This window comes from Triticum aestivum, chromosome 3A (assembly GCF_018294505.1).
Source record: "Triticum aestivum cultivar Chinese Spring chromosome 3A, IWGSC CS RefSeq v2.1, whole genome shotgun sequence".
NCBI lineage: Eukaryota > Viridiplantae > Streptophyta > Magnoliopsida > Poales > Poaceae > Triticum > Triticum aestivum.
In genome coordinates, this window is record NC_057800.1 from 462,171,771 (window position 1) to 462,243,859 (window position 72,089).

Genomic DNA, 72,089 nt, shown 5'->3' on the forward strand with positions numbered 1-72,089 from the left:
CTTACCTCCCGGGTCATTAACAGGTCGTTACTAAGTTTGGGCTACATATGGCCCAACTATACTGTAGGCCTTTAGCAGGCCGAAAGAGACAGCGGGCTTGTACTGGACCATGAAGAGCATGGGCCACTAAGAGGCCGAAAGTCATGTCGTATTGTAAATGGCCCAACTGTGTTGTGGGCATTTAGCAGGCCGAAAGAGAAACCGGGCTGGTATTGGACCATGAAGGGCATGGGCCGTTAAAAGGCCAAAACTAAGGTCCGACTACAAATGGCCCAACTCATTTATGGTCTGTTAATAGGTAGAAAGGCACACAGGGCCGGGAATTGGCCCAACACTTAAATGGGTCGCTAAAAGGCCAAAACTCAGGTCCGACTACAAATGGCCCAACTGATTTATGGGCCGCAACAGGCTGAAAGTGACACCGGGCCAGAAATTGGACCAACACTTAAATGGCCCGCTAAAAGGCTGAAACTCAGGTCCGACTACAAATGGCCCATAAGATTTACGTGCCGTCAACAGGCTAAAAGACACACCGGGCCGGAAATTAGCCCAACATTTAAATGGGTCGCTAAAAGGCCGAAAGATGTACATCCTGAAAATTGGCCCATCCATTAAATGGGCCGGCTGAAATCTCATCGGGCCGATATTTAGCCCAAATATATAGCGGGCTGTTAACGGGCGCGAACTGACGATGGGCTGCAATGGTGTCAAATCTTTAACGGGCCGTTGACGGGCCGAATTGGCACATCTCGTATGGGCCGTGGGCTTAAATGGACCTGACACGAGTAGGCCTTATATGGGCCGGCCTGCTAATTTTTACTGGGCCGGCCTTTTTCACTGGAATGGGCCACTGTTGGCCCGTGCCACATGTCGACCTATCATAGGCGCCTCCTGTCCAATGAGTGGATGACATCTGTCCCAATAGTGAGGCAACACGTGTTTCCTTCGGCCAATCAGAATTTTACACGTGGAAATTTCCCATTGGTCAGGGCTGTTAACGGGTTATCGGATCCAAAATCTGACCCGATAGCTTAACGGCGTTCCGTTACGGTGGATGCCACGTGTCGGTCACCCTTGACGAAAGCACTTCTGTGACGCACGATTTATCGTCATGGAAGTGGACACTTCCGTGATGATAATTTTGGTAATGTCATGGAACACTTCTACGACAGCGCAGGTATGACTATCTTGATTCTGTCATAAAATCGTCACGGATGTACATGCATGACAAAAAACGCGACCTACTGTGACAAACACGTATCATCACGAAAGTGTATTTTTTTTGTAGTGCGCCGCGGAGGCGATCTTGGGCTGTGAGCTGACTGGACGGTGTCCGCCATCACGGACCGGTTGTGGATCCTGTTGCGCGACTGAGAAATGGCTAAGTTTTGTTCCCCCGCCGCCGGAAGCAATGCTCGGATTTGCATCAAACCTCTACCAGCCTCTAAACGGGATGGCTAAATTGACTCTGCTATGTGGGTTGCGGCTGCAAGATTCTGGACTGGTGTGTGATATACCTGAGGTTCAGGCGGAAACAATTGTCGATTCCGTTGACTGGATTCGGGGATCTGCCGACGAGCACGTTCGTTAAGTGAATGTTGGAGATTCTCCAGACATGCGCGCTCAACCAAGGTGGCGAGGCACGTAGTCTCCAAGGCCCAAGCCTCGTAGGTTTCCCCGATGATGGGGGTGTGGAGGGCCTCCACGTTGTGATGATGCAGCTCTTCCCTCTGCTCCGAAGTGAGGGCTTCGGGTGATACTCGTCATGGCCGCGAGACTAACCTCCACCACCATCACCGTCGCCACTACGACGGAAACCAGGCGGGCTGCACGGCGTGTCGACCACCAGGACCTCTGCCGCCGGGTTGCTGCTCCCGCACTCGGACAGAGTCTCGGCGGAATCAGTCGACAGGTTGAATAGTCCGTAAATAGATTCATCTGGCTCGATTTCCATGACTTGTGGGCTGGCCGACTGCCGAGCCACCGCATGTTTCACCCAGCGTTGAGGCTGCGATCGACCAGATCTCTTACAACGGCGTACAGCTGGAAGGGTGGATGACACGGGAACCGACCGATACTGGGTCGACGGCTGCCGTAGGAGGACGCCGCAGGCACTCGCATTGAAGTGCGCCGCCCCGCGAACGGGAAGGGCCTCGACGTCGAGGGGGGCCTCTTGTAACCAGGCGGAGTCGTCGGCGATGAAGACAAACGCGCCAAGTCGGATCTCGTGTCCCAAAGCCAAACCACCGCCAGAAACCATGTTGAAGATCGGAAAAAATGCAACCTCACCGGAAGTCGCTAAGACACCCGCCCCAAGGTGGGCGCCAACTGTCGTGGGAGTAAGTCTAACAATAGAATAGGGGTACGTAGGAGGAGGCAAGGTCCTAGCTACGGTGAGGTTGTGCACGCATGATTTACGAGTTTAGGCCCTTCTTGGAGGAAGTAATAGCCCTACGTCTCGGTGCCCAAAGGCTTGGTCGACTGGATTATGCGTGAGAGTTACAGGGGGTGCGAACCCTTGTGCCAGAGGAGGGGTGGCTTATATAGAGTGCGCCAGGACCCCAGCCGTCGCCCGTTACACAGGGTTCAATGTACATTAAGACAGGGCGTTACTGATAACGCCAGCTATAAAGAGATATAAATGATCTTAAAGACTGCGGAGTGAACGCCTGACTGTTGTCGTCCTGAGTGGCTTTTAGATCTTCTGTACTCTGAGTGGTTTCTTGTATGGTCGAGTGACTTCTTCTTGGTCGAATGGAATTGGGGTATCCGAGTGAGATAATTGGTCGAGTGGATTGCACTCCAAGGTTACTTCAGTCGATATACTTGGTTGTACTTTGAACGTTCTTGACTCTAGGGTAGTGACCTTGGGTAGGGCGTCTAGGTCAGGCCTAGCAAGAACCGTTCTTACCTACACATCAAAACCACAACGGTGATTTATCAAGTTTGTTGTTTTAACCTTTAACAAGGACCGACCGCAGTCAAATTCGATTCAACCAAAGTTGGAGAAACGGACACCCGCCAGCCACCTTTATACAAAACTAGTTGCATGTCTGTCGGTGGAACCGGTCTCATGAACGTGGCCATGTAAGGTTGGTCAGGGCCGCTTCATCCAACAATACCGCTGAATCAAAATAAGACATTGGTGGTAAGCAGTATGACGATCACCACCCACAACTCTTTGTGTTCTACTCGTGCATATCATCTACGCATAGACCTGGCTCGGATGCCACTGTTGGGAAACGTAGCATGCAATTTCAAAATTTTCCTACGCTCACGCAAGATCTATCTAGAAGATGCACAACAACAAGAGGGGGAGAGCATCTTCATACCCTTGAAGATCGCAAAGCGGAAGCGTTTATCAACGTGGTTGATGTAGTCATACACCTTCACGATCCGTCCCGATCAAGTACCGAACGTACGGCACCTCCGCGTTCAGCACACGTTCAGCTCGATGATGTCCTCGCCTTCTTGATCCAGCAAGACGGGCGAAGTAGTAGATGAGTTCCGGCAGCATGACCGTGTGGTGACGGTTGGTGATGAAGAACAATCTCTGCAGGGCTTCGCCAAGCACTACAGAAACTAGATGGAGGATAAACTAGAGGTGACAGGGTTGTCGGCACACGGCATGGTGAATCTTGATGTGTCTTGGGTGCTAGCCCTGCCCCTCTATTTATATTTTGAGCCTTGGGGTCAAAACTTGGAGTAAAAGCCTCCTCAAAGTCGGTTTTGCCCGAAAGGTAAGAGTCCTTCTCGGACTCCAGGGCTAGACGCCAGGGTTCCCGGCGTCTACCCCCTAGACGCCAGGGTTCCTGGCGTCTAGCCTCTGGTCTCTGCAAAACTTCCTTTTGCACTTTCCAAAAGCCTCGTGGGCTTTCCCCTTTGGCCCAAATAAAGTGTTCTCGTACCCAAACATTTCGGGAAACATCCGGAACCCCTTCCGGTGAATTCTGGAACCCTTCCGGAGACCAAACACTATTATCCCATATAGCAACCTTTACCTTCGGACCATTCCGGAGCTCCTCGTCATGTTTGTGATCTCATCCGGGACTCCGAACAACATTCGGTCACCAACATACATAACTCATATAAAACTATATCGTCAATGAACGTTAAGCGTGCGGAACCTACGGGTTCAAGAACTATGTAGACATGACCGAGACACCTCTCGGTCAATAACCAATAGCGGAATCTGGATGCCCATATTGGCTCCTACATATTCTACGAAGATCTTTATCGGTCGAACCTTTATGACAATATACGTAATTCCCTTTGTCCATTGGTATGTTACTCGCCCGAGATTCGATCGCCAGTATCTTCATACCTAGTTCAATCTTGTTACTGACAAGTCTCTTTACTCGTGCCGTAATACATTACCTTATGACTAACTCATTAGTCACTTTGCTTGCAAGGCTTCTTATGATGTGCATTACCGAGAGGGCCCAGAGATACCTCTCCAATACTCGGAGTGACAAATCCTAATCTCGGTCTATGCCAACCCAACAAACACCTTCGGAGATACCTGTAGAGCATCTTTATAATCACCCAGTTACGTTGTGATGTTTGATAGCACACATGGTATTCCTCCGGTATCCGGGAGTTGCATAATCTCATAGTCAAAGGACTATGTATATGAAATGAAGAAAGCAATAGAAATAAAACTGAACGTTCAATATGCCAAGCTAACGGATGGGTCTTGTCCATCACATCATTCTCCTAATGATGTAATCCCGTTCATCAAATGACAACACATGTCCATGGTTAGGAAACTTAACCATCTTTGATTAACGAGCTAGTCTATTAGAGGCTCACTAGGGACACGGTGTTTTGTCTATGTATCCACACATGTATCAAGTTTCCGGTTAATACAATTCTAGCATGAATAATAAATATTTATCATGATATAAGGAAATATAAAATAACAACTTTATTATTGCCTCTAGGGCATATTTCCTTCATCGTCTGGGCAGGTCGGCGATGGAGGAACGTGGAAGGGGTCGTTTTCATCGGCCGGCAGTGACGGTGGGGTTGGCGGGATGGGCAGCCGAAAGTCGATGGAGCGGGTCACATGGATAGTCATGTAAGAATGAATCAATCAACAAGTTAAGCAAGAAGAGGCAAAACTTACGATCTCCATGGATGCCGCGTCCAATGGCTACATTGCCTCCAGCCGATCAACCGCTTACAAAACTTGGTGACGGTGGTCTGGATGGTGTACCATCAATATGCTAATGACTTCACATTGCATTCATTGATGATGTGCATGTCGTAAGGCACATTGTGCTTTCGTGCGTGAAACGAACCATACACGCGCTGCCAGAAGAACCCTCTTCGTCTCCAGCCAATGAAATCTGCGGATAAGGCCAACCATGCATCGCTCAACAACTCATCCTCCATGCTCGAGTACCCCTCCATCCTTCATACTCTAAAAAAACGACATATTTTTTTAAAAAAAAGGTCAATGGCACTTGACCACCTGCCATGTGTGGTGTCCGCCATGGACGTCCAAGATAGGGGGCGGAGGGTACATGGCTGCGGACGAATCCTGGGTGGACGACACCGTAGTACAAGGCGAGCGGGCATGTGGATGGTGGTTGCAGTCGTCCAGCAATGACTGGGTGTCGGCCGAAGAGGTACATCAGCAGGGTACATGGCTGCGGACGAATCCTGGGTGGATGACACTGTAGTACAAGGCGAGTGGGCGTGTGGATGGTGGTTGCAGTCGTCCAGCAATGACTAGGTGTCGGCCGAAGAGGTACATCAGCAGCATCGGAGGAGGGCACAGATGCAAAGTAAAGGGGAGCAAGGGCGGAGTGGAAGAGAATGGGCCCGGGAGGGGGATTTGAGTGGGCCGCGTTGGATGTTAAAACACGTCCGGACCACACGGTCTAAACGGATTAGGACGGTTTGAAAGTCCGTTTTGGAGATGCCCTAATCAGGCTATGCTTGCAAAACAAAGCTGGATATTACTCACAAATCCGAACTCCTTATGTGCTTTAGATTTGATCTATTCGTCTATTCTATTTTGCTAGTCCGCATGATTAGTTTAGTTTCTATTTGGATTAAATCTTGTACTCTGTCTGATCCAAAATAGTGCCCTGGCTTTAGTTTAGCTTTAGTTCAAATTTGAACTAAAGCCATAATATTTTTTTTTTGGATCGGAGGGAGTAGTAATTTCCTCATATATTCAACAGCCTACACCAGCCGATCCGTGATGATCACTGTCCTGGAGTCTGCAAGCCGTCAATGGTCTAACAGGGACCAAGGGTATTGGGTATCCCTTGAACCCGTCAATGGTCCATGATAAACTGGGAACAGACAAGTCATAAAAACATGATACACCGAAGCAACTAATTTGATCGGTTCAGTATCTCTAGTGGCAGCATTGTTGGTTCAGTATCTCTAGTGGCAGCAACTATCACCTGCATATATAACACAATGATGAAGAACTTGGCAGTATATTATTATTAAAAAGCAGAATGGAAATATAATAGTGCTCACTTTATGTATGTGCGCGAAAGAAAAAAAAACCTGGTCTTCTGTTCGTCGAGCACTACAAGTGTGCATATCTTGCCACAAACATCCTTACAGCTTACAATTTGTTTTGGTCAAAGATAGTTATGTTTTCTTCAAAAGAGGAAGACCCCCGGCCTCTGCATCTGGGCAATGCATGCAGCCATTTTATTAATTATTCACAAAAGACCTTACAAAGTAATACAACAGTAAGACTGAAACCACCGTCTAGACAACATCTGTCGCTACTCCTATCCAGTTGATGAAGGGATGCTGATCTAGGCCTAATACCAAACAAACCTCGCAGCCAAACCTAACATCTAAGACCTGAGACCCCAACCAAGCCACCTGCCGGGTATGGGGCACCCATCGGTCCGGCGCACACTCAGAGGCCGCCGCCACCAACCGCCACCAATCCATCTTCAGAGCTACTGACGCATTAACCTTGCCAGGTCTAGCTGCCGTCGACGCCACCACGACGCCAAACAACGCCGCCATCCTGCACTCGTCCATCAACACACGCCCAGCAGCGTGAAATATTGGAAACGACATGTTTAGCTATATAAATTATGTGGGAAAACAAAAAAGCTGAATCAAATGCAGACAGCAATGTGGAAAGAATCTTCACATCATGCAAGATACTAAAAGAAAAAACTATGGGGAAATGTAGGCTTTCCCCAACACAAAGTGTTGTTTGCAGAATCAAATGCAGGCAGCAATGTAAAACTTACATCTCCTAAACATCTCTTTTGCGCTGAACCAACATAGGAACTATCAGCCTTTCTATACTTCTAAAGTAGACTGGCTAGCCATGAGCACTTGATAACATCAGACTTGGATGAATGAAAATCAAACGACATATCTCATTTCAAAAATATTTACTACTTCATCAACGAATTACTGGTGATATTGATTTCAATACCGGATAAACAAAAAACATGAACCAACACATATAAAAAGCATGCAAGATCTTACGGTTCAGTTTCTCAAATGATGTGTATCAGGAAGCTACATAAAATATGTGTGTTAAGAATCTCGCGATGATCTGGAGAGGAGGGCATGCAGCAAAACCTGAACAATAGAAAATATCCTGTGAAGGATCCTAGCCTTTAGGCTTTAGCCCTCAAGGCTAGCTGCCACTGATTCATAAAGCTTCTATGTAAATTCGGCCTGCGTACCCAAGGAAAATATTCTTTGCCCAGCCTGACGGATAACCAAATTACAAAGAGCTATATGATCATTGAATATTAAATATGAAGCAAGTTATTTGAAGAAATGTTAAATTAAGAAATACGCAGATCTGAAAGTAATGAATTCATTGCAACTTCGATTTTTTTTAAGTTATAGTTTGTCTTTGTTGTTCAGCATGACAACCCCTAGTGGTAGGTTTTACCCTCACAAAAGGATATGCTTATCAGTGAGTAACTGTAAGCATCATGCTGTAATCACATCTTATAATTTCCTTTGTATTCAATCGGGGTTTGAATTCCCATATGACTTTGCTGTTGCAGTTCATCCAGAATCGTAGAATCCAGTGTGGTCTGTAGCAAGGTATGCACACACTAGACTGGCCAGTGAGTATAATGTGCTTTCTCTTCCCCGCAGAATATATTTCTTCACTGAGTTTCTTAATACATTTTTTGGGGTATCTAAACCAATACATGCCATTTCAGCTCCTAAATTTGAACGTGGATTTGCGCCCATAAGGTGTTTCCAGTTTCAATTACTTGAGTTTATGGTCTTCACTTACTTACCGTCAAATCATTCTTCAGTAGCAAGTCTTATTATCCTATAGGAAGATTCATGAATCATGCTTTTCTGCTGCTTGTGAGTGAACAAAACTTTATATGTAACTATAAGAGGATGGAACTCGCAAGAACATCAAAGCGTACCTTCACTTTTCGAGCAATACAAGTGATCTTTCATTGTCAAGTTGTGCATGTATGTTGCCAGAGAATTCTGACTATTTTTCATCACTGGTCTGACTCTGACATATGAACAGCACTCCTATCATTTATGGTAAGTTGTTACTTTTTGATCAGCTACAAATAGCAAAAAGAGCATCTTATTAGGAGATGAACCAAGCCTAGAAATTTGCACTCTTAACAACTTACTAAGCACTAAACTACTTCTGCAAGCAATTCTCCAGAGTGTTCAGATAACTAACACTGGCATTTCACTTGCAAGGATGCAGTACTATGATCGATTTTTCTGTTCTACTGATAAATCTTACTTAATTTGCCTGCTGGTCACCTAAATCAGTATTCTGGTGCATAAGTGAATGATTTGTTGTTGCAGCAGACTATTTTCTATCCCTTATAACTATTGGTTGTTTCACCAAAAACAATCGTTCAAGCATTTTAGTCCACAAACTAAACAAGCGGAGCATTCATAGAGGATACAGAAAATCTCAGAGACTTGATGAGTGCTTGGGAACACCGGTGTGCTTCAAGAAGCAAGCAGCCAATGTCGGATAACCTCATCACCGACATCTCCAGCCTAGCCTGTTCCTCATTGAGGCCCTCACTGGGATGTGTGCATGCACTGAGTTCTCTAGGAGGAAAGAAACATGCATAACACTTGCTCTGTATGATGCAGAATAAAGACTGCAAAAAAGAAGAGTGTCACAGTTTCAATACAAAATTATTCCGTGAAGTAGCTAAATGTAAAATGCATATGTATCTGATGCCACAACCAAGTGTGCGAGTATACCTGAAACTGTGTCTGAATAATAGCTCGACAGTGCCAAGAAACTTGCTTTGTTCGATGCAGAGTTAATACTGCAAAAAGAAAGATCAGGGTGGCAACCTTCACAGCCAGGTTGAACTCCTATTTGTCAACGATTCAGCCACAACATCTTTCTCGATCCACCTTTTAATTTACCACCAAACTATCGAAGATTGCAAGCAGAAGAGGGTCAGTTCACAAGTCACATGAGAAGTCTGAAATCCCAGCATCTAACAGAAAATGTTTTGCTACTGGACATGGAAGAATAAATCATCAAAAGACTCAATTATCAAAATTGACAACTTCTATCTCCTTGCTATCATCTCTTGGTCAACTTTTATTTGGCCAGAATGCTCTTGTAGTAACTAAACAAAGATTGGTATTGATCTTCAAAGGATCTTTAGAAACACATAATGACCAATGAAACCAAAAGGCGAACATACCATGATACAGAGCATGAACTTTAATAGCACATACTGCAACAAAATATATGTACATGTCAACTCTTGTGTTTAGTAACCATGACCTCGAATCAGTGCAGAGCTAGTGCCATTTTCAGAACCAACTTCCAATGTTTCAATTTGCTAGATCTCAAGTTCAAAGCAAAACGAACCTAATATAATTTCCGTAACCAAGTTTGGTTTCTGTTCACATTGTGCATCTGCCTCTACTTGTGGTCATAAGCCATTGATGATCTACATTGCCAAGTACAATTCATAATTTTCTTACAATGTAGAAGCATCGGAAAAAAATGATCAGCTTTGAGGTTTGGTTTATATAATGACACGACTTGTGTATCAGACAATGTGTATTTACCTAGAAATAAAATTGTTTCCAAATACATGTTTGTAAACTAAGTGATAAGTGATTCATGCTTTTCAGTTTCATATATCCTCCTGCTTATCAACAACAAAGGCACACCAATCTTTTACAGAGATACAACATATTACTGTACTTTACACAGTTACAATGGCCAGATCAAAAGATACCAACATGAGTACCTCTGAAGTGCACTTTTTAATCATCTTTTAAAATTTCTCATGACATTTTACTGAATAATGTCACCAGATGGATTTTGTATAGAAAAATACAATAGTGTTTCTATAGGCTGTGATTTTATTTTCTACCTTTAGGTATCTACTTCTAAATTTATGTTACTCTGTAATTTACCAAAAAATCCCTATAAATAAACCAGGTATTCATAATTAAAAAGGCCCAAGCATGAAAAAATGCCAGGTATTTGATGCATAAGCATTTGCCAATTACTTTTTTTAGATGATTGGCCAACAAATTCACATCATAGAATAGAATGTAGCAACGGAATAAAGGAAACCGTGTTGGTATCTATCTTAATTACTGCAGAACCTTTCACTAAATATATCTAGTTTACAACGCATCCTATAAATAAACCAAGCATACTGCATATATAAAAAAAACAGATATAAGAAAATTGTTAAAGGTTGAGGGCAACTTCCGAACCACTGTACTGATCAACATTTGTGAGCACGATGGAAAACATCCTGGCTATAAAATGAACCATCTATCTAATAGCCTAGCCACTTTGGTGAACATGTGATGCACAATTAACGAACATGGAACAACAGCAGAACAAGTAACATATCACGAAATGTGTAGTGTAAAAAATAGCTGCTAAATCATGTTTTGCACCAGCATCATAATAAGTGAATGCTTTCTTTGGCAACTGATTGTAAATCCGTAATGCCTCTGCATAAAAGCAACTAAACAGGGGATGATTTAGTTGCCAAGAAATAAATTCTTTACATTTTAACAGAATGTAAATTGTACTCCCTCCGTCCCGAAAAACATGTCGCAGGCGTAGATCATTGCCAATTTTATAAAAAAGCCCTCGTAGTTTCAAAACAATCACAAACAAGTCCCTCCACCCCCGTCGTCTTCCTCCGCCGTCGCCCGTGCGTCTCCAGGGGCCGGCGCCGCCAAGCTGCGTGATTGCCGCCCACCAGGAAGTGTTCCGCCTCCGTCACCACGTACCTTCAACGCCGCCGCCGTCGCCAAGTACTTGCTCCGCCGCCGCCGCCCAGACCTGCGCCGCCGCGATCCCCTCCGGCGGCGATTACCTGCGGGTGTCGCTGGAATTTGCCACCACGATCTGGTGGAGCAGGAGCTCCCTCTCATCATACTCGAGCTCCCGCAAGTCCTCCTCGTGCTCCCGCGAGTCCACCTTGAGCTGCCTCCCGTGCGCCACCGCGATCCAACTACGGGCATTGTCGGAGCTGGCCTCCACGATCCGTCGTGGACAGCAGCTCGCACGCGTCCTCCGTGGTCTCCCGTGAGTCCTCGTCGAGCTCCCACGCGCCGCCGTGGTGCTCCTTCTCTGCCTGCATGCCCGCCTGTGGTGCTAGCCCGTGCTGCTGCATCTTGTTTCTCCTCTGTTTCTCCCCTGCCGCCGGTGGAGCTCCCGTGCTGCTCCTGCTCCTCTTCCCGTGTTGATGCTACTGCTCCTCTGCCTGTGCTGCTGTTGCTGATTCGTGTTGATGCTACTGCTCCTCTGTTGTTGCTGTTGACTGCCGCCGTGACTGCTGCTGCTGGTGCTATTTGCCCTCTGAAGAAGGTACTCCATCAGAGTACTGCTAGCTTAAGAAGGTACACCATCAGATGAAGTGTTTGCTTCCTTTGTGCATGGTTCTTTCCAAAATGTGGGAAAAACTAACTGAAAAAAGCATGCATGAGCAAAAATATGAGAGCACATACAGAAAAATTGCACACTTCCATGTCTTACAGATACCGCCATTGGAGCTGAATTAATCGAACTGAGCAAGTTTCCTGTATGAGCAAAAATACTAAGCATTCCACCTTACGGCTCACAGCCAATTTGATAATGCATGCGTGGAAATAAACACTTCTGACAGATTACTTAAACACACAACAGCGTCTGAATTAGGATGCATGACTAAACATCTCACCAGGTAAATGTTCAGTAGCTAAATGTGTTGTAGTTTTGGAGATGGCTGTACTTTTAATGAGGTAAAATGTTCCTATTTAGACAATAATAACACTACAAAGTAGCTAGATGATCTCGCCTACTGGTAAATGCATGCTTATATTTTTCTTAAATAGAAAAGAACAGATTAGATAGAACAAATAGAGCAGTTGTTATCATACCATCTCTTCAGTTCTTTACTGCAGCCAATTGATTGGAATGTGCTGTAGTTTCAGTTAACTGACAACAACAATTCTGCAAAAATAGAGTTTACTGAATTCTTTGTGTTGCCGCCAGAGCTCATGTTCCTAAGCAAGGAAGAAGGTAAAATTCAGTTAAAATGTCAGGTTTCAGTTAATCTATACTCCAAACTGTTAATCAAAAAGAGACCCTTGTATGGAGTTAACTGAACCAAATTTCAAGCTGAGACTAGTTCACTGAAACCTGGGCAAACCATTTAAAATGATTTATCAATTAAACAACTTTAAAAAAAAAGTTACAGTAGACCAGGACTCAAGCTGAGACTAGTTCACTGAAAAGAAAGGAAAATGCACAAGATCAATAGTCAAGCTGAGACTAGTTTCTGATTTACTCATGATTGAAAATGTCTAAGTGCTTTGGTTTACAACTAATTAGGAGGCCCACACTACTATCCTGGAAGATGCAGCTATTACTCATTTCACAGTAGGTTGACAATATGCAAATGATTTCCTAGGAGTTTCAGACCTGCTATGTGTGTCTGAATACATGTGTGTCTGAATCATGTGTCCAAGTCAGTCACAAGCACAAGCAGGTCATGTGTATTAAGTGTGCACTGAATCATGTGTTTACTGAATTTTAAACTTGCTAGCAATAAGCTTGCATTACACTTTATAGTCAGATCAGGAGCCAAGCTCTAAAACTGGACTTTTAACTGACTTTTAAACTGAATTTTTACTCCAAAATAAGAGTACCATGCCTGCTTAACTGAATTTTTAACATAATCTCTAAGTGTAGGAGTACTGAATTTTTACAGTAGATTTACACTGATTTTCCAACTCAAGCAGTATCCATTCACTTATTTTGATTTTCCAACTCAATTTTACCATGCCTGCTTAACTGTATTTTTAACATAATCTCTCTCTTGGCCTAGGAGTACTGAATTTTTGAATCAATTTCTACACAACAATACTGAATTGGGGAAAAGAATGAGAGGAGCCCAACATTTTTACTCACATTGTGGAGTAACTTTCACTCACATTCACTAAAATTCACAAGTTGACAACACACTTTACAAAAGCACATCTCAGTTTACAGGAGTACATCTCACATTCACTAAAATTCAGTAGACAAAGAATAAGTGGTTCAGAGAATACGCACATTCAGTAAAGATGAAGTAGAGAAGAGAGGTTCATACCCAGGTTGTAGGCGTTGGTGACAGAGATGGCCCAGGCTGAAGATTAAGTAAACAAGATTGCATGGAGAAGACGCACAAATCTGCGCTGCGTGTGCGTTGTTGCTCTCCTGACCTGCACAAATTGGGAACAACACCATCTTGAGCTTCTAGGAAGCGACAATTTGGAGGATTCTGCGTGCTCCTGCTCCTGCACGAACTGAACCCAACCGAACCTGGAAGGACGAGAGCAGAGGAGGTGGCGGTGCGGTGGATGAGGAACTTGCTCTCCTCGACGATTTGGTCGGCGATTTGGTGAGGAAGATCTCGTCGTCGCTGAACCGCGCCGTCCCCCGAGCAGAAGCTCGCGCCGTCGAGGTTGACATCGCCGTTGGGAGCCAGCAGGGCATCTCATCGTCCGCCGCGGTGGCGTTGGCGGAGCAGGAGGCAGCTGCGGCGAGGGAGCGGGGGAGCAGGGGATTTCCCCCCTGCCGCGGTGTCGTAGGCGTGGGTCTTCCACCACAGAAACAACAAAGAAGCCACCGCCGTTGTATTCCTAGTGGAGCTGTCTCATCGCCGCCGCCGTCGTCTTCCACGCTCGCAAATTGTTAGTATGTATATTGTACGTATTGTAACACATCCATTATATATAATGAGATAAGTCACCCTAGGTTATGTTGCTTCCGCTTCCAAACCCTAATACCCGCACCGCCGCCGCAGCCGCCGCCGCCTTCACCGCCGCCATGTCGAGCGCCGCCACCACCGCTTCCACTGCTGCGGGGTTCCTCCCGGCCTCTCTTGCGGCTCTGCTCAACCTCCCGCTCGATGACGTCGTCGTTCCGGCTCCGATCGGGACCAGGAGCATCGGCTCCGTCTACTCCACGCCGCCGGCGCCCTCGCTTGGGCGCGACCTCGTGGTCCACACCGCGGCGCCGCCGTCCGCTGCGGACTCCGCGGGCGTCGTCCCGCCGCTCCTGCCGCAAGCGGATCACACCGCCCCGCTGGCGGGGTTGGCGGCGTCCGCCCCGGCCGCGGGCCTTGCGGCGTCCGCCCCGGCCGCGGGCCTTGCGGCGTCCGACCCGGCCGCGAGCTTTGCGGCGTCCGTCCTGGCTGCGGTCCCGCCTCCTCCCGCATCGGCTTCGGTGCCTCCGGCTGCCTCCGTGGTGTTTGCACCCCAGGCAGCCCCCTCGATGGGATCGTCTTCGCCGCCGCCGTTTCACTTCGATCATCTCATCACCATCAAGCTCTCCGCCGACAACTACATCTTCTGGCGTGCGCAGGTTCTCCCGCTCTCGGGGAGTCACTACCTGCTAGGCTACGTCGAGGGATCGCTTCCCTGCCCACCCGCACTGGTAGACAGCGTGCACGGTCCGGTCTACAATCCGGCCCATCGCGTCTGGACGGGGCAGGACCAGGCGAACCTCTCCTCCATCCAGGGGTCGCTCTCGCCGGCAGTTGCCGGACTTGTTGTCTTCGCGAAGACGTCTCATGAGGCCTGGACCATCCTTGAGCGAACCTTTGCAGCGCAGTCCCAGGCTCGTGTCTCTGCACTCCGTCGTCAGCTTGGAGAGTGTCAGAAGCTTGACTCCACTGCCACTGAGTTCTACAACAAGGTCAAGGGCCTCGCCGACACATTGGCCTCCATTGGACAGCCCCTCACCGACTCCGAGTTCAACTCGTTTATTGTCAATGGTCTTGATGAGGAGTATGATGCCTTAGTCGAGATCATCAACGAGCGGGGCAACTCGACACCCATGCTGGCACACGAGGTTTTCTCTCGGCTCCTTCTCACTGAGCAACGGGTCGAGACACGCCGCTCCAGGGGCACTGGCTCCCTCTCGGCCAACGCCGCCACCAAGGGTGGCCGCTCTTCTTCATCACCCCGGTCTCCCTTGGGGCTGCCACCGTCGCCCGCCTCGGCCCCCCCACCTACTGCGACCTTACCGGGGGCTGGCGGTCCACGTGTGTGCCAGCTTTGTGGCCGCGATGGGCACTGGGCCTCCAAGTGTCATAAGCACTTCCAGCGAAGCTTCCTTGGTCTTGGCAATGACGGCAAAGATACACGCAACAATGCCCGTCAGGTCGCCATGGCTGATCGTCCCGTGCCGTAGAAGCAACAGGGACACACTCAGTCCTACTCCATCAATCCACACTGGTACATGGACTCTGGGGCGACAGAGCATCTGACCAGCGAGATGGGGAAGCTTCACACTCGTGAACCCTATCATGACTCCGACAAGATCCACACCGCCAATGGAGCAGGTATGCACATCTCTCATATTGGTCAAGCATCTCTTCTCACTAGACATGCCAATAGGAGTCTTCAGCTTCGCAATGTTCTTCGAGTTCCATCTGTGACCCGTAATCTTCTTTCAGTTCCTAAACTCACACGTGATAATAATGTGCTTTGTGAATTTCACCCTTTTGATCTTTTTATTAAGGATCGGGGCACGAGGGACATTCTTCTTAGTGGGCGGTTGTGCCAGGGCCTCTACCGTCTGGAGCATCCTGGCGTCGCCCGTGTTTTCAGTGGAGTTCGGGTCTCTCCGTCACAGTGGCATGCTCGTCTTGGTCACCCGGCCACACCTATTGTCCGTCATATTTTGCGTCGTGATGAGCTTCCTAGTTTGTCTAGTAATCAAGATGTAGCAGTGTGTGATGCTTGTCAGCAGGGGAAGAGTCATCAACTTCCTTTTTCGGAGTCTAGTCGTGAGGTGAAACATCCTTTAGAACTTGTGTTTTCAGATGTATGGGGTCCTGCTCAGACTTCTGTCAGTGGTCATAATTACTATATCAGTTTCGTTGATGCTTATAATCGCTTTACCTGGCTTTACCTTATTAAACGCAAATCTGATGTGTTTGATATTTTTGTTCAGTTTCAAAAACATGTTGAACGTCTTCTCAAGCACAAAATTGTTCATGTCCAGTCGGACTGGGGGGGGGGCGAGTATCGCAACCTCAACTCCTTCTCTCAGTCGCTTGGGATAGCTCATCGTTTAGCATGTCCACATACACATCAGCAGAATGGTTCAGTCGAACGTAAGCATCGTCATATTGTTGAAGCTGGTCTTACTCTTTTGGCCCATGCATCTGTTCCGTTTCGGTTTTGGAGTGATGCTTTCACCACTGCATGCTTTCTCATCAACCGTACTCCCACTCGTGTTTTAAACATGAAGACTCCCATTGAGGTTCTCCTTAATGAACAACCTGATTATACCTTTTTCAAGGTATTTGGGTGTGCTTGTTGGCCGCATCTTCGTCCATATAATAAGCGCAAGCTTGAGTTTCGTTCTAAGAAGTGTGTTTTTCTTGGCTATAGCTCTCTTCATAAAGGTTACAAATGTCTTCATGTTCCCACTAATCGTGTCTATATATCTCGGGACGTCGTGTTTGATGAGCATGTTTTTCCCTTTGCCAAACTTCCTGTGTCCACTGTCGAACCACCATCTCTGCATTCATCCTCTGTTGCTTCTGACCAATTTGATGATGTTGCATACTCTCCTTTGCTGTTACCTAACCATGGTGCAGGAACCGGACGTGGGGCTCGTTTGGAGCTGTTGGAGGATTCACCATCATCATCGCCGCCTTCTGATGGGCACGTCGATCGCCCTATGTTGCATGGCATCGATTCGCGTGCCCATGCATGGTCACCCGAAGAGCCCGTCGCGCCGAGCATCTCCACTGCTCGGTCCGCTACGCCAGCGACCGCCGAGTCTCCAGCGGCTCGGCCTTCTTCGCCAGCGGCCGCCGAGTCTTCAGCGGCTCGGCCTATCACGCCGTCTTCGCCCGCGGCTCGGCCCGTCACGTCGTCTTCGCCTGCAGCTCGGGTTCGCGACGCCGTCCTCACGTCGCCTTCATCCGCGGATCGGCCCGCGACACCGGCCCACCACGGCCCACTATGCCGGGCTCGCCATCGGCCCGGTCTGTGACGCCGGCGTCGCCAGCTGCTTCGTCTGCTCTGCCGGTTTCGCCGGTGGGCCGGCCTTCTTCGCTGACCGAGCCCGAGACTACTGTGTCTGGCTCCTCGTCACCGGCTGACTCGTCAACGTCGCCGTCCTCCAGCCCGTTGCAGGCTGCTCCGTCGACCTCGGTGGTTCCTGTGTCCCGACCACATACACGCAGTCGTAGTGGCATTTTCAAACCTAAGGAACGTAAGGATGGTACGGTTGCTTGGTTGGCTGCTTGTTTGGCTGCTGCTGTTGCGGATCCATCTTCTGAGCCTCGCTCATATCAGGCTGCCCTGCGCATTCCACATTGGCGAGAGGCTATGGAGCAGGAGTTTCATGCTCTCCTTCGTAACAAGACATGGACTCTCGTTCCTCCACCACCACGGGTAAATGTTATTGACTCAAAATGGGTATTCAAAGTGAAGAAGCATTCGGATGGATCTATTGAGCGTTACAAAGTGCGACTTGTTGCTCGCGGTTTTCGGCAGCGCCATGGTCTTGACTATGAGGACACCTTCAGTCCTGTCGTCAAGCCTACCACTATTCGGCTTCTTCTCTCCATTGCTGTTTCTCGTGGTTGGTCACTTCGTCAACTTGATGTGCAGAATGCTTTTCTACATGGATTTTTGGAGGAAGAGGTTTATATGAAACAGCCGCCTGGTTTCTCTGATCCTGATCGTCCTGACTATATCTGTCGTCTCTCCAAAGCACTATATGGTTTGAAGCAAGCTCCTCGTGCCTGGCATGCCCGCCTTGCCTCTGCCCTTCGTGCTCATGGGTTTGTGCCGTCCACTACTGACACTTCATTATTTCTTCTACAGAAGCCAGAAGTCACTATGTATCTTTTGGTATATGTCGATGATATTATCCTTGTCAGCTCTTCTCAGTATGCTGATGATGCTCTTGTCTGCTCTCTTGGTGCTGATTTTGCGGTCAAAGATCTTGGGAAGCTTCACTACTTTCTTGGAGTTGAGGTCACTTCTCGTGCTACTGGTCTTGTCCTTACGCAGAAGAAGTACTCCTTGGAGTTGTTACAAAGAGCGGGCATGCTGAAGTGCAAACCGACCACCACACCCATGTCGTCTACCGACAAGATAACAGCTGTTGATGGTGAGCTTTTGTCTCATGCGGATGCCACAGAGTACAGGAGCATTGTTGGTGGACTTCAGTACTTGACGATCACGAGACCAGATATCTCTTATGCTGTTAACAGGGTTTGTCAGTATCTTCAGGCTCCCAGGGATACTCATTGGGCTGCTGTTAAACGCATTCTTCGTTATGTTCAGTTCACCCTGACATTTGGTATGCATATTCGGCCGACTTCCTCTCGGGTCCTTTCGGCCTTCTCTGATGCAGATTGGGCTGGTAGCCCAAATGACAGGCGATCCACGGGGGGTTATGCAGTATTCTTTGACCCTAATTTGATCGCCTGGAGTGCTCGGAAACAGGCTACTGTGTCACGTAGCAGTACTGAAGCTGAGTACAAGGCTGTGTCTAATGCTACTGCAAAGATTATTTGGGTGCAGTCTTTGCTTCAGGAGTTGGGTTTGTCTCAACCACAGCCTCCTATTCTTTGGTGTGATAACATCGGTGCTACATACCTTTCTGCAAATCCAGTATTTCATGCCCGAACGAAACACATTGAAGTTGACTATCACTTTGTACGGGAACGTGTATCACAGAAGCAACTCCAGATCAAGTTTATCTCATCTAAGGATCAACTTGCAGACATCTTCACTAAGCCTTTACCTCTGCCACAGTTTGAGGCTTGTAGGCGCAATCTTACCCTTCTCAGTTCTTTAGAAAGTGGCTAAGATTGAGGGAGGGTGTTAGACTATGTATAGCTTCTGTACTTATGTACGTATATTGTACGTATTGTAACACATTCATTATATATAATGAGATAAGCCACCCCTAGAGGGTTGTGCTGGTTCCCCCAAATCTTATTGTCTTACACAAATCCTACGCCTCCAGGCCTCATCGACCTTTAGATTGTTGGTGGTGGTCAGGATCCAGTGCATGCGGGCTCATTGACGCCGGTTCCTACGCAGCCGGAGCAGAGCGTGGCAGTAGCTGGGAAAATCGAAGATTTTTATGAGGAAAGGGGGGAGCTTGGGGAGGCAGGTGAGCGGCAGCTGCGGCGGCAGAGCAGGAGGAAGCTGCGGTGAGGGAGCGGGGGAGCAGGGGAGCCGCGACGGCGGGGAGCAGGGCAGCTGCGGTGGGGGAGCGGGGAACCGACGGCGGCCGGGAGCAGCGCAGCTGGGGATTCTGTCGGAGGAGGACGACGAGGAGTGCGGGTTTGGTCGGGAGAAACTGGAGGGTTTTTTTGAAAAATTGCCCTCGCGACATGTTTTTCGGGACGGAGGGAGTAAATAAGTAGACGCGGCATTAGCCATGTCATGTAAAATATTATTTTATCAGCATTCTTCACGCAAGCATCCTAATGAGTTTACATATCCGATCAATGGCTAGCTTCTCCATAAAGCGATTCCCAAACCTGAGTGTGTTCTTTTATGAAACACAAATCTGAATCCTAAACATGTTCCAAATTTAACATATCCTTGGACTTATGGGCAGGAGACTGTACGTACTACCATGTCAAGGAAAGAAAGCGGCCATGAATTAACATTCTCCAGTCCATATAATAAATAAGTAAATGTTTGCGAATTATGAACAACTCACATTACGCTTTGTTTAACTTTCCTTGTTTAATTTCTCATAGTTATAGACATCCATTGCTCGGTTTCTGCATTTGCAGAATTAACAATTAAGAGCTCCGAAAGGTTCCACACAATAACCGGTTTGCTTTTTATTGATTCAAATCATACTCCCTCTCTTTTTCTATACAAGGCCATTTCATAATTTGGGTTTAACTTTGATCATCAGTATGAGCAACAAAATATGTGGTATATGGCAATGCTTTGTGTGGCATATAACATATATTTTGTTGCTCAAATCGATGGTCAGAGTTGGACCCAATTTACAAAGTGGCCTTGTATATAGAAAAATGGAGGGAGTAATTTACAGATAGGACGATGAACATAACTAGTATGCATTACATACAGCTAAATAAATGAAAAACAGCATGAGCAGTTTCCTTGGCTGTAGCTACACCCAGAAGGCCACGGGGGAGAAGGTTGAGAGTTGCTTAGACACGCGACAAGAGGTAGTGTTCCTGTCTTTGATTTTCAGATTTCCCTCACGATCGTAGCTGAGACGAAACGTGGTCATGTTAAGCACGCAGCCACAAGAGTCACCAAAAGCATCCTGGAACTCTAAACCATCGGCCGCCAGGCAATCAACAAGGAAAAACCTGGAGTTGACCATGTAGGTGAGAGTAGGCCCTCGCCCTCTAGCCAACTGATACCATGGGTTCCACATCTTGTGATCCTTGGCGATCTTCCATTTGGGCTGCTGCAATGTGCTGCTGCTACTGCTGAGGGAGGGAACTTGGCAGGAGCAGATGTAGCCATCTAGGTGTAGCCCAACCCATGCATCTAGCTCGGCGTCGAAGTAGCCTTCGAGTTCGAAAGGGAGCATCCAATCCCCATGGCGCCTCCACTCACAGTTCTTGGTGTCAAAGGAGAAGGTGCCAGCGATGACCTCGCTGGTGTATGAAGACACAAATATGGTGTGTCCGTCCGGGTGAAGGGCGTAGGATTTAATCTTTTCAGCCTTGGTGAAGGGAGCCGGCATGCTTTTCCAGGATCAGTCAGTGCTTGGGCACAAAGTGTCCATGTCGTCCTTGGTGGTGGTCAGGACGTGAAAGGACTGAGGCCGCCTCATGAAGTAGTAGGCGAACGCAAACAGCGCGTCGCCGGCGGTGAGAAAGTAGTTGGCCGCATCGAGGAGTGAATCAGGGAGGGGATTGCCCATGGCCAGAGCGGCAGTTTCCGTGTCGAAGACCACGGTGGCAGCATATTGGTTGCTGGTGGCTATGATGTTGCCGCCCAGTGCTGCAAAGTCCATGGGAAGGTCACGCGCAGGTGACACTAGCCGGACGACAGGCGGGTGGCTTAGGTCAGGGCTGCCAGCGTCAAGCTTGCGGATGGTGAAGCCCCTGTGCCAGTCGTCTAGAACCAGATAGAGGCTCTTGTGCTTGTTGCCGCTGCGGTCATGGCAGTTGGCCTCACCCTCCTCGCTCCGGCATCGTCGCTTAGACATCCTACAAACCGGAGGCAAAAGATCAGCGCAATCGATCTGGTCTTGTGGGCGTCGGGGCGGATCAAGACATATAGAGCTCATACCACGAAACCAAATCGCGGACGGGGAGGAGACAGGCGGGGCGGGGCGCGCGAGAGCGTTTGTGTAGACGGGAGCACGAGTCTGTTTCGGAGTCCGAGTTGGTTCCGGGGAGAAGACAGGCGGCGCCGGAGAACGGACCGGACCTCACCTCATCTCATCTCTCGCGAAACCCACGGGCTCCGTCTGATCCACACCGGAGGCCGCGCCCCATCGGCCACCACACAACCCACGACCTCATCCCCAGATCCAGGCGGAGCTGCTGCGCTCGTGGGAGGAGGCCGGCGCCGCACGGAGGCTCGCGGACCGGCCGGAGAGCTTGGCCGTTCCCATGGCGCACCGGCCGGAGAGCTTGGCTCCTCCCCGAGCTTTTTTTTTTTAGGGTAAAGCAAAGCTTTATAAATTAACGATGCACGGGCAAATCACCCGAAACACAAACAGCCACTGAGGGCGGTACAATAGAGTTTCAGCTAGCACTATCGTTTGACAAGCAACAACGATCAACTTTAGCTAGTTCGTGTGCTACAGAGTTTGCACTATGACGACATACCCTAATAGAGTATTGAAAGAACCACATTTTGAGCTGGAATTTAGTATCTTCAATGATGGCCGCATAAGGAGATGAGTCCACCTTGATAAAGTCAAGTGCTTCGGACAGGAGTTTTGAGTCTGTTTCAAAAATCACCCGGAGTGCACCAACCTCAGCTGCCATTGAGACAGCCTCAGACATGGCAGTAGCTTCCGCAGCAAAAGGGTTGGCAATATTCTCCTTCCGTCACGCACGGGCCAACATAACCTCCCCAGCATCATCCCGGATCATGTTGGAAATATGCCCTAGAGGCAATAATAAAATGGTTATTATTATATTTCCTTGTTCATGATAATTGTCTATTGTTCATGCTATAATTGTGTTATCCGGAAATCGTAATACATGTGTGAATACATAGACCACAACATGTCCCTAGTGAGCCTCTAGTTGACTAGCTCGTTGATCAATAGATGGTTACGGTTTCCTGACCATGGACATTGGATGTCATTGATAACGGGATCACATCATTAGAAAAATGATGTGATGGACAAGACCCAATCCTAAGCATAGCGCAAGATCGTGTAGTTCGTCTGCTGAAGCTATTCTAATGTCAAGTATCTTTTCCTTAGACCATGAGATTGTGCAACTCCCGGATACTGTAGGAATACTTTGGGTGTGCCAAACGTCACAACGTAACTGGGTGACTATAAAGGTGCACTACGGGTATCTCTGAAAGTGTCTGTTGGGTTGGCACGAATCGAGATTGGGATTTGTCACTCCGTATGACGGAGAGGTATCTCTGGGCCCACTCGGTAAGACATCATCGAAATGAGCTCAATGTGACTAAGGGTTGGTCACGGGATGATGTGTTACGCAACGAGTAAAGTGACTTGCCGGTAACGAGATTGAACGAGGTATTGGGATACCGACGATCGAATCTCGGGCAAGTAACGTACCGATTGACAAAGGGAATTGTATACGGGATTGCTTGAATCCTCGACATCGTGGTTCATCCGATGAGATCATCGTGGAACATGTGGGAGCCAACATGGGTATCCAGATCCCGCTGTTGATTATTGGCCGGAGAGTTGTCTCGGTCATGTCTGCATGGTTCCCGAACCCGTAGGGTCTACACACTTAAGGTTCGATGACGCTAGGGTTATTAGGAAGATTTGTATGTGATTACCGAATGTTGTTCGGAGTCCCGGATGAGATCCCGGACGTCACGAGGAGTTCCGGAATAGTCCGGAGGTGAAGATTTATATATGGGAAGTCATCATACGGTCACCGGAAATATTCGGGGATATACCGGTATTGTACCGGGACCACCAGAGGGGTTCCGGGGGTCCACCGGGAGGGTCCACCTGCCCCGGAGGGCCTTATGGGCTGTAGGTGGAAGGGAACCAGCCCCTAGTGGGCTGGGCGCCATTCCCCCTAGGGCCCATGCGCCTAGGGTTTGGGGGGAACCCTAAAGGGGGGCGCCCCCCTTGCTTGGGGGGCAAGCCCCCTCCCCCTTGGCCGCCGCCCCCCTCTAGATCTCATCTAGAGGGGCCGGCCCCCTTCCCCCTTCTCCCTATAAATAGAGGGGCGAGGGAGGGCTGCAGCACCACATCCAAGGCGCAGCCCCTCCCCTCCCCAACACCTCTCCTCCTCCGTGTGAGCTTGGCGAAGCCCTGCCGGAGAACTGCCACTCCATCACCACCACGCCGTCGTGCTGCTGTTGGAGCCTTCTTCCTCAACCTCTCCCTCCTCCTTGCTGGATCAAGGCGCGGGAGACGTCACCGGGCTGCACGTGTGTTGAACGCGGAGGCATCGTCGTTCGGTGCTTAGATCGGATTCGGCCGCGATCTGAATCGCTACGTGTACGACTCCTCCAACCGCGTTCTTGCAACGCTTCCGACTCGCGATCTTCAAGGGTATGATGATGCACTCCCCTCTCGTTGCTAGTTACTCCATAGATTGATCTTGGTGATGCGTAGAAATTTTTTTAATTTCTGCAACGATCACCAACAGTGGCATCATGAGCTAGGTCTATGCGTAGTTTCTATGCACGAGTAGAACACAAGTTGTTGTGGGCGTCGATTTTGTCAATTTACTTGCCGTTACTAGTCTTATCTTGATTCGGCGGCATCGTGGGATGAGCGGCCCCGACCGACCTTACACGTACGCTTACGTGAGACTGGTTCCACCGACTGACATGCACTAGTTGCATAAGGTGGCTAGCGGGTGTCTGTCTCTCCCACTTTAGTCGGATCGGATTCGATGAAAAGGGTCCTTATGAAGGGTAAATAGAAATTGGCATATCACGTTGTGGTTTTGGCATAGGTAAGAAACGTTCTTGCTAGAAACCTATAGCAGCCACGTAAAAACTTGCAACAACAATTAGAGGACGTCTAACTTGTTTTTGCAGCATATGCCGTGTGATGTGATATGGCCAAAAGGATGTGATGAATGATATATGTGATGTATGAGATTGATCATGTTCTTGTAATAGGAATCACGACTTGCATGTCGATGAGTATGACAACCGGCAGGAGCCATAGGAGTTGTCTTAATTTATTTATGACCTGCGTGTCAACATAAACGTCATGTAATTACTTTACTTTATTGCTAACCGTTAGCCATAGTAGTAGAAGTAATAGTTGGCGAGACAACTTCATGAAGACACGATGATGGAGATCATGATGATGGAGGTCATGGTGTCATGCCGGTGACAATGATGATCATGGCGCCCCGAAGATGGAGATCAAAAGGAGCAAAATGATATTGGCCATATCATGTCACTATTTGATTGCATGTGATGTTTATCATGTTTTACATCTTATTTGCTTAGAACGACGGTAGCATAAATAAGATGATCCCTCGCAATAATTTCAAGAAAGTGTTCCCCCTAACTGTGCACCGTTGCTAAGGTCCGTTGTTCCGAAGCACCACGTGATGATCGGGTGTGATAGGTTCTAACGTTCGCATACAACGGGTGTAAGCCAGATTTACACACGCAATACACTTAGGTTGACTTGACGAGCCTAGCATGTACAGACATGGCCTCGGAACACGGAAGACCGAAAGGTCGAACATGAGTCGTATAGAAGATACGATCAACATGAAGATGTTCACCGATGATGACTAGTCCGTCTCACGTGATGATCGGACACGGCCTAGTTGAATCGGATCATGTATCACTTAGATGACTAGAGGGATGTCTATCTGAGTGGGAGTTCATTAAATAATTTGATTAGATGAACTTAATTATCATGAACATAGTCTAAAATTCTTTGCAATATGTCTTGTAGATCAAATGGCCCACGCTAATGTTGCCCTCAACTTCAACGCGTTCCTAGAGAAAACCAAGCTGAAAGACGATGGCAGCAACTACACGGACTGGGTCCGTAACCTGAGGATTATCCTCATAGCTGCCAGGAAAGCATATGTCCTTGATGCACCGCTAGGTGAAGCACCTGTTTTCCCAGCAGAACAAGACGTTATGAACGCTTGGCAGACGCGTAGTGATGATTACTCCCTGGTTCAGTGCGGCATGCTTTACAGCTTAGAACCGGGGCTCCAAAAGCGTTTTGAGCAACACGGAGCATATGAGATGTTCCAAGAGCTGAAAATGGTTTTCCAAGCTCATGCCCGGGTCGAGAGATATGAAGTCTCCGACAAGTTCTACAGTTGTAAGATGGAGGAGAATAGTTCCGTCAGCGAGCACATACTCAAAATGTCTGGGTTGCACAACCGCTTGTCTCAGCTGGGAGTTAATCTCCCGGATGATGCGGTCGTTGACAGAATCCTTCAGTCGCTCCCACCTAGCTACAAGAGCTTTGTGATGAACTTCAATATGCAGGGGATGGAAAAGACCATTCCTGAGGTATATTCAATGCTGAAATCAGCGGAGGTGGAAATCAAAAAGGAACATCAAGTGTTGATGGTGAATAAAACCACTAAGTTCAAGAAAGGCAAGGGTAAAAAGAACTTCAAGAAGGACGGCAAGGGAGTTGCCGCGCCCGGTAAGCAAGCTGCCGGGAAGAAGCCAAAGAATGGACCCAAGCCTGAGACTGAGTGCTTTTATTGCAAGGGAAACGGTCACTGGAAGCGGAACTGCCCCAAGTACTTAGCGGATAAGAAGGCCGGCAATGCCAAAGGTATATGTGATATACATGTTATTGATGTGTACCTAACCAGCGCTCGTAGTAGCTCCTGGGTATTTGATACCGGTGCAGTTGCTCATATTTGTAACTCAAAACAGGAACTGCGGAATAAACGGAGACTGGCGAAGGACGAGGTGACGATGCGCGTCGGGAATGGTTCCAAGGTCGATGTGATCGCCGTCGGCACGCTACCTCTACATTTACCTACGGGATTAGTTTTAAACCTCAATAATTGTTATTTAGTACCAGCTTTGAGCATGAACATTGTATCTGGATCTCGTTTAATGCGAGATGGCTACTCATTTAAATCTGAGAATAATGGTTGTTCTATTTATATGAGAGACATGTTTTATGGTCATGCCCCGCTGGTCAATGGTTTATTCTTATTTAATCTCGAACGTGATGTTACACATATTCATAGTGTGAATGCCAAAAGATGTAAGGTTGATAATGATAGTCCCACATACTTGTGGCACTGCCGCCTTGGTCACATTGGTGTCAAACGCATGAAGAAACTCCATGCAGATGGACTTTTGGAGTCTCTTGATTATGAATCATTTGACACGTGCGAACCATGCCTCATGGGCAAAATGACCAAGACTCCGTTCTCCGGAACAATGGAGCGAGCAACCAACTTATTGGAAATCATACATACTGATGTGTGCGGTCCAATGAGTGTTGAGGCTCGCGGTGGCTATCGTTATGTTCTCACCCTCACTGATGACTTGAGTAGATATGGGTATGTCTACTTAATGAAACACAAGTCTGAGACCTTTGAAAAGTTCAAGGAATTTCAGAGTGAGGTTGAGAATCAACGTGACAGGAAAATCAAGTTCTTACGATCAGATCGTGGGGGAGAATATTTGAGTCACGAATTTGGCACGCACTTAAGGAAATACGGAATTGTTTCACAACTCACACCGCCTGGAACACCTCAGCGTAATGGTGTGTCCAAACATCGTAATCGCACTCTGTTAGATATGGTACGATCTATGATGTCTCTTACCGATCTACCGCTGTCATTTTGGGGTTATGCTATTGAGACTGCCGCATTCACTTTAAATAGGGCTCCGTTGAAATCCGTTGAGACGACACCGTATGAATTGTGGTTTGGTAAGAAACCTAAGCTGTCATTTCTGAAAGTTTGGGGATGCGATGCTTATGTCAAGAAACTTCAACCTGAAAAGCTCGAACCCAAATCGGAAAAATGCGTCTTCATAGGATACCCTAAAGAAACTATTGGGTATACCTTCTACCTCAGATCCGAAGGCAAGATCTTTGTTGCCAAGAATGGATCCTTTCTAGAGAAAGAGTTTCTCTCAAAAGAAGTAAGTGGGAGGAAAGTAGAACTTGATGAAGTATTGCCTCTTGAACCGGAGAGTGGCGCAGCTCAAGAAAATGTTCCTGAGGTGCCTGCACCGACTAGAGAGGAAGTTAATGATGATGATCATGAAACTTCAGATCAAGTTGCTACTGAACTTCGTAGGTCCACAAGGACACGTTCCGCACCAGAGTGGTACGGCAACCCTGTCCTGGAAATCATGTTGTTAGACAATGGTGAACCTTCGAACTATGAAGAAGCGATGGCGGGCCCAGATTCCGACAAATGGCTGGAAGCCATGAAATCCGAGATAGGATCCATGTATGAAAACGAAGTATGGACTTTGACTGACTTGCCCGATGATCGGCGAGCCATAGAAAATAAATGGATCTTTAAGAAGAAGACAGACGCGGATGGTAATGTGACCATCTATAAGGCTCGGCTTGTCGCTAAGGGTTATCGACAAGTTCAAGGGGTTGACTACGATGAGACTTTCTCACCCGTAGCGAAGCTGAAGTCCGTCCGAATCATGTTAGCAATTGCCGCATTCTATGATTATGAGATATGGCAAATGGACGTCAAAACGGCATTCCTTAATGGTTTCCTTAAGGAAGAATTGTATATGATGCAGCCGGAAGGTTTTGCCGATCCTAAGAATGCTGACAAGGTGTGCAAGCTCCAACGCTCAATCTATGGGCTGGTGCAAGCCTCTCGGAGTTGGAACATTCGATTTGATGAGATGATCAAAGCGTTTGGGTTTACACAGACTTATGGAGAAGTATGTGTTTACAAGAAAGTGAGTGGGAACTCTGTAGCATTTCTCATATTATATGTGGATGACATACTATTGATGGGAAATGATATAGAATTCTAAGCATAAAGGCCTACTTGAACAAGTGTTTTTCAATGAAGGACCTTGGAGAAGCTGCTTATATATTAGGCATCAAGATCTATAGAGATAGATTGAGACGCCTCATTGGTCTTTCACAAAGTACGTACCTTGACAAGATATTGAAAAAGTTCAATATGGATCAGTCCAAGAAGGGGTTCTTGCCTGTATTGCAAGGTATGAGATTGAGCACGGCTCAATGCCCAACCATGGCAGAAGATAGAGAAAAGATGAGTGTCGTCCCCTATGCCTCAGCCATAGGGTCTATTATGTATGCCATGCTGTGTACCGGACCTGATGTAAACCTTGCCATGAGTTTGGTAGGAAGGTACCAAAGTAATCCCGGCATGGAACACTGGACAGCGGTCAAGAATATCTTGAAGTACCTGAAAAGGACTAAGGATATGTTTCTCGTTTATGGAGGTGACGAAGAGCTCGTCGTAAAGGATTACGTCGATGCTAGCTTCGACACAGATCTGGATGACTCCAAGTCACAAACCGGATACGTGTATATTTTGAATGGTGGGGCAGTCAACTAGTGTAGTTGCAAGCAAAGCGTCGTGGCGGGATCTACATGTGAAGCGGAGTACATGGCAGCCTCGGATGCAGCACAAGAAGCAATCTGGATGAAGGAGTTCATTACCGACCTAGGAGTTATTCCCAATGTGTTGGGCCCGATGACTCTCTTCTGTGACAACACTGGAGCTATTGCCCTTGCCAAGGAGCCCAGGTTTCACAGGAACACCAGGCATATCAAGCGTCGCTTCAACTCCATTCGTGAAAATATTCAAAATGGAGACATAGATATTTGTAAAGTGCATACGGACCTGAATGTTGCAGATCCGTTGACTAAACCTCTTCCTCAGGCAAAACATGATCAACACCAGAACTCTATGGGTGTTCGATTCATCACAATGTAACTAGATTATTGACTCTAGTGCAAGTGGGAGACTATTGGAAATATGCCTTAGAGGCAATAATAAAATGGTTATTATTATATTTCCTTGTTCATGATAATTGTCTATTGTTCATGCTATAATTGTGTTATCCGGAAATCGTAATACATTTGTGAATACATAGACCACAACATGTCCCTAGTGAGCCTCTAGTTGACTAGCTCGTTGATCAATAGATGGTTACGGTTTCCTGACCATGGACATTGGATGTCATTGATAACGAGATCACATCATTAGGAAAATGATGTGATGGACAAGACCCAATCCTAAGCATAGCGCAAGATCGTGTAGTTCGTCTGCTAAAGCTATTCTAATGTCAAGTATCTTTTCCTTAGACCATGAGATTGTGCAACTCCCGGATACTGTAGGAATACTTTGGGTGTGCGAAACGTCACAACGTAACTGGGTGACTATAAAGGTGCACTATGGGTATCTCTGAAAGTGTCTGTTGGGCTTGCACGAACCGAGACTGGGATTTGTCACTCCGTATGACGGAGAGGTATCTCTGGGCCCACTCGGTAAGACATCATCGAAATGAGCTCAATGTGACTAAGGGTTGGTCACGGGATGATGTGTTACGCAATGAGTAAAGTGACTTGTCGGTAACGAGATTGAACAAGGTATTGGGATACCGACGATCGAATCTCGGGCAAGTAACATACCGATTGACAAAGGGAATTGTATACGAGATTGCTTGAATCCTCGACATCGTGGTTCATCCGATGAGATCATCGTGGAACATGTGGGAGCCAACATGGGTATCCAGATCCCGCTGTTGGTTATTGGCCGGAGAGTTGTCTCGGTCATGTCTGCATGGTTCCCGAACCCGTAGGGTCTACACACTTAAGGTTCGATGACGCTAGGGTTATTAGGAAGATTTGCATGTGATTACTGAATGTTGTTCGGAGTCCCGGATGAGATCTCAGACGTCACGAGGAGTTCCGGAATAGTCCGGAGGTGAAGATTTATATATGGGAAGTCATCATACGGTCATCGGAAATATTCAGGGATATACCAGTATTGTACCGGGACCACCGGAGGGGTTCCGGCGGTCCACCTGCTCCAGAGGGCCTTATGGGCTGTAGGTGGAAGGAAACCAGCCCCTAGTGGGTTGGGCGCCATTCCCCCCTAGGGCCCATGCGCCTAGGGTTTGGGGGGAACCCTAAAGGGGGCGTCCCCTTGCTTGGGGGGCAAGCCCCCTCCCCCTTGGCCGTCGCCCCCCTCTAGATCTCATCTAGAGGGGCCGACCCCGCTTCCCCCTTCTCCCTATAAATAGAGGGGCGAGGGGAGGGCTGCAACTCCACATCCAAGGCGCAGCCCCTCCACTCCCCAACACCTCTCCTCCTCCGCGTGAGCTTGGCGAAGCCCTACCGGAGAACTGCCACTCCGTCACCACCACGTCGTCGTGCTGCTGTTGGAGCCTTCTTCCTCAACCTCTCCCTCCTCCTTGCTGGATCAAGGCGTGGGAGACGTCAACGGGCTGCACATGTGTTGAATGCGGAGGCACCGTTGTTCGGCGCTTAGATTGGATTCGGCCGCGATCTAAATCGCTACGTGTACGACTCCTCCAACCGCGTTCTTGCAACGCTTCCGACTCGCGATCTTCAAGGGTATGAAGATGCACTCCCCTCTCATTGCTAGTTACTCCATAGATTGATCTTGGTGATGCGTAGATTTTTTTTAATTTCTACAACAATCACCAACAGATCACTGTGCCCCATGTTACAAAAGATTCGCCCGGGGTATAGGCTCCATCCAGGTTGATTTTTACCGTATCCTGCGCCAGGGGCTGCCATTTGCAGTCTGGTTTTTGTTTGGCCTTTGCACCAAAGAGTTGCATATATTGATGTGTGTTGCTAAGAACACGCCGGACCACCTCAGTCACAGGAGTTGGTAGCTCGCCCTCTCTTACCTTGTTCATGTGGTTCCACCAGTGCCACCGGAGTGTGAGAATCTGTACTCTCATTTGTTCATTTAGCGTCCACAGGAAGTCCTGCATTGCATGCACTGATGTGAATTGTTCAAGCTCCATTTTGGTTCTTTCCAAGCTCATGGCTCGCCAGGCTATCTTGACCTCTTTGCATTTGATGAAGAGATGTGCACCATCCTCATCTGCTAGGCCGCACAAGAGACACTTCGTGGATTCAAGTTTAACTCCTCTCCGGGCAAGATTTGTCCGCATCGCAAGAGACTCATGTTTGATCCTCCAGGTGAACATTTGGATCTTGTGCGGTGTTGGTAGTTTCCAAATCCTCTTCCAGGACATATCATCACATCGATCCAGGTTGGCGACCGCCGTGTTGCTGTTACCCGGGGCACCGCCACGTCCTTGCTTCTCCAGTTGGACCTGCAACTTGTAGGCGTTCCGAAATGAATGTTGCCCCTTACTGTCAAAGTGCCAAGCCGTGAAGTCTTCAACACCCTCCTGGAGCGGGATCTGTAGGATATGGCGTGCGTCGTCCGGCCAGAATGATGCATTGACAAGTTCTTCATCCCATGCACCTGTGATTGGGCTGATGAGCTCGCTGACCTGTGTTAGCAGGCTCTGTCCACGTGGGGTGATAACCTGCCGCGACCAAGCTCGAGGGATCCATGGGTCGGTCCATATCTTCACCGATGAGCCATCCCCTATTCTCCTAATGTACCCCTGTTTAACTAGGTCGAGGCCTTTCGGTATGCTTCTCCAGTGCAAGAGATTCCCTCCCTCGGCACCGCCTCCAGGATACTATAGTACGGGAAGTAATGAGCTTTCAGAATTCTGCAACAGAGGTTGTCGGGGTTTTGAAGGAGGCACCACCCTTGTCTGGACAACATAGCGATGTTAAAATTTTGCATGTCACGAAAGCCCAACCCTCCCATTGCTTTTGGTCTCATCGGAGTCTCCCAGCTTAACCAGTGCATTGTATTCTCCTTGTCCTGATAGCTCCACCAAAACTTCCCTAGTAACGTGTTCAGCTCCTGGCAAAAGGTTTTCGTGAGATCGAAACATGACATGGCAAAGGTCGGGATGGCCTGCCCCACAACCTTTGCCAGAGTCACCTTCCCACTCTTTGCCAAAAGTCTTTCCTGCCAACCATGGACACGACCACACAAGCACTTTTTGATGTATGCAAATGTGCGTCGCCGGGATCGACCAACATGTACAGGCAGCCCCAAGTAGTGATCATTCCATTCCTCACTCATGATTTGCACCTCAGCCTTCACCTGATGTTTAGTGTGTTCATCCGTGTTAGGGGAGAACATGATAGCAGACTTCTCTGTATTGATGCATTGGCCAGAATAGTTCTCATAGAGTTCAAGGATGTCATGGAGAGCAGCGGCTTCCTCCTGCTTGGCCTTTAGCAAAATCACTGAGTCATCGGCGAACAATAGGTGTGACACGCTAGGCGCAGTTTGGCAGATTTTGACTCCACTGATTCGTCCATGTTCCTCGGCATCATTCAACAATGCAGACAAGCCCTCGGCACAAATCACACAGAGGTAAGGGGAAAGGGGGTCCCCCTGCCTCAATCCCCGGGTCGGCACAAATTGTTCCGTGAGAACTCCATTCACCTTGATCTGATAACGCACAGTTGTGACACACTTCATTATGAGAGTTACCCACCTCCTGCGAAAGCCTAGTTTTATTAGCATTGCCTCAAGAAAACTCCACTCGACGCGGTCATATGCCTTGCTCATGTCCGCTTTTATCACAGCAATACCATCTAGACCCCCTCTTTTATTCCTCAAGTAATGTGTGACCTCATAAGCAATCAAAACATTGCCTGTGATAAGACGTCCCGAAATGAACGTACTTTGGTTTTTAGAGATGATGTCTGGTAGTACAACTTTCAGTCGGTTTGCCAGCACCTTGGAGACGAGTTTGTATAGGACATTGCACAAACTTATGGGACGCAAGTCCTTGATCCTTCTCGGGTCCTTGACTTTAGGTATAAGTACCACGAGAGTATCATTCCAGCCTTCCGGAATATCACCACCATTGAGCACTCCCAACACTTCTTCAACAATATAGTCCCCCATAAAATGCCAATGTCTCTTGAACACTATAGCCGGCATCCCATCCGGACCCGGCTCTTTTAGGTCCCCAATGTGATCTAGTGCCGCCTTCACCTCCTCTCGGGTAAAGGCGGCATCCAGGGCATTAAGCATTGTAGTAGTGACACGCGGCTGCACCTTGTCGATAAGTTCATCGGCCCGGTTGCCCGCAGTGGGCGTGAAAAGATCCTGAAAATAAGATCAGACATAGTTAGTTAAATCTTCCTCCGCCACCACTGAACCATCCTCCCTCCCCAGCTCCTTGATCTTATTAGCTTTCTTCCTCACAGACACCATCATATGGAAGAAACGAGTGTTCCTATCCCCTTCCAAAAGCCACCACACATGAGCCCTTTGCTTCCACATAGTATTCTTCTTCTCCTCTAGATCATCCACCAAACACCTAAGGTTGGCTTCCTCCTCAATCTTCTCATGGGACACCGTATCCTTCATACATCACTCCAAATCAGCTTTGGCCTTCCTTAGTCTGTCTTCCAGTTTGCCAACTACCTCCTTGTACCACTTCCTCATCTTCCCGGCTATCTCCTTCAAAGCATGTGCTACTCCACCCTCCCTGCTCGCCCAACTTCTCTCCCACGCCTCCCTGATCACCTCCTCACACCCATCTTCCTGTAACCATCTGGCCTCAAACCGAAAGCCTCGGTCCCCTCCTCTCCAACTTCTATCACTCCCCCTCGTGTTGACAATTATGGGCCGATGATCAGAGTGTCTCGGCATCCCATTGATGACCACGTACTCCGGGAACTTTTCTCGCCAAGATCTACTAGCAGTCGCCTGATCCAGCCTTTCATAGATGTATGTACTCAGTTCCTTGCTATGGTTCCTCCACATAAAGATGTCACCCTCGAAGCCCAAATCATCCAATTCACAAAACTCCAACACCTCCCGGAAACCATCCATCATGCCCTGAGAACGGTCCGCTCCACCCACCTTCTCTATACCAGATAGGATTTCATTGAAATCTCAAGACATAGCCACGGTCGGTCCTGTTGATGCTTCTGCTTGAGAAGTCGAAGGGTTCTCCATGTTTCTTTCTTCCTCTCTGTAGCTGACTCCCCATAAACACCTGTCAAATGCCATGTTGAGCCGTCCTCTTCCTTCATGTCCACGTCAATATGCCTCCTCCCATACGAACGAAGTGATACATCGAGCCCTCGCTGCTAGAACATTGCAACTCCCAGACTTCTACCCACCGGGTTCCAGGCGGATAAGTTAGCGAGCCCTAACTTTGACCGGAATCGATCCAACTCCTTCTCTGTGAGCCTCGTCTCCGCCAAAAATAGCACATCGGGATCCTCCGCCTTCCCCAGCTCGATGAGAGATCGAACTGCCGGGCCGTTCCCAAGCCCCCGACAGTTCCAACTGATGATTTTCATTGTGTCCGGCGGGGCTGCTCGGACAACCCGGCCGATATCTTGTCATCATCGTTGTTGTTAGCTGCTCCCTCCTTGCTTTCGACTGCTGCCACTACCTTCTCCACCAGCTTCCCTCTCTTTGCATCCTCCTCCATCCCTGCCTCATCCTCCTCATGGCATCTCTTCTTTCCCAGTACATGATCGCTGCTTTGACCTGCATCCCTGTTGCTTTCATTCTTCCTTGGAATCCGATGGAACGCCCCCCCCTTCTTAGGGTTTTGGTTTTCGCCCGCCCCAACCTTGCCTTCAGCGGATGCACGTGACTGTGTTACTTGACCCTTCTTCTTTTCCTCGACTTTCTCCTTAGGGAGCGACACCTGCGATTTCTCCTTCGACTTGACATGCTGCTCAAGCAAGGCCACTTCTTTCCCATGGGTCGTGTTATCGCATGTGACCGGGACCTGTGCAGCAGCCTCATTCATATTCAACTTCCTCGGCTTACCACCATGTGCAGGATTGTTAGTTATCAGCTTTGCAGGACTCATGACTTCCTCCTCTCCTTCAGCCCTGCCTCCCTTTCCATCAGCCTCTCAAGCGCCCTCCTTTCTCCAATATAAGCTATTGCTACCACTTCCACTCCCCGATCTTCCTCCCGATATATTGTGCCCATATTGCCGAATACCTCCTGCACTACCCCCTCCTGTAACATCCCAAATTTTCAATTTGGAATGTTATACATAGATCATCCATGCATATCATGTTTTATTGCTTTTCCGTTCCGTAATCCTCGAAATCCTAAGCAGCTCAAGGACCCTCGGAGAGAGTTGGGGATTTCCCGGTCTTCATATTTGATTCTTTTATCAAATAATGAAACGAGGATTTTAATTTCAATAATTTTTCTCTCCGAAAAATATTTCATATTAAATCAAATGAGTGGAGATAATATGACTTCTCCAAAATAAATGAAATATTGGAGGAAAAATATTAAAATCATTTATTGGATTTTTATTTGATTTTATTTGCATTGGAAAAATTGCATGTTTTTCAAAATTGCATTTTAGGGCCAAGAAAATGTTCAACTCGTCCTAAATATTTTATTTAGACGGTGAAAATTTGTTTTGGCATTTTTAGCTTTTTATTTATTTTTTTAGGATTTTATTTTGGTCGGCGAAGTTTTTTTTAAAAAAGTTCCGTGCCGACTAGGCCTAAGGCCTAGCCGCGCCAGGCCACGCCGCCGCCTCCCCGCGCGCGATCGCCGCCGCCAACTCGGACAGAGTCCGAGCCGGACTCCGCCTCCGCCGCTCGCGCCGCCTGCCGCTCGCGCGACCGCTGCCTGCCGCCCGCGCCGCCGCCGCACCCCGCCGCCCCGCGAGCCACCGCCGCCTGCCACCCACGCCGTCGCCGCACCCCGCCGACCCGCGAGCCGCCGCCAAGCCCTCGCCAGAGGTAGCCGCCGGTTCCAACCGCCGGTTTTTCTAAAAAAAATTGTTCGTTTTTTTTGAAAACCCTAGTTTTGTTTTTTAATAAATAGACCGGTTTTTCTCCGGTTTATTTATTTAGCGAGTGTTCGCTCGTTCGTTCGTTTTAACGAATGTGTTCTTCGTTTAGATCCAGATAACGAACATTCGTTTGTTAATCTGTTCTCGTTTTTCTTTTTATCGGATTTATCCCGCGATTTTTCTGATTGCAAATTCTGATCCGATCTTAGTTTCTGTTTATCTTTTCGCTCGTTTATCTGAATCAGGCGATTCAAGCACCTGGAGTTTCATCTCGAAACCCTCTTTCCGGTTAATCAACTCAAACAAGTTTTGTTACTGTAAAATTTGACCTAGTTTCAGATTAGTAAACAAAGCTTCTTTCTTTCGCCGTTTGACTTTCGTTGCTTCGTTTGACTTGATTCTTTTTGCGTACCGGAGTTCTTAAGTTAAACTTTCTGGTCAACCTCTCTTATTTGAGTTTTGCTTGTGCATCATTGCTTGTTACTTATGTACGTTATTTTTTGCTTGCAATAGAGTTCCCGGAGTGCGAAGCGTGTTACTACGAGTCTCTAGGATTCGCGGATCATCAGCAAGGCAAGTAACACTTTGATCATATCCCATTATTACCCAGTTTTTATGCATTAGTTCCAATCCTCAAACATTGCATGACTAGGATGTCATTAACTTGTGGGTTGGGAAGTAGTTGTTGAGGTAGAACCTATTGCCCTGTTATATTCAAACCCTTGGGAGTTACTTCTACGTATTGCTTATATTGCCATGATATGCTCGTAGACGTGGTTTGGGTTTGAGTGAAATTCATGGCAGATGTGAGATTGTTAATTAATGGTTCAACTTAAGGTGGCAACTTAATCAAACAACTGGGTGGATTGAGGCACCTGGGGAACCCAGTGTTGTCTGTTTTTTTGGAAATCCCGGGGTACCTGTGTGATCTTCCTGTGGACCGCCACCCAGGCTCAAAGGGAACTGAGATGATTCATGCTAGAAACTTCCGTGTGCAGCCACAAGCTATTATGGGCTCTAGCATAGTTGAGTAAGTTACGTGAAGCTCTTGAAGAGGTAGATCACCAGGTAGTGGGTTTTGTAGGTTTGGTATGGTCTACCCGGAGTAGAGAGTTAACGTTTCTGAAAGACTGTGTCTCGGTCATCCGTTTCTCAAACACCATGTAGTGCGAGAAATCCAACGGAGGCGATCGAGTCTTGTGGGGAAAAGTGTGCAAACCTTTGCAGAGTGTACAATCTAATCATGGTTAGCCGTGTCCCCGGTTATGGACAATTCTTGAGTATCTAGTACTTGGGTTATCACATGTATCTCACCATGTTTAATTATGTAACATCCAAATTTTCAATTTGGAATGTTATACATTAGATCATCATTGCATATCATATTTTATTTTTGCTTTTGGTTTGATCCTAGGAATTTCTACGCAACTCAAGGACCCACGGAGAGAGTTGGGGAATTCATTATTTTCATATTTGAGCTTTCTCAAATTTTGACAATAGGATCATTTGATTTTAATTATTTTATCATCAATTATTTCTATTACAAAAATATGAGAGAGGGAATAAAATGACTTTCCCAAAATTAATAATAAAATCAAATAAGATTTTATTTCGGAGTTTTCGTTATTTTATTTGAATTTAGGAAAAATGTGCGTTTTTAAAAATAGCATTTAGGCCCCAAATAAATGTTCACCTTGTGCGGCTTGATTTTAGAAGCCCGGGAAAATTTATTTCAGGATTTTTGGAGTCCGTTTAGTATTTCTTTTTATTTTTCTTCTGTGCGTAATTATTAAAAAAAAGGTAACCGACCTAACCGGGTCGTGTCCGCCCGGGACTCTGGCCCGGCAGGCTTTATAAGCCGGGGCGCCCGAGGCCGAAGCCAGCCCAGCCGCCACCACCAAACCCTAGCCGCGCTGCCAGCGCCGCACGCCTCCACCGCCGCCGCCCGCCGCCTCGCCGACCCGCCGCTCGAGGTCGCCTCCAAATCCGTGCCGCCGTTTTTTTCTTCGAAAAACCGTTCGGTTTTTCCATCGGTTTCTCGTCGGTTTTTTAGTTTCGGTTTTTTTAAATAGATCGGGTTTTCCGATTTATTTATTTAGCGAGCGTTCGTTCGTTCGTTTGTTCTAGCGAACGTTCATCGTTTTTCTTTTTCTCGGATTAAATCCATGATTTTTCTGATCGCGATTTCTGATCCGATTTTCGTTTTAGTATAACTTTTCGCTCATTTATCGGAATCAGGCGATTCAAGCGCCTGGAGTTTCGTCTCAAAACCCTCTATCCATTTAACCAACTTAAACAAGTTTTTGCTACTGTAAAACTTGACTTAGATCCAGATTAGTAGAACGAAGTTGTTTTCTTTCGCCGTTTGACTTTCGTTGCTTCGTTCGATTTGATTCTTTTTGCAAACCGGAGTTCTTAAGTTGAACTTTCTGGTTAGTTCTCTTATTTGACTTTTACCTGTGCATTAGATGAGTACTTATTGTATGCTTGTTTGTTTGTCTGCGATAGAATACCCGGAGTGCGCCGCCTGTTACTTCGAATCGCTAGGTTTCGCGGATCATCAGCAAGGCAAGTAACACTTTGATCATACCTTTTCTACTACCCAGTTTTATTGCATTAGATCAATCCTCAAACATTGCATGATTAGGATCTAATTAAATTGTGGGATGGGAAGTAGTTGAGGTAGTACCTATCACCTGTTATATATCAAACCTTTGGGAGTTACTTCTACGTTTGCCATTATGCCATGCTATGCTAGTAGACGTGGATTGGGTGAGTGATATCCATGACAGATGTGAGTTTGTTAATTAATGGTTTATCTAAGGTGGCAACTTAAACACACATCTGGGTGGATTGAGGTACCTGGGTATTCCAGGATTGCCTGTTTTCTTTTGGACCGCCACCCAGGCTCAAAGGGATCATGAGACTATTCATACTAGAAACTTCCGTGTGCAGCCACAAGCTATTATGGGCTCTAGCATAGTTGACTAAGTCGTGCGAACTCTTACAGTGGTAGACTAGCAGATGTAGGGGATGTAGGTGGTACGGTCTACCCGATCGTAAGGTGCTAGCGCTTCTGAAAGACTATGTCTCGGTCATCCGTCTTCTCAAACACCATGTAGTGCGAGAAACCAAACGGAGGCGATCGAGTCTTGTGGGGAAAAGTGCGCAAACCTCTGCAGAGTGTATTAAACTAATCATGGTTAGCCGTGTCCCCGGTTATGGACATCTTGAGTATCTAGTACTTGGATTATCATGTGAATCTCAACATGTTACTCTAAATTAATTTTGTTGGGTTTTGTTAATGATGATGTTTAATTGGGATTGAGGATGCTGTCAACCATTCTCAATGTTTAACAACTACCATGATAGTTAAATAAATTTATTCCTTTGAAGTAGGGAAAAATTGGCTTTACGCAAAACTGTAACCATAGAGCTTTCCACCAGCCAAATATGCATATAGTATAGCTGTTTCATTCCATTACTCTCTATGTGTTACATTGCCAGCATATTCCATGTGCTGACCCGTTTCGGGCTGCAACGTTAATGTTGCAGACTTTTCAGACGACGATTAAGGAGTTTTTAGGTCGTGGTTCTATACTCAGTGATGCCGTTGGAGTTGATGGACTCACTTATCTTCCAAGCCTTCCGCTGTTATCGTTATTAGATGGCCTTAAGCCATATTTATTGTAATAAGTTCTCTATGGAGACACTCGATGTAATAAGTGTGTGATTGCTACTCTGTTATAAATCCTCCGAGTACTGTGTGGTGTCAGCATTACTGATCCAGGGATGACACCGGAGCACAGAGATCAGACTGTTTGAGGTCTGGTCGCTACAGAGATGGTATCAGAGCACACGCTGACTGTAGGACACGACCACTAAGCTAAAGACCTAGATCACTATTCACTCTTTCTCTTCTGACTCCTCATCTTTTCTACTCTTTAGGATGGCGGATGCAAGGAACAAGTTCACGCAACCGGATGAAGATACACCCTTTGGACGTCACTTGAAGGAAGTCACTAGATACCTGAACATAGGAGTACCAAGCTTCACCGGAACCTACAACGCCACTTTACCTGAAGAAGAGCGCTGGATGATTCAAGTTCAAGTTCCAGGAAGGACGTTCATGCCAGTCACTGAGCCCATAGAGTTTTCTTTTGATGCACCAACTTGGAATCTAGGAAAGAGCATGGCAGCTCACATCGCCATGGGACGCATTGGAGAAGTCTACCGCAATGATCTCAAGGATACTATCTACCAGATTTGTGGGCGCCGAGATGAGCACTGGGAGATGATCAGCACCAGAAAGGATAGATCAGTTGCAGCTTTTATCCAGGAGTTAAACCAGCACATTCGACGACAGGAGAACCAGATGTGCACCGACATGATAGACCTGAAGAAGGCAAGGACAAGAATCAAGGAACTGGAGGAAGAACTCAAGGCTACACGTGAAGATTATGAAGAAGAAATTGAAGTATTGGTGGAGAAGAATGCCGACCTAACAAGAAGATCGGGATATTTATGGGAGGCCCTACACCAGTAGATGAAGACGAAGAACCCAAGGAGATTTGCCCGGAAGACTACATCATCATCGACGACACCGACTCGGATCCAGATGATAGCGATGATGACTATGTTGATGAAGCCGGAGCAGATATCATGGAGTCTGCAACCGAAGAATATTTCTAGTAGACCACCTCATCAGTAGTAGTAGTCCACCATGTAAATATAGTAGTCCGAGCACTTTTGCGATAGTTAGATCGATTGTATGCCCTTGTTTGATTGAATGAAGTGAATTGTTTGATTTTGCCTCATGTGCATATGGGTAGTGTTTTCTCTTTAGACCCCCTCTATTCTTACATCTCATCTTTTCTAAACCCTCAGATGCCTCCGAGACGTGACCCCGGATTTACCTTTCCACCGGAGCTCACCCAGTTGATCCAGCAGCAGAACACATTGATGCAGTTGCTAGTCCAGAATCAGAATCAGGGGAACAACAACAACAACAACCCACCACCACCACCACCTGTTGATCACTTAGCCCGTTTTCTTAGGCTGAATCCGCCGGTGTTTTCCAGTAGCACCGAGCCGATAGTAGCAGATGATTGGCTCCGCAAGACAGCTAGAGAGTTGACCACAGCAGGATGCACAGATGCGGAGAAGGTGAAGTTTGCCGCACATCAGCTTGAAGGACCCGCAGCATCATGGTGGGAGAATTTCACAGCCACTTTCCCTGTCGACACTGTCACATGGGACCAGTTTCAGCAGGCTTTTCGTACTGCCCATGTTTCAGCAGGAGCTATGGCCATGAAGAAGCGTGAGTTTCGCAACTTGCGCCAAGGAGGACGAACAGTTGGCCAGTATGTGGAGGACTTTAGTAAGCTAGCACGTTATGCCCCAGATGACGTTGCTACGGATGCAGCTAAGCAGGAGAAGTTTCTGGAAGGACTGAATGATGAGTTGAGCATGCAGTTGATGGTAGCAACCTTCAACAACTACCAGGAGTTGGTAGATCGTGCTCTTATGATTGAAGGGAAGCAGCAGCAAATTGAAAGTCGCAAGAGGAAGTATGGACAAGGAAAGTACAATTCAGGAGCTCAGCAGAAGCCACGTTTTACCCCTAGACCGGGAGGACATTTTCAGCATACCCATGGAGGAGGTAGCTCGCACAATCACAATGGCACCAGGAATGGTAATGGTAATGGAGGAAGCAACGGCCAGAACCGCACCAACCCATCAACCCCAGCCAAGAAAGACCTGAGCCAAGTCACTTGCTTTAAGTGCCAGAAGACCGGACATTATGCCAATGAATGTCCTGAATCACAAAATGGAAATGGCAATGGAAGCTCTGGGAAGAAGCCAAACCCTTTTAACAGGGGACAGGTGAACCACATTAGCATGGAGGAGGTTGAAGAGCAGCCGGATGCAGTAATCGGTAAGTTTTTGGTTAAGTCATTTACTGCACTCGTTCTTTTCGATACTGGTGCATCGCATTCATACATATCCAGGGGATTTGTGGATAAGTATAAACTGCCAACCCAAGCCCTTAGGTCACCCATGTTAGTAACCTCGCCTGGAGCAGAATATATGGCTAGTCTATGGTGTGATCGGTTACCATTAAGGATTGGTAACTATGTTTTTCCCTTAGACCTAATAGTATTGGAATCCCCAGGATTGGATGTGATATTAGGCATGGATTGGTTATCAAAGTATGAAGGGAATATTGAATGTGCTAGTAAGTCAATTTTGCTTACCACCCCAGAAGGGAGAAGGATCAAGTATGTATCCGGACATGTGCCAAAGAGGACTCAAGTAAATTGCTTAACAGGAGTTGTGCAGGAGGAAGTACCAGTGGTAAAGGAATTCCCTGATGTATTTCCAGAGGAGTTGCCAGGCATGCCACCAGATAGAGACATTGAGTTTTTGATTGAGCTATTGCCAGGCACAGGGCCAATATCGAAGAGACCATACAGGATGCCTGCAAAGGATTTGGTGGAAATTAAGAAGCAGATTAAGGAGTTACTGGATAAAGGATATATTCGCCCAAGTTCTTCGCCTTGGGGATCGCCAGTACTTCTAGTGGAGAAGAAGGATGGATCGTTAAGGATGGTTGTCGATTATCGAGGATTGAATGAAGTAACAATCAAGAACAAGTACCCACAACCAATGATCAATGATCTGTTTGATCGATTGCAAGGAGCTAAGGTATTTTCCAAGATCGATCTGCAATCAGGATACCACCAGTTGAAGATTCGAGAATAGGATATTTCTAAGACAGCTTTTACCACCAGGTATGGGCTGTACGAGTATACCGTTATGTCATTTGGTCTGACTAACGCACCTGCATATTTTATGAACATGATGAACAAAGTTTTTATGGAGTTTTTGGATAAGTTCGTTGTAGCGTTCATTGATGATATCCTAGTTTACTCGAAAAACGAAGAGGAGCATAAGGAACATTTGCGTTTGGTTCTTGGAAAGCTCAGAGAACATCAATTATATGTCAAGTTTAGCAAATGTGAGTTTTGGTTGAAGGAAGTAGGATTCCTCGGACACATTATATCCGGAGAAGGAATAGCAGTTGATCCCACTAAAGTTGATACCGTGACCAAATGGGAAGCACCAACCACGGTTGGAGAGATACGGAGTTTTCTTGGACTCGCAGGATACTACCAGAGATTTATTGAGAATTTCTCAAAGATTGCGAAGCCTATGACGGAGTTGTTGAAGAAAGATACCAAGTTCATATGGGCGGAGGAATGTGAGGCTAGTTTCCAGGAGTTGAAGAAACGTTTGGTTACTTCACCAGTGTTGATTTTGCCAGACCAGACCAAGGATTATGAGGTGTATTGCGACGCTTCACATCGAGGACTTGGAGCAGTGCTTATGCAGGAAGGGAGAGTTGTTTCATATGCCTCAAGACAACTGAAACCTCATGAGTTGAATTATGCTACGCATGATTTGGAATTAGCAGCCGTAGTGCATGCATTGAAAACATGGAGACATTTCCTCATTGGAAACCATTGTGAGGTGTACATGGATCATAAGAGTTTGAAATACATTTTCACACAGAAGGAGTTAAACCTCAGACAAAGGAGATGGTTGGAGCTCATCAAGGATTATGATATGAGATTGCATTACCATCCCGGAAAGGCTAATGTAGTAGCTGACGCATTAAGCCGTAAGAGCCATGTCAATACATTAATGACGGGAGAAATCCCAAGGGAGTTAGCCGAAAATCTTTGAGAGTTATGTTTGGAAATAGTTCCGAGAGGCTATGTAGCAGCATTGGAGATTCAGTCAACTTTGATGGATAGAATCAGAGAAGCTCAGAAGACTGACAAGGAGATTGCCTCTATAAAGGAGAAAATAAGCGAAGGAAAGGCTAAAGGATTTCGTGAGGATGAGCACGACACCCTATGGTTTGAAGATCGTGTTTATGTGCCCAATGACCCGGAGATTAGGAAGCTAATTCTGCAAGAGGCACACGAATCACCATATTCGATTCATCCAGGAAATACCAAGATGTATTTGGATTTGAAGGATATTTTCTGGTGGACCAAAATGAAGAAGGATATTGCGGAGTATGTAGCAGTTTGTGATGTATGTCAGAGAGTAAAGGCAGAGCATCAGAAGCCAGCAGGATTGCTACAACCATTGCCGATACCCGAATGGAAGTGGGATAAGTTAGGCATGGATTTTATCACGGGATTACCCAGGACTCATTCAGGCTATGACTCGATTTGGGTTGTAGTTGATTGGTTGACGAAAGTAGCTCATTTCATCCCGGTAAAGACCACTTACACCAGTGCTGAGTTGGCAAAGATATACATGACCAGGATCGTATGTCTGCATGGAGTTCCAAGGAGTATCATATCAGATAGAGGAACCCAGTTTACCTCAAAGTTCTGGAAGCAGTTGCACGAAACTTTGGTACCAGGCTAGAATTCAGTACAACTTTTCATCCATAGACAGATGGACAGACCGAGAGAGTCAATCAGATTTTGGAGGATATGCTGAGAGCTTGTGCGCTAGATTACGGATCTAGTTGGGACGACAATTTGCCATATGCAGAGTTCTCTTACAACAACAGTTACCAAACCAGTTTAAAGATGGCCCCTTTCGAAGCTTTGTACGGAAGGAGGTGCAGGACACCGTTGTCGTGGGACGAAGTTGGAGACCGCCAGTTGTTTGGACCTGATTTGATTAAAGAGTCTGAACAGAAGGTGAAATTGATTCGCGATAGGCTCAAGGTAGCTCAGTCCAGACAGAAGAGTTATGCAGATTCTAAACGCAAGGAGACTGTTTACGAAGTTGGAGATAGAGCTTATCTTCGAGTATCCCCACTTCGGGGAACAAAGCGTTTTGGGGTTAAAGGAAAGTTAGCGCCACGATTTGTAGGACCATATCGAGTTTTGGAGCGTATGGGAGAAGTGGCCTACAAGTTGGAATTGCCCGAAGGATTGTCAGGAGTTCATGATGTGTTCCACGTTTCTCAGTTGAAGAAGTGTCACGCGGAGATGGCTGACATACCCTTGAGAGACACAGTGCCATTGGAAACAATTCAGTTGGATAACGATTTGACCTATGAGGAGAAACCAATTAAGATTCTCGAGTTTGCCAGCCGAGTCACTCGCAGCAAGGTTATCAAGTTTTGCAAAGTTCAGTGGAGCCACCACACGGAGGATGAAGCCACCTGGGAACGAGAGGAAGATTTGCTCAAGACCACCCTCACCTATTTTCTAGCCAACCCGAATCTCGAGGGCGAGATTCATCTTAAGGGGGTAGGTTTGTAACATCCCAAATTTTCAATTTGGAATGTTATACATTAGATCATCATTGCATATCATATTTTATTTTGCTTTTGGTTTGATCCTAGAAATTCTACGCAACTCAAGGACCCACGGAGAGAGTTGGGGAATTCATTATTTTCATATTTGAGTTTTCTCAAATTTTGAGAATAGGATCATTTGATTTTAATTATTTTATCATCAATTATTTCTATTACAAAAATATGAGAGAGGGAATAAAATGACTTTCCCAAAATAAAGAAATATTGAGGATTTAATAATAAAATCAAATAAGATTTTATTTCGGAGTTTTCGTTATTTTATTTGAATTTAGGAAAAATGTGCGTTTTTCAAAATTGCATTTAGGCCCCAAATAAATGTTCACCTTGCGCGGCATGATTTTAGAAGCTCGGGAAAATTTATTTCGGGATTTTTGGAGTCCATTTAGTATTTCTTTTTATTTTTCTTCTGCGCGTAATTATTAAAAAAAGGGTAACCGACCTAACCGGGCCGTGTCCGCCCGGACTCTGGCCCGGCAGGCTTTATAAGCCGGGGCGCCCGAGGCCGAAGCCAGCCCAGCCCGCCGCCCCCAAACCCTAGCCGTGCCGCCAGCGCCGCACGCCGCCGCCGCCACCCGCTGCCTCACCGACCCGCCGCCCGAGGTCGCCTCGAAATCCGTGCCACCGTTTTTTTGAAAAACCGTTCGGTTTTTCCGTCGGTTTTTCGTCGGTTTTTTAGTTTCGTTTTTTTTAAATAGATCGGTTTTTCCGATTTATTTATTTAGCGAGCGTTGTCGTCGTCGTTCTAGCGAACGTTCATCGTTTTTTCTTTTTCACGGATTAAATCCGCGATTTTTCTGATCGCGATTTCTGATCCGATTTTCGTTTTAGTATAACTTTTCGCTCGTTTATCGGAATCAGGTGATTCAAGCGAATGGAGTTTCGTCTCGAAACCCTCTATCCGTTTAACCAACTTAAACAAGTTTTTGCTACTGTAAAACTTGACTTAGATCCAGATTAGTAGAACGAAGTTATTTTATTTCGCCGTTTGACTTTCGTTGCTTCGTTCGATTTGATTCTTTTTGCAAACGGAGTTCTTAAGTTGAACTTTCTGGTTAGTTCTCTTATTTGACTTTTACCTGTGCATTAGATGAGTACTTATTGTATGCTTGTTTGTTTGTCTGCGATAGAATACCCGGAGTGCGCCGCCTGTTACTTCGAATCGCTAGGTTTCGCGGATCATCAGCAAGGCAAGTAACACTTTGATCATACCTTTTCTACTACCCAGTTTTATTGCATTAGATCAATCCTCAAACATTGCATGATTAGGATCTAATTAAATTGTGGGATGGGAAGTAGTTGAGGTAGTACCTATCACCTGTTATATATCAAACCTTTGGGAGTTACTTCTACGTTTGCCATTATGCCATGCTATGCTAGTAGACGTGGATTGGGTGAGTGATATCCATGACAGATGTGAGTTTGTTAATTAATGGTTTATCTAAGGTGGCAACTTAAACACACATCTGGGTGGATTGAGGTACCTGGGTATTCCAGGATTGCCTGTTTTCTTTTGGACCGCCACCCAGGCTCAAAGGGATCATGAGACTATTCATACTAGAAACTTCCGTGTGCAGCCACAAGCTATTATGGGCTCTAGCATAGTTGACTAAGTCGTGCGAACTCTTACAGTGGTAGACTAGCAGATGTAGGGGATGTAGGTGGTACGGTCTACCCGATCGTAAGGTGCTAGCGCTTCTGAAAGACTATGTCTCGGTCATCCGTCTTCTCAAACACCATGTAGTGCGAGAAACCAAACGGAGGCGATCGAGTCTTGTGGGGAAAAGTGCGCAAACCTCTGCAGAGTGTATAAACTAATCATGGTTAGCCGTGTCCCCGGTTATGGACATCTTGAGTATCTAGTACCTGGATTATCATGTGAATCTCAACATGTTACTCTAAATTAATTTTGTTGGGTTTTGTTAATGATGATGCTTTAATTGGGATTGAGGATGCTGTCAACCATTCTCAATGTTTAACAACTACCATGATAGTTAAATAAATTTATTCCTTTGAAGTAGGGAAAAATTGGCTTTACGCAAAACTGTAACCATAGAGCTTTCCACCAGCCAAATATGCATATAGTATAGCTATTTCATTCCATTACTCTCTATGTGTTACATTGCCAGCATATTCCATGTGCTGACCCGTTTTCGGGCTGCAACGTTAATGTTGCAGACTTTTCAGACGACGATTAAGGAGTTTTTAGGTCGTGGTTCTATACTCAGTGATGCCGTTGGAGTTGATGGACTCACTTATCTTCCAAGCCTTCCGTTGTTATCGTTATTAGATGGCCTTAAGCCATATTTATTGTAATAAGATCTCTATGGAGACATTCGATGTAATAAGTGTGTGATTGCTACTCTGTTATAAATCCTCCGAGTATTGTGTGGTGTCAGCATTACTGATCCAGGGATGACACCAGAGCATAGAGATCAGACTGTTTGAGGTCTGGTCGCTACAAATTAATACTGTCGGGTTGTTAATCACTTTAATTGGGATTGAGTTGGGGGTACCTTCTCAATGATGTTTCAACCACGATGATAGTAAATTAAACTCTATTCCTTTTTTGTAGGGAAAAATTGGCTTTTCGCAAAAACTATAACCATAGAGCTTTCCACCAGCCATATATGCATGTAGTGATAGCAATATTCTATTTCTGCTCTATTGTGTTATCTTGCCAGCATATTCCATGTGCTGACCCATTTTCGGGCTGCAACGTATCATGTTGCAGACTTTTCAGACGAGGAGTAAGGTTCGTTAGGTCGTTGCCGTGCAGCTCAGCTATGCCGTTGGAGTTGATGGACTCACTTTATCTTCCAAGCCTTCCGCTGTTATCGCATTAGATGGCCTTAAGCCATATTATTGTAATAAGTTCTCTTTGGAGACATGCGATGTAATAGTGTGTGATTGCTACTCAGTTATAAATCCTTTGAGTACTGTTTGTGTCAGCATTACTGATCCAGGGATGACACTGAAGCACACAGACTTGACCATCTGAGGCCGGGTCGCTACAAGAATAGTATTAGAGCACACGTTGAGTGTAGGACATGACCACTAAGATGAACCATAGGTCACACTTCTCTTCTCATTTCTAACTCCTCTCCATTTTCTACTCTTTAGGATGATGGAGATGAAGAACAAGTTTGCACAACTGGATGAAGACACACCTTTTGGACGCCACTTGAAGGAAGTCACTAGGTACTTGAACATTGGAATACCAAGCTTCACCGGGACATACAACGCCACTTTACCCGAAGAGGAGCACTGGATGATTCAAGTAAAAGTTCCAGGAAGGACGTTCTCGCCAACTTCTAAACCCATAGAATTTTTATTCGACGCACCAACCTGGAGTTTAGGAAAGAGTATGGCAGCTCACATCACCATGGGACGCATTGGAGAAGTTTACAACAGGGAGCTTAAGGACACTATCTACCAAATATGTGGGCGCCGAGACGAGCAATGGGAAGTAATCAGCACTAAGAAGGATAGATCCATTGCAGCTTTCATCCAGGAGTTAAACCAGCACATTCTATGTCAGGAGAACCAGATGTGTGTGGACATGATGGACTTGAAGAAAGCAAAGACTAGGATCATCGAGCTGGAGGAAGAAGTCAAGTTTACCCGCGATGGATATGAGGAGGAAATCAAGACCCTACTGGAGAAGAATGACGACTTAGTCAAGAAGATCGGAGTATTCATGGGAGGACCAGCACCAATAGAAGAAGAAGAAGAACCCAAGGAAATATGCCCCGAGGACTGCATCATCATCGACGACACCGACTCCGATCCTAGTGATGATGACTTTGAATACGAAGCTGGAGCAGACATCATGGAGTCTTCCACCGATCAAAACTTCTAGATGACCACCAACTATTAGTAGTATTTCCCCATGTATATAGTAGTAGTGAGCACTTTTGCGATAGTTCTAGACCGTTTGTATGCCCTTGCTTGATTGATTGAGTGAAATGATTGTGTTTGTCTCATGTGCATATGGGTAGTGCCTTCTCATTAGACCCCTTTTCTATTCTAATCTCTTCCATCTAAACCCATCAGATGCCTCCGAGACGTGACACTGGTTTTGCCTTTCCGCCAGAGCTCACCCAGTTGATCCAACAGCAGAATACGTTGATGCAATTGCTAGTTCAGAATCAGGGCAACAATAACAACAACAACAACCCACCGCCAGTGGACAACCTAGCCTGTTTTCTAAGGTTACAGCCGTCGGTGTTTTCCAGTAGCACCAAGCCTATAGTTGCTGATGATTGGCTACGTCGAATTGGAAGGGAGTTGAACACCGCAGGTTGCACAGATGCTGAGAAGGTGCGCTTTGCCGCACATCAATTGGATGGACCAGCAGCCCCATGGTGGGAGAATTACACAGCCACTTCTCCTGTAGCCAATGTCACTTGGGACCAGTTTCAGCAAGCTTTCCGCACTGCCCATGTCTCAACTGGAGCTATGCAGATGAAGAAGCGGGAGTTTCGCAACCTACGCCAGGGGAACCGTACTGTGGCTCAGTACGTGGATGAGTTTAGCAAGTTATCACGCTATGCCCCTGATGATGTGGCCACAGATGCCGCGAAGCAGGAGAATTTTATGGAAGGGATGAATGATGAGATGAGCATGCAGTTGATGGTAGCAACCTTGAATAACTACCAGGAGTTGGTAGATAAGGCTCTTATGATTGAAGGGAAACAACAGTAGATTGAGAGCCGCGAGAGAAAGTATGGACAAGGGAAGTGTCGGTGTCAAAACCGGCGGATCTCGGGTAGGGGGTCCCGAACTATGCGTCTAGGCTAGATGGTAACAGGAGGCAGGGAACACTTTGTTTTACCCAGGTTCGGGCCCTCTCGATGGAGGTAATACCCTACTCTTGCTTGATTAATATTGATGATATGGGTAGTACAAGAGTAGATCTACCACGAGATCAAGGAGGCTAAACCCTAGAAGCTAGCCTATGGTATGATTGTTGTGTATGGAGTTGATCGCCTACGGACTACAACCCTCCGGTTTATATAGACACCGGATAGGGTTAGGGTTACATAGAGTCGGTTACAATGGTAGGAGATCTTGAATATCTGCATTGCCAAGCTTGCCTTCCACGCCAAGGAAAGTCCCATCCGGACACGGGACGAAGTCTTCAATCTTGTATCTTCATAGTCCAGGAGTCCGGCTGAAGGTATAGTCCGGCTACCCGAACACCCCCTAATCCAGGACTCCCTCAGTAGCCCCTGAACCAGGCTTCAGAGACAACGAGTCCGACGCGCAAATTGTCTTCGGCATTGCAAGGCGGGTTCCTCCTCCAAGTCCTTCATAGAAGATTGTAAACACCAATAGTAGTGTCCGGCTCTGCAAAATAAGCTTCCACATATTGCCATAGAGAGAATAATATTGACACAAATCAAATCTGCCGACGTATTCCGCAGTGCGTCATCACACTACGGCCAAGTCCTTTACTCGAATCATTTTTACTTTTCCACCTCAGCATGTTTTGCGAGGCGGTTTCCTTGGCACGTCTTGTCAAAGCAAAGATCGTGTGTCCCCTTTACGGGATTCTCATCAATACGGACGTAGGTAACCCTAACCGCGCCATTTATCACGGCGCTTGGGAGGCAAGCGAGTTTTATTAGGCAGGTGAGGACGCACAACCGCATCCGCCCATATAAGGAGATAAGGATCCACCTTTTTACCTACGCCTTCTTCCTCCTTTGCCTATCCATCTCCTGTGCACTCGAGCTCCAGCGCCCAAGCCCGCACTTCCCACCTCAACCTTTTCCAGCAATGTCCGGAGCAAGAGGCAAGTGGATGGTCTCCTCCGTCAAGGAGGGCCATGTCAGAAAGCTAAGGAAGGCCGGATACTTGTCCAAAGACATCACGCACCGGCTTCCCGAGGAGGGGAAGCTTCTCCCCACCCCAAGGCCCCATGAGAGGGTAGTATTCCTTCCCCACTTCCTCCACGGACTGGGTTTTCCACTTCACCCATTCGTCCGGGGGCTCATGTTCTACTACGGCCTAGATTTCCACGATCTGGCCCCGAACTTCGTCCTCAACATCTCGGCGTTTATCGTCGTGTGCGAGGCTTTCCTCCGCATCCGCCCCCATTTCGGCCTCTGGCTCAAGACCTTCAACGTCAAGCCCAAGGTGGTGCACGACAGCCAAGTGGAGTGCGGAGGCGCCATGGCGGGCAAGATGGCCAACGTCCTATGGCTCGAGGGCTCCTTCGTGGAGACCCTGAAGGGGTGGCAATCGTGGTGGTTTTACATCACCAAGCCGTGCGATCCGAAATGGATCGCAGCCCCCGAGTTCCGATCCGGACCCCCCACGCGGCTTATGTCCTGGAAAGAGACAGGCCTGTCGTGGGGCGACGAAAAAGAGCTGACCGGACTGCAAACATGCATCCAGACCCTGGTGAGCAAGCCGATCAAGCTCGTCAATGTAGTCCAGGTTATGCTCGTCTGCCGGATCCTCCCGTGTCAACAACGGGACTTTAATCTGTGGGAGTTCGACCCAGCGCAGCACCGAACCCTTAACAAGCTCTTCGACACGACGTATGAAGACGTCTGGAGGGTGCTAACCAAAGGCGCCGAGGCTCCCACATCCGCTTCCGAGGACCGCGGATACAACTCGCAGCGTCACGCTAGCGAGGTAAGCTATTTTCACCTTTTACAGGATGTTAAGTTTTTTCATAGTTTGACTCTATGCGGGATCTAAACTCCCTTACCTTTGACAGGCTTGGCGGGCGAAGTCTGGATCGATTAACTGTCCGGCTCCCTTGCCCGAAGACCCAGCCCCAGCTCTACTAGTGAAGCTGCTGGCTCCGGCGCCTTATGTGGTGCCGGAGAAGAAGGCCAAGAAGAAGAAGACCACGGGGACTCGAAAGAGTGCCCGGCGTATGGTGGCGTCGGACTCGTCGCCCGGCGAGTCTGAGACGCACTCCTCCTGTGAAGACGAGTAGGAGGAAGAAGAAACCTCTCCCCCTCCAGCGGGGGGAGGAAAGAAGAGGAAGGCCGCCCAGTAGGGGGGGGGGAAGGGTCCAAGAGGAGGAAAACCCCTCCGCCGGACTATGCCCCCGACGCCGACGAGGACGAAGAGGAGTGGCCGGACAGGGCCAGGCGTCCGGCGAAATCGTAAGTATTCGGATACCAGAGTAACTCATGATATTCCTTTTGTTGCACAGCTTTCCCTAATGTCGAATATAATCATGCAGCCCACCCCGGGCCGAACTCAACGAGTCGTCGAGCGGCTCCCTGGATTCATCAGACGTGAACTCAGTCCCGCCCGCTGTCTCCCCCCGCTCTGCGGATGACGCCGAAGTGGCGTCGCAATGAGCTCTGGGGCAGGAGGAGGTGGTCTTGGAGGAGCCGCAAGGCGACTTCCCGGACTCCAGGAGTAAAGGGGACAAGACCCCCCAGGGCTCCAAGTCCGGCTTTATGTCGGACACCGCGCCGGAATCTTCAACAGTTCGGGACTACGGTAGGCAAACTCCTTCCAAGAGGAGCAAGTCTTCTGAGCCAGCGGCCTCCGTCCAACCAGAGGTGCCGGACAATCTACTGGAGGTGCTTGACGGCGCCTCCATCAACGAGGAGCACCGTACTATTATGAGTACGGTGATCCAGAAGGTTCAATCTGCCAAAAGCGGTCTGACTGAAGCTTGCGCTAGCCTTCTAACATGCTTCGAGGTAAGTAAAAATATTACCGCATAGACAGTAGCCCCTGATGCTCTGTTTGGCGTTCGGAAAGAAAAGCCGAATAGAGGATCTAGTAAATTTCGCAGGAGTCTAACAAAAAGAGTCAATATGCGTATGCAGGCTTCGCTGCTAGCCACCGCCGCACTGACTGCGAAGGTGGGTGCCCTGAAACAGGGACTCGAGCGGACCGAGCAAGAGCTCAGCCTTGCCAAGCGGCAGCTCGAGGAAAAAGAAGGTAGGAAATACCTTACAGAAAAAGTGCCTATAGAGAGGCGTGATTGCAAAAAATAACAGGATTGCACTGCTTATTATAGGGGCCACGACTGAGGTGGCGACCCTCAAGCAGGCGTTGTCCGAGGCTGAAAAGAAAACGGCCGCGGAGCGCACCGAGCGAGAGAAACTTGGGGCTCAGGTCGGCGAGGTGCAGCAAGAGCTTCAGGCTCTCATGAAAAAACATGAGAGTTTGGCGCTTGAGTCAAAGACCCAAGCGTCCGAGCTCGCGGCGGCCCTTGAGACTGCCGAGTCTACCAAGGCCGAAGCCCAAAAGGCCCTCCAAGAGTTGGAGGAGGTGAAAAAGATAGCAGCGGGTAAGGCATTCTTTATGCAAAGCAGAAATATAAAAGTAAACTACTTGTTACTTACCCGAATCCGGAGTTCTCCAGGGGCATTCGTAGATCTTCCCCGCAGCGTATCCGATGCCGCCACATTCTACCGAGCTGAAGAGGGCAGCTCGACGGAGAAGGTGTTCGGGTCCCAGTATGCTGAGGCCGGACACCCTGTGCCCTTGAACGACCAGCTGAAACAGCTGGTCGAGCTCCACAAGGCGGCCGAACAGGCCATGAAGGGCTTCATAGTTCGGCTGTGGCCCTGCCTGGGAGCTACTTCGGGCTGGTGCGGCGGCTGGTGGAAGCCTGTCCAAGGCTCGAGGTCATCAAGCGGTCCGTCTGCATCGAAGGAGCCCGTAGGGCCCTTGCCCATGCGAAGGTGCACTGGGGTAAGCTGGACGGTGAGAAGCTTGTGAGGGACGGGCCGCCGCCGGGGAAGGAGCATCGCAAGCCCGAGAACTATTACAAGGATGTTCTTGCAGGTGCCCGCCTTGTGGCGGATGAATGTTCCAAGGATGTAATTTTTGAATAAACTCGCTCGTTTTTATCCTTTGACTAAACTTCTCTCACAGGCAAAACATGATCACACCTTAGTAATCTTTGGGTGTTAATCACATAGCGATGTGAACTAGATTATTGACTCTAGTAAACCCTTTGAGTGTTGGTCACATAATGATGTGAACTATTGGTGTTAAATCACATGGCAATGTAATCTAGATTATTGACTCTAGTGCAAGTGGGAGACTGAAGGAAATATGCCCTAGAGGCAATAATAAAGTTATTATTTATTTCCTTATATCATGATAAATGTTTATTATTCATGCTAGGATTGTATTAACCCGAAACATAATACATGTGTGAATACATAGACAAACAGAGTGTCACTAGTATGCCTCTACTAGACTAGCTCGTTAATCAAAGATGGTTATGTTTCCTAACCATGGACAAAGAGTTGTTATTTGATTAACGGGATCACATCATTAGGTGAATGATCTGATTGACATGACCCATTCCATTAGCTTAGCACCCGATCGTTTAGTATGTTGCTATTGCTTTCTTCATGACTTATACATGTTCCTATGACTATGAGATTATGCAACTCCCGTTTGCCGGAGGAACACTTTGTGTGCTACCAAACGTCACAACGTAACTGGGTGATTATAAAGGTGCTCTACAGGTGTCTCCAAAGGTACATGTTGGGTTGGCGTATTTCGAGATTAGGATTTGTCACTCCGATTGTCGGAGAGGTATCTCTGGGCCCTCTCGGTAATGCACATCACATAAGCCTTGCAAGCATTGCAACTAATGAGTTAGTTGTGAGATGATGTATTACGGAACGAGTAAAGAGACTTGCCGGTAACGAGATTGAACTAGGTATTGAGATACCGACGATCGAATCTCGGGCAAGTAACATACCGATGACAAAGGGAACAACGTATGTTGTTATGCGGTCTGACCGATAAAAGATCTTCGTAGAATATGTAGGAGCCAATATGAGCATCCAGGTTCCGCTATTGGTTATTGACCGGAGACGTGTCTCGGTCATGTCTACATTGTTCTCGAACCCGTAGGGTCCGCACGCTTAAGGTTTGATGACAGTTATATTATGAGTTTATGCATTTTGATGTACCGAAGTTTGTTCGGAGTCCCGGATGTGATCACGGACATGACGAGGAGTCTCGAAATGGTCGAGACATAAAGATTGATATATTGGAAGCCTATATTTGGATATCGGAAGTGTTCCGGGTGAAATCGGGATTTTACCGGAGTACCGGGAGGTTACCGGAACCCCCCGGGAGGTATATGGGCCTTAGTGGGCTTTAGTGGAAGAGAGGAGAGGTGGCCAGAGCTGGGCCGTGCGCCCCTCCCCCCTAGTCCGAATAGGACAAGGAGAGGGGGCCGGCGCCCCCCTTCCTTCTCTCTCTCCTCTTTCCCCCCTCCCGAATCCTATTCCAACTAGGAAAGGGGGGAATCCTACTCCCGGAGGGAGTAGGACTCCTCCTGGCGCGCCCTCTCCTGGCCGGCTGCACCCCCCTTTGATCCTTTATATACGGAGGCAGGGAGCACCCCGAGACACACAAGTTGATCCACGTGATCATATTCTTAGCCGTGTGCGGTGCCCCCTTCCACCATAGTCCTCGATAATATTGTAGCGGTGCTTAGGTGAAGCCCTGCGACGGTAGTACGTCAAGATCGTCACCACGCCGTCGTGCTGACGGAACTCTTCCCCGACACTTTGCTGGATCGGAGTCCGGGGATCGTCATCGAGCTGAACGTGTGCTAGAACTCGGAGGTGTCGTAGTTTCGGTGCTTGATCGGTCGGGCCGTGAAGACGTACGACTACATCAACCACGTTGTGGTAACGCTTCCCTTGTCGATCTACAAGGGTACGTAGATCACACTCTCCCCTCTCGTTGCTATGCATCACCATGATCTTGCGTGTGCGTAGGAATTTTTTTGAAATTACTACGTTCCCCAACAGTGGTATCAGAGCCTAGGTTTTATATGTTGATGTTATATGCATGAGTAGAACACAAGTGAGTTGTGGGCGATATAAGTCATACTGCTTACCAGCATGTCATACTTTGGTTCGGAGGTATTGTTGGACGAAGCGGCCCGGACCGACATTACGCGTACGCTTACGCGAGACCGGTTCTCCCGACGTGCTTTGCACAAAGGTGGCTAGCGGGTGACAGTTTCTCCAACTTTAGTTGAACCGAGTGTGGCTACGCCCGGTCCTTGCGAAGGTTAAAACAGCACCAACTTGACAAACTATCGTTGTGGTTTTGATGCGTAGGTAAGATTGGTTCTTGCTTAAGCCCGTAGCAGCCACGTAAAACTTGCAACAACAAAGTAGAGGACGTCTAACTTGTTTTTGCAGGGCATGTTGTGATGTGATATGGTCAAGACATGATGCTAAATTTTATTGTATGAGATGATCATGTTTTGTAACCGAGTTATCGGCAACTGGCAGGAGCCATATGGTTGTCGCTTTATTGTATGCAATGCAATCGCGCTGTAATGCTTTACTTTATCACTAAGCGGTAGCGATAGTCGTGGAAGCATAAGATTGGCGAGACGACAACGATGCTACGATGGAGATCAAGGTGTCGCGCCGGTGACGATGGTGATCACGACGGTGCTTCGAAGATGGAGATCACAAGCACAAGATGATGATGGCCATATCATATCACTTATATTGATTGCATGTGATGTTTATCTTTTATGCATCTTATCTTGCTTTGATTGACGGTAGCATTTTAAGATGATCTCTCACTAATTATCAAGAAGTGTTCTCCCTGAGTATGCACCGTTGCGAAAGTTCTTCGTGCTGAGACACCACGTGATGATCGGGTGTGATAGGCTCTACGTTCAAATACAACGGGTGCAAAACAGTTGCACACGCGGAATACTCAGGTTATACTTGACGAGCCAAGCATATACAGATATGGCCTCGGAACACGGAGACCGAAAGGTCGAGCGTGAATCATATAGTAGATATGATCAACATAGTGATGTTCACCAATGAAACTACTCCATCTCACGTGATGATCGGACATGGTTTAGTTGATTTGGATCACGTAATCACTTAGAGGATTAGAGGGATGTCTATCTAAGTGGGAGTTCTGAAGTAATATGATTAATTGAACTTAAATTTATCATGAACTTAGTCCTGGTAGTATTTTGCAAATTATGTTGTAGATCAATAGCTCGCGTTGTTGCTTCCCTGTGTTTATTTTGATATGTTCCTAGAGAAAATTGTGTTGAAAGATGTTAGTAGCAATGATGCGGATTGGATCCGTGATCTGAGGTTTATCCTCATTGCTGCACAGAAGAATTATGTCCTTGATGCACCGCTAGGTGACAGACCTATTGCAGGAGCAGATGCAGACGTTATGAACGTTTGGCTAGCTCAATATGATGACTACTTGATAGTTTAGTGCACCATGCTTAACGGCTTAGAATCGGGACTTCAAAGACGTTTTTGAACGTCATGGACCATATGAGATGTTCCAGGAGTTGAAGTTAATATTTCAAGCAAATACCCGAGTTGAGAGATATGAAGTCTCCAATAAGTTCTATAGCTAAAAGATGGAGGAGAATCGCTCAACTAGTGAGCATGTGCTCAGATTGTCTGGGTACTACAATCGCTTGAATCAAGTGGGAGTTAATCTTCCAGATAAAATAGTGATTGACAGAATTCTCTAGTCACCATCACCAAGTTAGTAGAACTTCATGATGAACTATATTATGCAAGGGATGACGAAAACGACTCCCGAGCTTTTCATGATGATGAAATCAATGAAGGTAGAAATCAAGAAAGAGCATCAAGTGTTGATGGTTGACAAGACCACCAGTTTCAAGAAAAAGGGCAAAGGGAAGAAGGGGAACTTCAAGAAGAACGGCAAGCAAGTTGCTACTCAAGTGAAGAAGCCCAAGTCTGATCCTAAGCCTGAGACTAAGTGCTTCTACTGCAAAGGAACTGGTCACTGGAAGCGGAACTACCCCAAGTGATTGGCGGATAAGAAGGATGGCAAAGTGAACATAAGTATATTTGATATACGTGTTATTGATGTGTACTTTACTAGTGTTTATAGCAACCCCTCAGTATTTGATACTAGTTCAGTTACTAAGATTAGTAACTCGAAACAGGAGTTACAAAATAAATAGAGACTAGTAAAGGGTGAGGTGACGATGTGTGTTGGAAGTAGTTCCAAGATTGATATGATCATCATCGCACACTCCCTATACTTTCGGGATTAGTGTTGAAACTAAATAAGTGTTATTTGGTGTTTGCGTTGAGCATGAATATGATTTGATCATGTTTATTGCAATACGGTTATTCATTAAAGTCAGAGAATAATTGTTGTTCTGTTTACATGAATAAAACCTTCGATGGTCATACACCCAATGAAAATAGTTCGTTGGATCTCGATCCTAGTGTTACACATATTCATAATATTGAAGCCAAAAGATGCAAAGTTAAATAGTGCAACTTATTTGTGGCACTGCCGTTTAGGTCATATCGGTGTAAAGCGCATGAAGAAACTACATACTGATGGACTTTTGGAACCACTTGATCATGAATCACTTGGTACTTGCGAACCATGCCTCATGGGCAAGATGACTAAGACTCCGTTCTCCGGAACAATGGAGCGAGCAACAAACTTGATTGGAAATAATACATACTAATGTATGCAGTCCAATGAGTGTTGAGGCCCGCGGCGGGTATCGTTATTTTCTGACTTTCACACATGATTTGAGCAGATATGAGTATATCTACTTGATGAAACATAAGTCTGAAACATTTGAAAAGTTCAAATAATTTCAGGGTGAAGTGGAAAATCATCGTGACAAGAAAATAAGGTTTCTACGATCTGATCGCGGAGACAAATATTTGAGTCACGAGTTTGGTCTTCAATTAAAAACATTGTGGAATAGTTTCACAAACTCATGCCACCTGGAATACCACAGCATAATGGTGTGTCCGATCATCATAACCGTACTTTATTGGATATAGTGCAATCTATGATGTCTCTTACCGATCTACCACTATCGTCTTGGGGTTATGCATTAGAGACAGCTGCATTCACGTTAAAAAGGGCACCATCTAAATCCGTTGGGACGACACAATCTGAATTATGGTTTGGCAAGAAACCAAAGTTGTCGTTTCTTAAAGTTTTGGGTTATGATGCTTATGTGAAAAAGTTTCATCCTGATAAGCTCAAACCCAAATGGGAGAAATGTGTCTTCATAGGATACCCAAAGGAGACTGTTGGGTACACCTTCTATCACAGATCCGAAGGCAAGACATTTCGTTGCTAAGAATGGATCCTTTCTAGAGAAGGAGTTTCTCTCGAAAGAAGTGAGTGGGAGGAAAGTAGAAAACTTGATAAGGTAATTGTACCTTCTTCCTTATTGGAAAGAAGTTCATCACAGAAATCTGTTCTTGTGATTACTACACCAATTAATGAGGAAGCTAATGATGATGATCATGTAACTTCAGATCAAGTTACTACCGAATCTCGTAGGTAAACCAAAGTGAGATCCGCACCAGAGTGGTACAGTAATCCTGTTCTGGAAGTCATGTTACTAGAGCATGACGAACTTGCGAACTATGAGGAAGCAATGATGAGCCCAGATTCCGCGAAATGGTTTGAGGCCATGAAATCTGAGATATGATCCATGTATGAGAACAAAGTATGGACTTTGATGGATTTTCCTGATGATCGGCAAGCCATAGAAAATAAATGGATCTTCAAGAGGAAGACGAACGCTGATAGTAGTGTTACTATCTACAAAGCTAGACTTGTCGAAAAAGGTTTTTGACAAAGTTCAAGGTGTTGACTACGATGAAATTTTCTCACTCATAGCGATGCTTAAGTCTGTCCAAATCATGTTAGCAATTGCCGCATTTTTATGAAATCTGGCAAATGGATAAACAAAACTACATTCCTTAATGGATTTAAAGAAGAGTTGTATATGATGCAACCAGAAGGTTTTGTCAAACCTAAAGGTGCTAACAAAATATGCAAGCTCCAGTGATCCATCTATGGACTGGTGCAAGCATCTCGGAGTTGGAATATACACTTTGATAAGTTGATCAAAGCATATAGTTTTATACAGACTTGCGGTGAAGCCTGTATTTACAAGAAAGTGAGTGGGAGCACTACAGTATTTCTGACAAGTATATGTGAATGACATATTATTGATCGGAAATAATGTAGAATTATTCTGCAAAGCATAAAGGAGTGTTTGAAAGAAGTTTTTCAAAGAAAGACCTCGGCAAAGCTGCTTACATATTAAGCATCAAGATCTATAGAGATAGATCAAGACACTTGATAAGTTTTTTCAATGAGTACATACCTTGACAATATTTTGAAGTAGTTCAAAATGGAACAGTCAAAGAAAAGAGTTCTTGGCTGTGTTACAAGGTGTGAAATTGAGTAAGACTCAAAGCCCGACCACGGCAGAAGATAGAAAGAGAATGAAAGTCATTCCCTATGCCTCAGCCATAGGTTCTATAAAGTATGCCATGCTGTGTACCAGATCTATTGTATACCCTACACTGTGTTAAGCAAGGGAGTACAATAGTGATCTAGGAGTAGATCACTGGACAGCGGTCAAAATTATCCTTAGTGGAATAAGGATATGTTTCTCGATTATGGAGGTGACAAAAGGTTCGTCGTAAAAGGGTTACGTCGATACAAGTTTTGGCACTGATCTGGATGACTCTTAGTCTCAATCTGGATGCACTTTGAAAGTGGGAGCAATTAGCTAGAGTAGCTCCGTGCAGAGCATTGTTGACATAGAAATTTGCAAAATACATATGAATCTGAATATGGCAGACCCGTTGACTAAACTTCTCTCACAGGCAAAACATGATCACACCTTAGTACTCTTTGGGTGTTAATAACATAGCGATGTGAACTAGATTATTGACTCTAGTAAACCCTTTGAGTGTTGGTCACATAATGATGTGAACTATTGGTGTTAAATCACATGGCAATGTAATCTAGATTATTGACTCTAGTGCAAGTGGGAGACTGAAGGAAATATGCCCTAGAGGCAATAATAAAGTTATTATTTATTTCCTTATATCATGATAAATGTTTATTATTCATGCTAGGATTGTATTAACCCAAAACATAATACATGTGTGAATACATAGACAAACAGAGTGTCACTAGTATGCCTCTACTAGACTAGCTCGTTAATCAAAGATGGTTATGTTTCCTAACCATGGACAAAGAGTTGTTATTTGATTAACGGGATCACATCATTAGGTGAATGATCTGATTGACATGACCCATTCCATTAGCTTAGCACCCGATCGTTTAGTATGTTGCTATTGCTTTCTTCATGACTTATACATGTTCCTATGACTATGAGATTATGTAACTCCCGTTTGCCGGAGGAACACTTTGTGTGCTACCAAACGTCACAACGTAACTGGGTGATTATAAAGGTGCTCTACAGGTGTCTCCAAAGGTACATGTTGGGTTGGCGTATTTCGACATTAGGATTTGTCACACCGATTGTCGGAGAGGTATCTCTGGCCCCTCTTGGTAATGCACATCACATAAAGCCTTGCAAGCATTGCAACTAATGAGTTACTTGTGAGATGATGTATTACGGAACGAGTAAAGAGACTTGCTGGTAACGAGATTGAACTAGGTATTGAGATACCGACGATCGAATCTCGGGCAAGTAACATACCGATGACAAAGGGAACAACGTATGTTGTTATGCGGTCTGACCGGTAAAAGATCTTCGTAGAATATGTAGGAGCCAATATGAGCATCCAGGTTCCGCTATTGGTTATTGACCGGAGACGTGTCTTGGTCATGTCTACATTGTTCTCGAACCCGTAGGGTCCGCACGCTTAAGGTTTTGATGACAGTTATATTATGAGTTTATGCATTTTGATGTACCGAAGTTTGTTCGGAGACCTGGATGTGATCACGGACATGACGAGGAGTCTCGAAATGGTCGAGACATAAAGATTGATATATTGGAAGCCTATATTTGGATATCGGAAGTGTTCCGGGTGAAATCGGGATTTTATCGGAGTACCGAGAGGTTACCGGAACCCCCCGGGAGGTATATGGGCCTTAGTGGGCTTTAGTGGAAGAGAGGAGAGGTGGCCAGGGCTGGGCCGCGCGCCCCTCCCCCCTAGTACGAATAGGACAAGGAGAGGGGGCCGGCGCCCCCCTTCCTTCTCTCTCTCCTCTTTCCCCCCTCCCGAATCCTATTCCAACTAGGAAAGGGGGGGGAATCCTACTCCCGGAGGGAGTAGGACTCCTCCTGGCGCGCCCTCTCCTGGCCGGCCGCACCCCCTTTGATCCTTTATATACGGAGGTAGGGAGCACCCCGAGACACACAAGTTGATCCATGTGATCATATTCTTAGCCGTGTGCGGTGCCCCCTTCCACCATAGTCCTCGATAATATTGTAGTGGTGCTTAGGTGAAGCCCTGCGACGGTAGTACATCAAGATCGTCACCACGCCGTCGTGCTGACGGAACTCTTCCCCGACACTTTGCTCGATCGGAGTCCGGGGATCGTCATCGAGCTGAACGTGTGCTAGAACTCGGAGGTGCCGTAGTTTCGGTGCTTGATCGGTCGGGCCCTGAAGACGTACGACTACATCAACCACGTTGTGACAACGCTTCCGTTGTCGATCTACAAGGGTACGTAGATCACACTCTCCCCTCTCGTTGCTATGCATCACCATGATCTTGCGTGTGCGTAGGAATTTTTTTGAAATTACTACGTTCCCCAACACTGCCCCCATGCCACTAGTGCTGGGGTGTTCGGGATAAACCTGAGCGCTCTTTTTCCCATAGTTGGGTCCTTTGAGGGAGGCGCTCAGCACAACGAACCAGGCAATCGGACTATAATGCTTGAACACTCTCACTTAGCCATAGAACTTTATAATTCTAAATTTCGGCGAAGCCCCTAGTTCGGAAGACCGAGTTCGGGGCGCTATCCACGCCTTGGCCGGGGTTATCCAGCTCCTCGCTCGAAGCGGCATAAGCCTTTAGGGACTCGAAAAACCTCTCGAACAGCGACCGGTCTCTCGCCTCATCATGACAGTCAGTTTTAGCTTTCTCCATTGAGGTGCTTAACCCAGCTCAACCGGGGCACAATCGCAGTGGTTCTCCTAGTGCTACCTTAGCCGATATAGCGGAACGTAAGGCACCAAAACACCGGGCAAACCCAACTATTGACCCAAATCATGATTCGGAGCCGATGCATATAGTGCTATAAGTTCGGGGTACCGCACTTGTGAAAGTGTACGGACTTCTCACACCATATTAAAGGGTACTGAAGCCCCTGGCGTACTTGCCGTACCACAGTGTACGGGTGCAACATGTCATTAATGAACATATATGAAAGAGAGTAATGCAAAAAATAGACAAAGGCTATGCATTGTTTATATAAAGGCCATTTATCAAAGCCGAACGATACAAATAGTGCGGTAAGCAAAAGATATTGGACTATTCAGTATGTCCTGACCAGGGGCAGGCTGCGGAATTGTATTTAAAACAGGTATACTGCTCGTAACAGAGACCACCTGGGAGTTCCATAATGCGGCATGGCTTGTCTGCCTCCCTGGTTCTTGCATCGTTTGTGCGGCAGTCGAGTTGCCGAACAGGTCGTCCGAAGTATGGAGTCCTGAAAGTAAGAAAAAATTAAAAAAAGAATCCGGCAGCCCCTAGTACGTTTTAAGCCGTATTTTGGGTGTGCCGTTATTGTGCCCCTTCCCCTGTGCCCATGGTATTTCAAGGGCGTAGTTATGTACGCGAGGTACTGGTTTTGCTATGTCGTGAAAGCTAGGGTTGGGGCCGCATTGCTACGCTTGCTCAGAGTGTGCCAGGAGGTCCTGCTGTGGGTTATCCGGGCGCGCTTGGCAGTGTCTGGATTTTTAATGGCCGAACTGGAGAATTGCCTGAGAAGGCTACTTTGTACCTCCACTACGAGAGCCGCCGTATGCTCCTCCATACGGAGGGAGCGTTCGGTGTTTCCGTTGACCGTAATTACTCCTCGAGGGCCTGGCATCTTGAGTTTGAGATATGCGTAGTGTGGCACCGCATTGAACTTTGCGAATGCGGTTCGTCCGAGCAGGGCGTGATAGCCACTGCGAAACGGGACTATATCGAAGATTAACTCTTCGCTTCAGAAATTGTCCGGGGATCCGAAGACCACGTCAAGTGTTACTGAGCCTGTACAGTTGGCTTCTACACCCGGTATAACGCCTTTAAAGGTCGTTCTTGTGGGCTTAATCCTTGAGGGATCTATGCCCATTTTTCGCACTGTATCCTGATAAAGCAGGTTCAGGCTACTGCCGCCGTCCATGAGGACTCTTGTGAGATGAAATCCGTCGACGATTGGGTCAAGAACCAATGCGGCGAAGCCGCCATGACGGATGCTAGTGGGATGGTCCCTTCGATCAAAAGTGATCGGGCAGGAGGACCATGGGTTGAACTTTGGGGCGACTGGCTCTATCGCGTATACGTCCCGTAACGCACGTTTCCGCTCCCGCTTGGGAATGTGGGTTGCGTATATCATGTTCACCATCCGCACTTGTGGGGGAAAACCCTTCTGTCCATTGTTGTTCGGCGGTTTGGGCTCCTCGTCGTCGCTATGCAGCCCCTTGTCTCTGTTTTCAGCCCTTAACTTGCCTGCCTGCTTGAACACCCAACAATCTTTGTTAGTGTGATTGGCTAGCCTTTCGGGGGTGCCATGTATCTGGCACCAGCGATCGAGTATTCAGTCCAAACTGGACGGGCCCTGAGTATTCTTTTTGAATGGCTTTTTCCGCTGACCGGATTTATATCCTTTGAATCCGGCATTGACTGTCGTGTCTTCATTGTTGTCGCTGTTAACGCGGTGTTTTTGCTTATTCCGACGTGTCCTGCCACTTTTGTCCTTGGTATCCGAATTACCAGGGTTCTTTGATAAGTTGTTACTGCGAGCTAGCCAGCTGTCTTCTCCCACGCAAAAGCGGGTCATGAGTGTCATGAGGGCTGCCATGGATTTCGGCTTTTCCTGTCCTAGGTGCCGGGCAAGCCACTCGTCGCGGATGTTATGCTTGAAGGCTGCTAGGGCCTCTACGTCCGAACAGTTGACTATCTGGTTTTTCTTTGTTAGGAACCATGTCCAGAATTGTCTGGCCGATTCTTCTGGCTGCTGAATTATGTGGCTTAAGTCGTCGACATCTGGCGGTCGCACGTAAGTGCCCTGGAAGTTGTCGAGGAATGCGGCTTCTAGGTCCTCCCAAGAACCGATTGAGTCTGCTGGCAAGCTGTTAAGCCAAGCCGGGCCGGTCCTTTAAGTTTGAGCGGGAGGTATTTGATGGCGTGTAGATCATCGCCGCGTGCCATGTGGATGTGAAGGAGATAATCCTCAATCCATACCGCCGGATCTGTTGTGACATCGTATGATTCGATGTTTACGGGTTTGAAACCCTCTGGGATTTTATGATCCATTACTTCATTTGTGAAGCATAGCGGGTGTGCGGCGCCTCTGTACTGGGCTATATCACGACGCAGCTCGGAAGAGCTATGTCTGTTGTGTTCGGCCCGGCCGGATTTGTTGTATCCGGAGTGAAGATCATTGTCACATGCCATAGGGCGCCTGCGCGATCCGTAGATTGATCTTGTTTGTCTTGCCTTATCCTCCAGTATGTCTCGCAGGTCGGGCGCATTTTCCCGTGCCTTAGTTGAGCGGCGTCGGGGCATGGCTTGGGTGGAGGGCCGAGAGGCCTCTCTGTCGCGGCCGCGAGGTGGCCGGTCTGCCATGTCATGCGCTGGTGATGTAGGTGCTTCCTCCTCTGATCGGGGTAGTGGCCTGCGCTTCGGGTAACTCTTGGAGGGGCGTTCGAGTTCATACTCTTCGGCCGCAAGGACTTCAGTCCATCTGTCAGCTAGCAAATCTTGGGCAGCTCTAAGCTGTTGCTGCTTTTTCTTGAGGCTGCTTGCCGTGGCTAAAAGCCTGCGTTTAAAACACTCTTGTTCGGCGGGGTCTGATCGTATGACAAATTCGTCGTCATCGAGGCTTGCCTTGTCTTCGGAGGGAGGCGTATAGTTATCATCCTCGATCTCCAGGTCTGCCGCTCTATCATGAGGGCTGGCTTCTCCATCTTCCTGTGCCGAATCTTGCTGAGGTGGGTGTTCTTCGGCGCTATCCGGGGTAGTATTATCTCCCGTGCCGGAATCACCATTTTTGCTTTGGCGGGATTTAGAGCGGCGCCGCTGACGCCGATGCTTTGGCTGTTTCTTGGGGGCGTCATCCCCCACTGTTCCGTCGCCATCTCCATCTTTTGGAGTATCCACCATATATATGTCATATGACGAGGTGGCCTTCCAGCGCCCTACAGGTGCTGGTTCCTGTTCGTCTCCTACATCGTCGTCCATGCCGTCGATGTCTTCGGAGCTGAAGTCAAGCATGTCGGTTAGATCGTCGACAGTGGCTACAAAGTGGGTGGTGGGTGGGCTTTGAATTTCCTCATCGTCCGTATTCCACCCTCGCTGACCGTAGTCCGGCCAGGGCTCTCCTGATAAAGAGAGATACTTAAGAGTATTCAGGATGTCGCCAAAAGGCGAATGCTGAAAGATGTCTGCGGCGGTGAACTCCATTATCGGCGCCCTATCGGATTCGATTGGCAAGGGCGCGGGGGGTTCGGAGTCCGGGGAGGAGTCCGGATCCTCGGAGTCACGGGTAGTGCAGAGTGCGGGGCTAGCGTTCGGCTCAATCGCCTCTGAGATCGCAGCCCCTGAGGCAGCGTCCAACCGCTGATCCTCGATCGGCGCAGTAGGCTCCGAATCAATGGTCGAAACCGATGCATGTGCGGCCCCCAAGGAGCTGTTCGGCGGCAGAGCTATATCATGCCCATCGAGACAGTGCGGCAAGCTTGGCTGTGGCTCGAATCCGTCGAAGATCAAGTCTCCGCGGATGTCAGCCGTATAGTTTAGGCTTCCAAACCTGACCTGATGGCTAGGGGCGTAGCTTTCGATCTGCTCAAGGTGGCCGAGCGAATTGGCCTGCAGAGCGAAGCCGCCGAAGACGAAGATCTGTCCGGGGAGAAAAGTCTCACCCTGGACCGTATCGTTGTTGATGATCAAAGGAGCCATCGGGCCTAAAGGCGATGACACAGAGGAACTCTCAATGAAAGCACCAATGTCGGTGTCAAAACCGGCGGATCTCGGGTAGGGGGTCCCGAACTGTGCGTCTAGGCCGGATGGTAACAGGAGGCAGGGAACACTTTGTTTTACCCAGGTTCAGGCCCTCTCGATGGAGGTAATACCCTACTCCTGCTTGATTAATATTGATGATATGGGTAGTACAAGAGTAGATCTACCACGAGATCAAGGAGGCTAAACTCTAGAAGCTAGCCTATGGTATGATTGTTGTGTATGGAGTTGATCGCCTACGGACTACAACCCTCCGATTTATATAGACACCGGATAGGGTTAGGGTTACATAGAGTCGGTTACAATGGTAGGAGATCTTGAATATCCGCATCGCCAAGCTTGCCTTCCACGCCAAGGAAAGTCCCATCCGGACATGGGACGAAGTCTTCAATCTTGTATCTTCATAGTCCACGAGTCCGGCTGAAGGTATAGTCCGGCTACCCGAACACCCCCTAATCCAGGACTCCCTCAGGAAGTATAACTCAGGAGTTCAGCAGAAGCCTCGCCTAATCCCGAACTCGAGAGGACTTGTTCATAACCATGGAGGTCACAACCACACTGGAGGAGGATCACATAACCACAGTGGTACTAAGAATGGGAATGGGAACAGAGCTAACAACAATCAGAACCGCTCCAACCCGTCCACTCCCGCCAAAAGTGACTTAAGTCAGGTTACCTGTTTTAAGTGCGGGAAGACAGGGCACTATGCCAATGATTTCCCCGAAGGAAGGAATGGAAACGGAAATGGAAGCGCTAGGAAGAAGCCCAATCCATTCAACAAAGGACAAGTGAACCACGTTAACGTGGAGGAGGTTGAAGAGCAGCCGGACACGGTAATAGGTAAGTTTTTGGTTAAGTCATTTACCGCTCTTGTTCTTTTCAATACTGGTGCATCGCATTCATACATATCAAGGGGGTTCATGGATAAGTTTAAACTACCAACCCAAACCCTTAGGACCCCTCTTTTAGTGAGTTCACCCGGAGCAGAATATATGGCTAGCCGATGGTGTGACCAGATACCCTTAACCATTGGCACACATGTGTTTCCGTCTGACTTAATTATCTTGGAGTCGCAAGGATTGGATGTGATATTGGGTATGGACTGGATGTCAAAGTATGGAGGAAGCATTGACTGTGCGAGTAAGTCGATTTATCTCACCACCCCGGAGGGAAAAAGGATTAAGTATGTGTCTAGGCATATGCCTAAAAGGAGCCAAGTGAATGCCCTTACGGGAGTTGTTCAGGAGAAAGTGTCGGTAGTAAAGGATTACCCAGATGTTTTCCCAGAGGAGTTACCAGGCATGCCACCGGACAGAGATATTGAGTTTTTGATAGAGCTGTTACCAGGAACAGGACCAATATCCAAGAGACCCTATCGGATGCCCGTGAATGATTTGGAGGAAATTAAGAAACAAATCAAGGAGTTATTGGAGAAAGGATACATCCGAAGGAGTTCATCACCTTGGGGAGCCCCAGTACTTCTGGTTGAGAAGAAAGATAAATCCCTAAGGATGGTTGTTGATTATCGAGCCTTGAATGAAGTAACGATAAAGAACAAGTACCCGCTGCCGATGATCAACGATCTGTTTGATCGGTTGCAAGGATCTAAAGTGTTCTCAAAGATCGATTTACGATCAGGGTATCATCAGTTGAAGATACGAGAGAAGGACATACCAAAGACGGCGTTCACAACGCGATATGGATTATACGAGTACACGGTCATGTCGTTTGGACTGACTAACGCCCCTGCCTATTTCATGAGCATGATGAACAAGGTGTTCATGGAGTATTTGGACAAGTTTGTTGTGGTGTTTATTGATGATATCATGGTATACTCAAAGAACGAGGAGGAGCACAAAGAGCATTTGCGTTTAGTTCTCAAGAAGCTCAGGGAACACCAGTTGTATGCTAAGTTCAGCAAATGCGAGTTTTGGCTGAAGGAAGTCGGATTCCTTGGACATGTTATATCAGGAGAAGGTATAGCAGTAGACCCCAGCAAGGTTCAGTCAGTCACTGAATGGTTGGCACCCACCTCAGTTAGCGAGATCCGCAGTTTTCTTGGACTCGCGGGATACTACCGGAGATTTATTGAGAACTTTTCCAAGATTGCAAAACCAATGACTGAACTATTGAAGAAGGATACCAAGTTTAAATGGACAGAAGATTGTGAAGCAAGTTTCCAGGAGTTGAAGAAACGTTTGACTACAGCCCCAGTGCTAGTACTGCCAGATATGCATAAGGAGTTCCAAGTGTATTGCGACGCCTCTCGCTTAGGACTTGGATGTGTGCTTATGCAGGACGAAAGAGTTGTTTCGTATGCCTCACGACAACTAAAACCTCATGAATTGAATTATTCCACACATGATTTGGAGCTAGCAGCCGTAGTGCATGCGTTGAAGACTTGGAGACATTACCTTATTGGAAACCGTTGTGATGTGTACACGAATCACAAGAGTTTGAAGTACACCTTCACCCAGAAGGAGCTGAACCTTAGGCATAGGAGATGGTTGGAGCTTATAAAGGATTATGACATAAAGCTACACTATCATCCAGGAAAGGCCAATGTCGTAGCAGACGCATTGAGTCGGAAGAGTTATGCTAATATCCTTGAAAGTAAAGGACTGCCGAAGGAATTAGCCAAGGACATCATGGAACTTTGATTAGAGATTGTACCTAGAAGGTTCATTAACACCATAGAGGTTCAGTCGACATTGCTGGACAAGATTCTGGAAGCTCAGAAAGATGATAAAGAGATTGCCGAGATAAAGGAGAAGATGGGCAAAGGAAAGGCCAAAGGTTTTCGTGAGGATGAGCACAATACCCTATGGTTTGAGGACCGAATTTACGTGCCCAATAATCAGGAGGTCAGAAAGTTAATACTTCAAGAGGCCCATGACTCACCATACTCGATACACCCCGGAAACACGAAGATGTATTTGGACTTGAAGGAACATTTCTGGTGGACTAGTATGAAGAAGGATATTGCCGAGTATGTAGCCGTATGTGATGTATGTCAGAGAGTTAAGGCAGAACATCAGAAGCCAGCAGGACTGTTATAGCCTATGCCGGTACCCGAATGGAAGTGGGATAAACTTGGCATGGACTTTATCACCGGATTTCCCAGGACTAAAGCAGGATATGATTCCATATGGGTAGTAGTTGATCGTTTGACCAAAGTAGCTCACTTCATCCTAGTGAAAACCACCTATACAAGTGCAAAGTTGGCCAAGATCTATATGTGTAGGATCGTATGTCTGCATGGAGTTCCGAGGACCATCGTATCGGATCGAGGAACACATTTTACTTCAAAGTTTTGGAATCAGTTACACCAAACTTTGGGAACGAGATTGGAGTTCAGTACAACGTTTCACCTGCAGACAGATGGACAGACTGAGAGAGTCAATCAAATTTTGGAGGACATGTTGAGAGCCTGTGTGCTAGATTATGGATCTAGTTGGGATGAAAATTTGCCGTATGCAGAGTTCTCATACAACAATAGCTACCAAGCTAGTTTGAAGATGGCACCGTTTGAAGCCCTGTATGGACGCAAGTGCAGAACACCGTTGATGTGGGATGAGGTAGGAGACCGACAGTTGTTTGGACCAGACTTGATTAAAGAATCTGAGGAGAAGGTAAAACTGATCTGAGACCGACTGAAGATTGCTCAGTCCAGGCAGAAGAGTTATGCAGACTCAAAATGCAAGGAGGTAACCTACGAAATTGGAGACACAACATATCTATGAGTATCACCCTTGCGAGGAGTGAAACGTTTTGGAGTTAAGGGAAAGTTAGCCCCGAGATTTGTAGGACCGTATCGCATTTTGGAACGGATGGGAGAAGTTGCCTACAAGTTGGAGTTACCTGAGGGACTGTCAGGAGTCCATGATGTGTTCCACGTTTCACAGCTGAAGAAGTGTCATGCTAAGATGGCTGATATACCATTAAGAGATACAATACCCTTGGAGGCGATTCAGTTGGACAATGATTTGACTTATGAGGAGAAGCCAATTAAGATTCTTGAGTTTGCCAGCAGAGTCACCCGCAGTAAGGTTATCAAGTTTTGCAAAGTTCAGTGGAGCCACCATACCGAGGATGAAGCCACCTGGGAACGAGAGGATGATCTCCGCAAGGACCACCCATACCTATTTTCTAGCCAACCCGAATCTCGAGGGCGAGATTCATCTTAAGGGGGGTAGGTTTGTAACATCCCAAATTTTCAATTTGGAATG

At 47.0% G+C, this 72,089-nt stretch overlaps 1 long non-coding RNA gene and 1 pseudogene across 5 annotated transcripts; both read right to left on the reverse strand.

Moving 5' to 3' along the window:
- Window positions 1-6,509: 6,509 nt before the first annotated feature.
- Window positions 6,510-14,176, reverse strand: LOC123061652 (uncharacterized). Of its 5 annotated transcripts, none has more exons than XR_006429193.1 (5): window positions 13,808-14,176; window positions 13,596-13,707; window positions 12,382-12,507; window positions 9,226-11,929; window positions 6,510-9,119 (listed from the first exon to the last, which is right to left on the reverse strand). It is a non-coding gene; the product is annotated as an uncharacterized lncRNA (long non-coding RNA). The 5 variants fall into 5 exon arrangements; XR_006429194.1 differs by having other exon boundaries at window positions 9,226-12,042; XR_006429196.1 differs by having other exon boundaries at window positions 6,510-7,012; window positions 8,406-9,119; window positions 9,226-12,507.
- Window positions 14,177-20,308: 6,132 nt separating this feature from the next.
- Window positions 20,309-22,317, reverse strand: LOC123058425 (uncharacterized; annotated as a pseudogene).
- Window positions 22,318-72,089: the final 49,772 nt, after the last annotated feature.